Source organism: Pristiophorus japonicus, chromosome 23 (genome assembly GCF_044704955.1).
Source record: "Pristiophorus japonicus isolate sPriJap1 chromosome 23, sPriJap1.hap1, whole genome shotgun sequence".
Classification (NCBI taxonomy): domain Eukaryota; kingdom Metazoa; phylum Chordata; class Chondrichthyes; family Pristiophoridae; genus Pristiophorus; species Pristiophorus japonicus.
In genome coordinates this window covers 30,095,433-30,165,037 of record NC_091999.1, presented here as the reverse complement: position 1 = coordinate 30,165,037, position 69,605 = coordinate 30,095,433, and positions in this window count along the sequence as shown.

The window sequence follows — 69,605 nt, the reverse complement described above, 5'->3', positions numbered from 1 at the left end:
CGACCCAGCACCATTTCTAAAAGAGCCCAGTGGGGACTCCTCTGCCGACGATCCTGGGGGTGGGATCGGGGCAGAGCCAGGGCTGGTTGGAGCGGCCGGTTCATTTGCCGTACCTTGTGCGGTCGATGGGCTGGCTGCTGGCGGCCACCTCCCGGAGGAGGACGGGGACTCGGTGGGGGACGCGGGTGAAGACCTGGAGACCACCGCCAGTGAGGCGGTGGATCTGCTCGCGGCCGCCGCTGAGGCCCTCCTCATTCCTGCAAAGGAACTCCGGGACTTTTTGGCCCAGAGCCGGGGTCGCCGCGACCAAGCCCGACTGGCCCTGGAAAAATGGTCCGAGACGGAGCTGATCAAGGGGTCCGTCCGCGCCGCCGTTAAAACCTTGGCCGCGGGCGGGCCCTTGACAAAGGAGCAGCACCTTGAGCTGCGCGAGCTCGAGGGACTCCTCGCTGGGCTGCGGAGGGAGCGGAGTTCAACAAAAGACTCCGCTCCCTCCCCCACAATAGGTTAAGGTAGAGGTTGCACTATGCTTTTGCCATGAAGATAACCATAGCCAGCCTCAACATCAACGGCGGCAGAGGGGCACGCCGTAGATTTGACAATTTTTCGCTCCTGCGGGAGGGGAAATATGCGGTGTGCTTCCTGCAAGAAACCCACACCGTTCCGGGAGACGAAGCCACGTGGCTCCTGGAATGGCAAGGAGAGGTCCGCATGAGCCACCTCACCGCCATTTCTAGTGGGGTGGCCATCTTGCTGGGCCCGCATTTTCAGCCGGAGATCTTGGGGGTCGAGGAGCCCGTGCCAGGCCGCTTGCTGCACGTAACGGTTCGCCTGGGGGACGTGCCGCTCCATCTCGTGAACGTGTACGCCCCTCATCCCGGCCCGCAGCAAACGCGCTTCTTTGAAGAGGTGTCCGCTCTTCTTGGCTCCGTCGACGTCGGCGACTGCATTGTCCTCGGGGGGGATTTTAACTGCACCCTCGAGGCGAGGGACCGCTCCGGTGCCCCGCAGTGCATGACGGCGATGGAGAAGTTGAGGGACCTGGTCGGGTCCTTCGACTTGGTGGACGTCTGGCGAAATCTCCACCCCGACTCCAGCGCCTTTACTTGGGTGAGGCCTGGAGTGGATGGTCTAGAGTCGACCGCCTTTACGTGTATCGGGCGTACGTTTCCTGCGTCCCGGCGGCCTCCATGCGGCCGGTGCCGTGTTCGGACCACCACCTGGTGTGGGCGGAGCTCGCTTCGCTCCGCGTGAGGACGGGGTCCGCGTACTGGCACTTTAACAACCGGCTGCTGGAGGACGTGCGGTTCCAGGACTCGTTCCGTCGATTCTGGTCCGACTGGAGAAGGAAGCAGGGGGGCTTCCCCTCCTTGAGGCTATGGTGGGACGTGGGCAAGGCTCACGTCCGCGTCTTCTGTCAAGAGTACGCGAGGGGGTCGACCAAGAGGCGGGCGGCCAGAGTCGGGCGCCTAGAAAAAGAGGTGCTCGACCTGGAAGCCCGTCTCGGTCAAGTCGTCCAGGACCCGGCCCTGCGGACGGTGTACGAAGCGAAGAAGGCCGCGCTGAAGGACCTGCAGCTCGTCGGGTCCCGAGGCGCGTTCGTGAGGTCGCGGATCCGGTTCCTGCGGGATCTGGACCGCGGCTCCCCCTTCTTCTACTCGCTGGAAAAAAGGCAGAGTGTCCGTAAGCAGCTCTTGACGCTGCTGGCCGACGACGGCTCTCTCGTCTCGGATCCGGAGGGCGTCAACGACAGGGTCCGTGAATATTACGGGGCTCTGTTCTCTCCGGATCCGTCCAGCGAGGAAGCGCGTAGAGTTTTGTGGGAGGACCTGCCGAAGGTCGGCCCGGAGGGCGCCGAAAATCTGGAAGCTCCGCTAAGCCTGGCGGAGCTGACCGGTGCCCTCGCCCGTCTCTCGAGGGGAAAATCCCCGGGGCTGGACGGGTTGACCGTGGAGTTCCACAGGGCGTTCTGGGACGTCCTGGGGAGCGACTACGCGCGGGTCCTGGGGGAAAGTCTGGCGACCGGGGAGATGCCCCTCTCTTGGCGCAGGGCAGTCATCGTCCTGCTGCCTAAGAAGGGCGATCTCCGCCTCCTTAAGAACTGGCGCCCGGTTCTCCCTCCTCAGCACGGACTACAAAATCTTCGCCAGGGCGATGTCTGCTCGCCTTGGTGCCGTGCTGGACCACATGATCCACCCCGACCAGTCATACACGGTCCCGGGCCGGACAATCCACGACAACATCCATCTGGTCCGGGACCTCATCCATTGTTGCCAGGAGGCTGGTCTGTCGGTCGCCTTCCTATCCCTCGACCAAGAGAAGGCGTTCGACAGGGTGGATCACGACTATCTGCTCGGAACTCTGCGCGCTTTCGGGTTCGGGACGCATTTCGTCGCCCGGATCCGACTTTTGTACGCCGCCGCGGAGTGTCTGATTAAGGTTAACGGGCCCTTGACGGCGCCCCTTCGCTTTAGGAGAGGGGTGCGCCAGGGATGCCCCATGTCCGGCCAGTTATACGCCGTTTGCGTGGAGCCTTTCCTGCGCCTCTTGCGGACGAGGTTGACGGGACTGGCTCTGCAAGGGCCGGGCGTGGAGGTCGTCCTCTCGGCTTACGCCGATGACGTGCTCCTCGCGATGGAGGATCCCGCTGACCTGCGGAGGATGCGTGAGTGCCAGGAGATTTACTCGGCCGCGTCCTCCGCCAGGATCAACTGGGAGAAATGTTCCGGACTCCTGGTGGGTCAGTGGCGGGTGGACTCCCTGCCGGAGGAGCTCAGGCCTTTTGCCTGGAGCACGACCCATCTCCTCTATCTGGGAGTCTACCTTAGCCCCGACGAGGGAGCCTGGCCGGCGAACTGGCAGGAGCTGGAGGCCAAGGTCGCCGCTCGCCTAAGGCGCTGGACAGGACTGCTCCGAGTGCTGTCCTACAGGGGTCGAGCGCTAGTCATAAACCAGCTGGTGGCCGCAATGCTGTGGTACCGGCTGGTCACTTTGACCCCTCCCCCTGCGTTTGTCGCCAAGATACAGAAGAAGCTGGTGGACTTCTTCTGGAACAACAGGAAGCACTGGGTCTCTGCCGCGGTCTTGAGTCTCCCGCTTGAGGAGGGCGGTCAGTCGTTGGTGTGCGTCAGCGACAAGCTCGCGACTTTCCGTCTTCAGACCCTGCAGAGATACCTTTACGTCGAGCCCCCTCCTAGGTGGTGCGCTCTGGCGAGGTATTTCTTCCGCCAGCAGCTCGACCTCAATTATGACACGCAGCTCCTGTTTGTGAACTTGGGGGGTGCCAGGACCGCCCTCCGGGAGCTGCCTGTCTTTTACAGGGAACTCATCAGGGTCTGGAACAAAGTCTCCACCAAGCGCAGCTCTCCGCCGGCTGGAGTGGCGGCGGTCCTGCAGGAGCCGCTGCTTGGGAATTCGTACCTCCACGGCCGAGGCTTCATGTGGCGGTCGGAAGAGAGGGCTGTGGCTGGTGAGGTGACCAGGGTCAGGGACCTGCTCGATGGCGGAGGAGCGGGCTGGATGGCGCCAGACACGCTGGCGCGGCGCCTAAACTCTGCCAACGTCCGCCACGCGGCTTTTGCCATCGAGTCGCTAAAAACAGCTCTGGGCCCGGACTCCGTTAGGTGCATCGAGGAGGCTCAAGCACGTGGGGAGATCCCGTCCGAACTGACCCCCGTCCGGACGGAATTCCTCATCGGCGCCAAACCCCGGAACCTCCCTCGGGGGCCGGCGCCTCACAACTTGAGCCGCCTCGGGGAAATCCCCTCCGTGCCTTTCAGTTCCGCGCGGAGGGGTTTCCTGTACGGGCTGCTCCTGCACACCCTCAACTTTGCCATCCTCGCCGGCCGTCCGGACACGCCATGGCGTACCATATTGCCGTCCGGAGGAGGCGGGGGTCCCCGATGGAGGGCACTCTACGCAGGGGTCCTCCCACTATTCATCGGGGACTTGGCCTGGAGGGTGGTGCACGGAGCAGTGCCGTGCAACAAATTTTTAAGCCGGTTCACGGACTCCCAGGCCGCCTGCAATTTCTGCGGTCTGGAGGAGTCCGTGTTCCATGTTTTTATGGAGTGCACAAGGTTGCAGCCCCTGTTCCATTATTTGAAGGGGCTGCTCCTGAAATTCTGGCTGCACTTCAGTCCCACTCTCCTGATCTTTGGGCACCCTGTGCGGAGGGGAGCGGGTAGGTCCGAGGGCCTCCTCGTAGGACTGCTCCTGGGCACGGCCAAGGGTGCCATCAGCCGGTCCAGGCAGCGGGCGGTCGAGGTGGTCGTTCAACCTGACTGCCTGCCTCTCTTCCGCTCTTACATCCGGTCCAGGGTGTCCTTGGAGATGGAGCACGCGGTGTCCACCGGTACGCTCGCGGCCTTCCGCGAGAGGTGGGCACCGGAGGGACTGGAGTGCATCATCATGCCCGGCAACCAAATTTTAATTTGATTTTACGTTTTAAAGTTTAATTTGTTTTAATTGCCGGTGCTTTTAGTGTCCCCCTTCCCTTTTATAGGGGGCACTGGGGAAAATTGTGATTTTAGTGCCCAAAAAAAAAAAAACCCAAAATAAAAAAAGAAAAACACAAAAAAAAAAAAAAAAAAGGGGGGAAAAAAGGGCCTTGAAAATGTCTGGAGTGTCACCCAGGTCGGGTGGCACCGTTTATTGTTTTTATGTTTTCACAGGTGAACTCAAAAGAGTTTCATGCACAAGGACCAATTGTGAAGCAGTAGAGGCGTGTCCTGCTCAGTTGGAGCTGTGAGCAGTGAGAGAAGCAGCAAGCAACTTGAGCTCCTGCCTGGAGAGCCCTGAGACCAGCCCAGGAAGAGAAGGAAGAAAGGGGCTTCACCACTTTTATCCAGAGGGAGAGGAGGAGAACAGAAAACTTTCAACATATTTTATACCATTCTGCAAAGAGTTGGAGAGAGGGGGAAAAGACAAACAACATCCAGTGTGGAAGGAGGGAGACTCAACATTCTACAGGTGGGTGTGGGTGCATTTCCCCAAACAGACTTTGTTGTATCGGTGGGGGGAGGAAAGAAGACCACTGAGGGCCGGAACATCGCGGGGGGTGTGTGTGTGTGTGGTAGTGTGCGTGGGGGCTGTGCTTACAACTAGGCCCCCCCCACAATTGGAACCCCCCCCACCCCCCCCCCCCCCCCCACATTTGCCTAGCCTGGGATAGCTGGAGCTACCAGGCTGAAGATTGTTATTAATCACCCAATTAAAGATCGTTAGGAGTGCCTGGTGGCTCCAGCTACCCCAGGTGAAGACATCTTCTCCCCCCACCTGAAGACCACCTCAAAGACTTTTGTGTTTTGCCATCTGGGGAGTGCACCCACCCACAGCTGCGAGGAGAGACCTGCCCTCGCAGCCCCCCCCCCTTCCCACCCCCCTCTCTCTTTTCTCTGTTACTCTGTTTCTCCCCTCTCTCTCTGAGAGCCCTTCCTTCCAAATTTAATTTAAAAAAAAACAATTTAAGACAACTGAGCAGAGGGAGCAAGGCCCCTCCCCAATTGCCAACTAGGGGAGAGGTGTGCCTCATTAAGGGCTCCTCTGCTCAGTCATTATACAAGAGGCCATTAAAGACCATTAAGGCCTGTGACTTTGGGGTGGGTGTAGCCCTTAAAGGGACCCCGTGATGGCGACCCCATCCACGCCGGTGGCAGGGCCAGCAAGGACGTATGCGCAGGTGGCAACCGCTTCCACAGCACCTCCTGCGCCACCCGCTGCCCTGCCACCATTTACACTTATAACAAAAAAACACGGGGTCAAGAGCTACACTCACCCCACAATGAGCATCGAGGAGTGCGTGCGGGCGATGGCTGGGGTAGTCGGCCCCTCGGCCATTGTCGCAGCCTTCAAGATGTCTGGGAAGGCTGTTTTCTTCCTGGGGTCGGAGCGGGCGGTGTCCCTGGCCCTCGAAAAGGGGCTCACGGTGGGCGGGACGTTCCTGCCGGTGGATCCTCTCGAAGCCACCGCGCAGAGGGTCATCATGTCGAACGTCCCGCCCTTTGTTCCCGCTGGGCTCCTCCTCCCTCACCTACAACAACTGGGGGAGGTAAGGTCAGGGATCAACCCCATACCGCTCGGCCTCAGGGAGAACAGCCTGCGCCACGTGTTCTCCTTCCGCCGCCAGCTCTTTGTCCGGCTGGCGCGGGAGGACATGACAGAAGGGCACTTTAATGTGGTGCACGAGGGGACTGCCTACCGCGTCTTCTGGACGTCGGACGGCGTGCGGTGCCATGCCTGCAGGGAGGTGGGGCATGTTCGCAAGAACTGCCCCGCCTCCAAGGCCGCCAAACCACCGAAGGCGGCCAAGGCTGGCGCTGCCGCCACCCCTTCCCCTAGTTGCGTCCGCGTGCCGGGAGCCATGGGTGCGCGGGCATCGTCGGAGGCCTTTGTTTTCAGGGCCTCCGGCGGGGGGGAGGGAGAGCGTCCGACCGGAAAGAAGGCGCGGAAGAAGGAGAAACATCTAGAGGCGGGTCCCCTCGGTGCGCCGGAAAGTTTGACCAACGCGCTCAGCCCAACCCCGTCACTGGCGAGCGCGGGGTGCCCCGAGCCCGTGCCCGGGCCCTTGAATAACACCACAGAGGGGCCCAGGCGCGGGCCAGAAAAGAAAAAGGGGGGGGCGGAGCGGGAGGCCTCGGCAGACATGGAGGTCTCCCTGACTCCGCGCGCCCCCAGGAACAAAAAGAGGCACCGCCCCAATGACGCGGAGGGGGAACAATATCCCTCCGCGGAGGAGTCGGTGCCCGCCGCGTGTCCCGCGTCCCCCACCAGCGCCCCCAAATTGCGCTGCAGGCGCGAGGAGTCTTTCCCCGGGGAGGGTGAGACAGTTGAGGCTGCCCAGCCTCTGCCTCCCGGGGATGGAGTGGAAGATCTGCCTGTCGTGGGGGGCGTGGGGACCGCGGAGGAATGCGTAGCCGCCGGGCCGGGCGTCCCGGGGACTGAGGCGGGCGAGGCCGAAAAGGCCGAACCTGAGCCCGCCCAGCTCTTACCCAACTTCCCCCGGGAGTTGCTCGACCCGGCAGAAACAAAATATATTGATTTTAATGAAACTGTAGACGCTGGGCCGGGGGGTGGCAGCGGGGAGGGGGAGGAACACCCACCCTCGCCCCTTACTTTGGAGCTGGAGCACTTGGAGGGCCTGGGGATTTCCTATGGCCGGGTCTCTCCTTGTTCTCCGGTTCCTGGGGCGGAGGGGGAACCCCTTCCGCTGTAATTTCCCGACCCAGCACCATTTTTAAAAGAGCCCAGTGGGGACTCCTCTGCCGACGATCCTGGGGGTGGGATCGGGGCAGTGCCAGGGCCGGTTGGAGCGGCCGGTTCATTTGCCGTACCTTGTGCGGTCGATGGGCCGGCTGCTGGCGGCCACCTCCCGGAGGAGGACGGGGACTCGGTGGGGGACGCGGGTGAAGACCTAGAGACCACCGCCAGGGAGGCGGTGGATCTGCTCGCGGCCGCCGCTGAGGCCCTCCTCGTTCCTGCAAAGGAACTCCGGGACTTTTTGGCCCAGAGCCGGGGTCGCCGCGACCAAGCCCGACTGGCCCTGGAAAAATGGTCCGAGCCGGAGCTGATCAAAGGGTCCGTCCGCGCCGCCGTTAAAACCTTGGCCGCGGGCGGGCCCTTGACAAAGGAGCAGCACCTTGAGCTGCGCGAGCTCGAGGGACTCCTCGCTGGGCTGCGGAGGGAGCGGAGTTCAACAAAAGACTCCGCTCCCTCCCCCACAATAGGTTAAGGTAGAGGTTGCACTATGCTTTTGCCATGAAGATAACCATAGCCAGCCTCAACATCAACGGCGGCAGAGGGGCACGCCGTAGATTTGACAATTTTTCGCTCCTGCGGGAGGGGAAATATGCGGTGTGCTTCCTGCAAGAAACCCACACCGTCCCGGGAGACGAAGCCACGTGGCTCCTGGAATGGCAAGGAGAGGTCCGCATGAGCCACCTCACCGCCATTTCTAGTGGGGTGGCCATCTTGCTGGGCCCGCATTTTCAGCCGGAGATCTTGGGGGTCGAGGAGCCCGTGCCAGGCCGCTTGCTGCACGTAACGGTTCGCCTGGGGGACGTGCCGCTCCATCTCGTGAACGTGTACGCCCCTCATCCCGGCCCGCAGCAAACGCGCTTCTTTGAAGAGGTGTCCGCTCTTCTTGGCTCCGTCGACGTCGGCGACTGCATTGTCCTCGGGGGGGATTTTAACTGCACCCTCGAGGCGAGGGACTGCTCCGGTGCCCCGCAGTGCATGACGGCGATGGAGAAGTTGAGGGACCTGGTCGGGTCCTTCGACTTGGTGGACATCTGGCGAAATCTCCACCCCGACTCCAGCGCCTTTACTTGGGTGAGGCCTGGAGTTGGATGGTCTAGAGTCGACCGCCTTTACGTGTCTCGGGCGTACGTTTCCTGCGTCCCGGCGGCCTCCATGCGGCCGGTGCCGTGTTCGGACCACCACCTGGTGTGGGCGGAGCTCGCTTCGCTCCGCGCGAGGACGGGGTCCGCGTACTGGCACTTTAACAACCGGCTGCTGGAGGACGTGCGGTTCCAGGACTCGTTCCGTCGATTCTGGTCCGACTGGAGAAGGAAGCAGGGGGGCTTCCCCTCCTTGAGGCTATGGTGGGACGTGGGCAAGGCTCACGTCCGCGTCTTCTGTCAAGAGTACGCGAGGGGGTCGACCAAGAGGCGGGCGGCCAGAGTCGGGCGCCTAGAAAAAGAGGTGCTCGACCTGGAAGCCCGTCTCGGTCAAGTCGTCCAGGACCCGGCCCTGCGGACGGTGTACGAAGCGAAGAAGGCCGCGCTGAAGGACCTGCAGCTCGTCGGGTCCCGAGGCGCGTTCGTGAGGTCGCGGATCCGGTTCCTGCGGGATCTGGACCGCGGCTCCCCCTTCTTCTACTCGCTGGAAAAAAGGCAGAGTGTCCGTAAGCAGCTCTTGACGCTGCTGGCCGACGACGGCTCTCTCGTCTCGGATCCGGAGGGCGTCAACGACAGGGTCCGTGAATATTACGGGGCTCTGTTCTCTCCGGATCCGTCCAGCGAGGAAGCGCGTAGAGTTTTGTGGGAGGACCTGCCGAAGGTCGGCCCGGAGGGCGCCGAAAATCTGGAAGCTCCGCTAAGCCTGGCGGAGCTGACCGGTGCCCTCGCCCGTCTCTCGAGGGGAAAATCCCCGGGGCTGGACGGGCTGACGGTGGAGTTCCACAGGGCGTTCTGGGACGTCCTGGGGAGCGACTACGCGCGGGTCCTGGGGGAAAGTCTGGCGACCGGGGAGATGCCCCTCTCTTGGCGCAGGGCAGTCATCGTCCTGCTGCCTAAGAAGGGCGATCTCCGCCTCCTTAAGAACTGGCGCCCGGTCTCCCTCCTCAGCACGGACTACAAAATCTTCGCCAGGGCGATGTCTGCTCGCCTTGGTGCCGTGCTGGACCACATGATCCACCCCGACCAGTCATACACGGTCCCGGGCCGGACAATCCACGACAACATCCATCTGGTCCGGGACCTCATCCATTGTTCCCAGGAGGCTGGTCTGTCGGTCGCCTTCCTATCCCTCGACCAAGAGAAGGCGTTCGACAGGGTGGATCACGACTATCTGCTCGGAACTCTGCGCGCTTTCGGGTTCGGGACGCATTTCGTCGCCCGGATCCGACTTTTGTACGCCGCCGCGGAGTGTCTGATTAAGGTTAACGGGTCCTTGACGGCGCCCCTTCGCTTTAGGAGAGGGGTGCGCCAGGGATGCCCCATGTCCGGCCAGTTATACGCCGTTTGCGTGGAGCCTTTCCTGCGCCTCTTGCGGACGAGGTTGACGGGACTGGCTCTGCAAGGGCCGGGCGTGGAGGTCGTCCTCTCGGCTTACGCCGATGACGTGCTCCTCGCGATGGAGGATCCCGCTGACCTGCGGAGGATGCGTGAGTGCCAGGAGATTTACTCGGCCGCGTCCTCCGCCAGGATCAACTGGGAGAAATGTTCCGGACTCCTGGTGGGTCAGTGGCGGGTGGACTCCCTGCCGGAGGAGCTCAGGTCTTTTGCCTGGAGCACGACCCATCTCCTCTATCTGGGAGTCTACCTTAGCCCCGACGAGGGAGCCTGGCCGGCGAACTGGCAGGAGCTGGAGGCCAAGGTCGCCGCTCGCCTAGGGCGCTGGACAGGACTGCTCCGAGTGCTGTCCTACAGGGGTCGAGCGCTAGTCATAAACCAGCTGGTGGCCGCAATGCTGTGGTACCGGCTGGTCACTTTGACCCCTCCCCCTGCGTTTGTCGCCAAGATACAGAAGAAGCTGGTGGACTTCTTCTGGAACAACAGGAAGCACTGGGTCTCTGCCGCGGTCTTGAGTCTCCCGCTTGAGGAGGGCGGTCAGTCGTTGGTGTGCGTCAGCGCCCAGCTCGCGACTTTCCGTCTTCAGACCCTGCAGAGATACCTTTACGTCGAGCCCCCTCCTAGGTGGTGCGCTCTGGCGAGGTATTTCTTCCGCCAGCAGCTCGACCTCAATTATGACACGCAGCTCCTGTTTGTGAACTTGGGGGGTGCCAGGACCGCCCTCCGGGAGCTGCCTGTCTTTTACAGGGAACTCATCAGGGTCTGGAACAAAGTCTCCACCAAGCGCAGCTCTCCGCCGGCTGGAGTGGCGGCCGTCCTGCAGGAGCCGCTGCTCGGGAATCCGTACCTCCACGGCCGAGGCTTCATGTGGCGGTCGGAAGAGAGGGCTGTGGCTGGTGAGGTGACCAGGGTCAGGGACCTGCTCGATGGCGGAGGAGCGGGCTGGATGGCGCCAGACACGCTGGCGCGGCGCCTAAACTCTGCCAACGTCCGCCACGCGGCTTTTGCCATCGAGTCGCTAAAAACAGCTCTGGGCCCTGACTCCGTTAGGTGCATCGAGGAGGCTCAAGCACGTGGGGAGATCCCGTCCGAACTGACCCCCGTCCGGACGGAATTCCTCATCGGCGCCAAACCCCGGAACCTCCCTCGGGGGCCGGCGCCTCACAACTTGAGCCGCCTCGGGGAAATCCCCTCCGTGCCTTTCAGTTCCGCGCGGAGGGGTTTCCTGTACGGGCTGCTCCTGCACACCCTCAACTTTGCCATCCTCGCCGGCCGTCCGGACACGCCATGGCGTACCATCTTGCCGTCCGGAGGAGGCGGGGGTCCCCGATGGAGGGCACTCTACGCAGGGGTCCTCCCACTATTCATCGGGGACTTGGCCTGGAGGGTGGTGCACGGAGCAGTGCCGTGCAACAAATTTTTAAGCCGGTTCACGGACTCCCAGGCCGCCTGCAATTTCTGCGGTCTGGAGGAGTCCGTGTTCCATGTTTTTATGGAGTGCACAAGGTTGCAGCCCCTGTTCCATTATTTGAAGGGGCTGCTCCTGAAATTCTGGCTGCACTTCAGTCCCACTCTCCTGATCTTTGGGCACCCTGTGCGGAGGGGAGCGGGTAGGTCCGAGGGCCTCCTCGTAGGACTGCTCCTGGGCACGGCCAAGGGTCCCATCAGCCGGTCCAGGCAGCGGGCGGTCGAGGGGGTCGTTCAACCTGACTGCCTGCCTCTCTTCCGCTCTTACATCCGGTCCAGGGTGTCCTTGGAGATGGAGCACGCGGTGTCCACCGGTACGCTCGCGGCCTTCCGCGAGAGGTGGGCACCGGAGGGACTGGAGTGCATCATCATGCCCGGCAACCAAATTTTAATTTGATTTTACGTTTTAAAGTTTAATTTGTTTTAATTGCCGGTGCTTTTAGTGTCCCCCTTCCCTTTTATAGGGGGCACTGGGGAAAATTGTGATTTTAGTGCCCAAAAAAAAAAAAACCCAAAATAAAAAAAGAAAAACACAAAAAAAAAAGGGGGGAAAAAAGGGCCTTGAAAATGTCTGGAGTGTCACCCAGGTCGGGTGGCACCGTTTATTGTTTTTATGTTTTCACAGGTGAACTCAAAAGAGTTTCATGCACAAGGACCAATTGTGAAGCAGTAGAGGCGTGTCCTGCTCAGTTGGAGCTGTGAGCAGTGAGAGAAGCAGCAAGCAACTTGAGCTCCTGCCTGGAGAGCCCTGAGACCAGCCCAGGAAGAGAAGGAAGAAAGGGGCTTCACCACTTTTATCCAGATGGAGAGGAGGAGAACAGAAAACTTTCAACATATTTTATACCATTCTGCAAAGAGTTGGAGAGAGGGGGAAAAACCAACAACATCCAGTGTGGAAGGAGGGAGACTCTACATTCTACAGGTGGGTGTGGGTGCATTTCCCCAAACAGACTTTGTTGTATCGGTGGGAGGGAGGAAAGAAGACCACTGAGGGCCGGAACATCGCGGGGGGTGTGTGTGTGTGTGTGGAAGTGTGTGTGGGGGACTTGCTTACAACTAGGCCCCCCCCACAATTGGAACCCCCCCCACCCCCCCCCCACATTTGCCTAGCCTGGGATAGCTGGAGCTACCAGGCTGAAGATTGTTATTAATCACCCAATTAAAGATCGTTAGGAGTGCCTGGTGGCTCCAGCTACCCCAGGTGAAGACATCTTCTCCCCCCACCTGAAGACCACTCCAAGGACTTTTGTGTTTTTGCCATCTGGGGAGTGCACCCACCCACAGCTGCGAGGGGAGACCTGCCCTCGCAGTCCCCCCCCCCCTTCCCACCCCCCTCTCTCTTTCTCTGCTACTCTGTTTCTCCCCTCTCTCTCTGAGGCCTCTTCCTTCCAAATTTGCAAAAAAAAAAACCAATTAAGACAACTGAGCAGAGGGAGCAAGGCCTCTCCCCAATTGTCAACGAGGGGAGAGGTGCCTCGTTAAGGGCTCCTCTGCTCAGTTAACATACGAGGCCATTAAAGACCATTAAGGCCTGTGACTTTGGGGTGGGTGTAGCCCTTAAAGGGACCCCGTGATGGCGACCCCATCCACGCCGGTGGCAGGGCCAGCAAGGACGTATGCGCAGGTGGCAACCGCTTCCACGGCCCCTCCTGCGCCACCCGCTGCCCTGCCACCGTTCAGACTTATAACCAGGAAACACGGGGTCAAGAGCTACACTCACCCCACAATGAGCATTGAGGAGTGCGTGCGGGCGATGGCTGGGGTAGTCGGCCCCTCGGCCATTGTCGCAGCCTCCAAGATGTCTGGGAAGGCCGTGTTCTTCCTGGGGTCGGAGCGGGCGGTGTCCCTGGCCCTTGAAAAGGGGCTCACGGTGGGCGGGACGTTCCTGCCGGTGGACCCTCTCGAGGCCACCGCGCAGAGGGTCATCATTTCAAACGTCCCGCCCTTTGTTTCCGCTGAGCTCCTCCTCCCTCACCTACAACAACTGGGGGAGGTAAGGTCAGGGATCAACCCCAAACCGCTCGGCCTCAGGGAGAACAGCCTGCGCCACGTGTTCTCCTTCCGCCGCCAGCTCTTTGTCCGGCTGGCGCGGGAGGACATGACAGAAGGGCACTTTAATGTGGTGCACGAGGGGACTGCCTACCGCGTCTTCTGGACGTCGGACGGCGTGCGGTGCCATGCCTGCAGGGAGGTGGGGCACGTTCGTAAGAACTGCCCCGCCTCCAAGGCCGCCAAACCACCGAAGGCGGCCATAGCTGGCGCCGCCGCCACCCCTCCCCCTAGTTGCGTCCGCGTGCCGGGAGCCATGGGTGCGCGGGCATCGTCGGAGGCCTTTGTTTTCAGGGCCTCCGGCGGGGGGGAGGGAGAGCGTCCGACCGGAAAGAAGGCGCGGAAGAAGACAAAACATCAAGAGGCGGGTCCCCTCAGTGCGCCGGATAATTTGACCACCGCGCTCAGCCCAACCCCGTCACCGGCGAGCGCGGGGTGCCCCGAGCCCGTGCCCGAGCCCTTGAACAACACCACAGAGGGGCCCGGGCGCGGGCAAGAAAAGGAAAAGGGGGGGGCGGAGCGGGAGGCCTCGGCAGACATGGAGGTCTCCCTGACTCCGCGCGCCCCCAGGAACAAAAAGAGGCACCGCCCCAATGACGCGGAGGGGGAACAACATCCCTCCGCGGAGGAGTCGGTGCCCGCCGCGTGTCCCGCGTCCCCCACCAGCGCCCCCAAATTGCGCTGCAGGCGCGAGGAGTCTTTCCCCGGGGAGGGTGAGACAGTTGAGGCTGCCCAGCCTCTGCCTCCCGGGGATGGAGTGGAAGATCTGCCTGTCGTGGGGGGCGTGGGGACCGCGGAGGAATGCGTAGCCGCCGGGCCGGGCGTCCCGGGGACTGAGGCGGGCGAGGCCGAAAAGGCCGAACCTGAGCCCGCCCAGCTATTATCCAACTTCCCCCGGGAGTCGCTCGACCCGGCAGAAATACAAACAAATAATTATGACACTGTAGATGCTGGGCCGGGGGGTGGCAGCGGGGAGGGGGAGGAACACCCACCCTCGCCTCTTGCTGTGGAGCTGGAGCACTTGGAGAGCCTGGGGATTTCCTATGGCCGGGTCTCTCCTTGTTCTCCGGTTCCTGGGGCGGAGGGGGAACCCCTTCCGCTGTCATTTCCCGACCCAGCACCATTTTTAAAAGAGCCCAGTGGGGACTCCTCTGCCGACGATCCTGGGGGTGGGATCGGGGCAGTGCCAGGGCCGGTTGGAGCGGCCGGTTCATTTGCCGTACCTTGTGCGGTCGATGGGCCGGCTGCTGGCGGCCACCTCCCGGAGGAGGACGGGGACTCGGTGGGGGACGCGGGAGAAGAACTAGAGACCACCGCCAGGGAGGCGGTGGATCTGCTCGCGGCCGCCGCTGAGGCCCTCCTCATTCCTGCAAAGGAACTCCGGGACTTTTTGGCCCAGAGCCGGGGTCGCCGCGACCAAGCCCGACTGGCCCTGGAAAAATGGTCCGAGCCGGAGCTGATCAAGGGGTCCGTCCGCGCCGCCGTTAAAACCTTGGCCGCGGGTGGGCCCTTGACAAAGGAGCAGCACCTTGAGCTGAGCGAGCTCGAGGGACTCCTCGCTGGGCTGCGGAGGGAGCGGAGTTCAACAAAAGACTCCGCTCCCTCCCCCACAATAGGTTAAGGTAGAGGTTGCACTATGCTTTTGCCATGAAGATAACCATAGCCAGCCTCAACATCAACGGCGGCAGAGGGGCACGCCGTAGATTTGACAATTTTTCGCTCCTGCGGGAGGGGAAATATGCGGTGTGCTTCCTGCAAGAAACCCACACCGTTCCGGGAGACGAAGCCACGTGGCTCCTGGAATGGCAAGGAGAGGTCCGCATGAGCCACCTCACCGCCATTTCTAGTGGGGTGGCCATCTTGCTGGGCCCGCATTTTCAGCCGGAGATCTTGGGGGTCGAGGAGCCCGTGCCAGGCCGCTTGCTGCACGTAACGGTTCGCCTGGGGGACGTGCCGCTCCATCTCGTGAACGTGTACGCCCCTCATCCCGGCCCGCAGCAAACGCGCTTCTTTGAAGAGGTGTCCGCTCTTCTTGGCTCCGTCGACGTCGGCGACTGCATTGTCCTCGGGGGGGATTTTAACTGCACCCTCGAGGCGAGGGACCGCTACGGTGCCCCGCAGTGCATGACGGCGATGGAGAAGTTGAGGGACCTGGTCGGGTCCTTCGACTTGGTGGACGTCTGGCGAAATCTCCACCCCGACTCCAGCGCCTTTACTTGGGTGAGGCCTGGAGTTGGATGGTCTAGAGTCGACCGCCTTTACGTGTCTCGGGCGTACGTTTCCTGCGTCCCGGCGGCCTCCATGCGGCCGGTGCCGTGTTCGGACCACCACCTGGTGTGGGCGGAGCTCGCTTCGCTCCGCGCGAGGACGGGGTCCGCGTACTGGCACTTTAACAACCGGCTGCTGGAGGACGTGCGGTTCCAGGACTCGTTCCGTCGATTCTGGTCCGACTGGAGAAGGAAGCAGGGGGGCTTCCCCTCCTTGAGGCTATGGTGGGACGTGGGCAAGGCTCACGTCCGCGCATTCTGTCAAGAGTACGCGAGGGGGTCGACCAAGAGGCGGGCGGCCAGAGTCGGGCGCCTAGAAAAAGAGGTGCTCGACCTGGAAGCCCGTCTCGGTCAAGTCGTCCAGGACCCGGCCCTGCGGACGGTGTACGAAGCGAAGAAGGCCGCGCTGAAGGACCTGCAGCTCGTCGGGTCCCGAGGCGCGTTCGTGAGGTCGCGGATCCGGTTCCTGCGGGATCTGGACTGCGGCTCCCCCTTCTTCTACTCGCTGGAAAAAAGGCAGAGTGTCCGTAAGCAGCTTTTGACGCTGCTGGCCGACGACGGCTCTCTCGTCTCGGATCCGGAGGGCGTCAACAACAGGGTCCGTGAATATTACGGGGCTCTGTTCTCTCCGGATCCGTCCAGCGAGGAAGCGCGTAGAGTTTTGTGGGAGGACCTGCCGAAGGTCAGCCCGGAGGGCGCTGAAAATCTGGAAGCTCCGCTAAGCCTGGCGGAGCTGACCGGTGCCCTCGCCCGGCTCTCGAGGGGAAAATCCCCGGGGCTGGACGGGCTGACGGTGGAGTTCCACAGGGCGTTCTGGGACGTCCTGGGGAGCGACTACGCGCGGGTCCTGGGGGAAAGTCTGGCGACCGGGGAGATGCCCCTCTCTTGGCGCAGGGCAGTCATCGTCCTGCTGCCTAAGAAGGGCGATCTCCGCCTCCTTAAGAACTGGCGCCCGGTCTCCCTCCTCAGCACGGACTACAAAATCTTCGCCAGGGCGATGTCTGCTCGCCTTGGTGCCGTGCTGGACCACATGATCCACCCCGACCAGTCATATACGATCCCGGGCCGGACGATCCACGACAACATCCATCTGGTCCGGGACCTCATCCATTGCTCCCAGGAGGCTGGTCTGTCGGTCGCCTTCCTATCCCTCGACCAAGAGAAGGCGTTCGACAGGGTGGATCACGACTATCTGCTCGGAACTCTGCGCGCTTTCGGGTTCGGGACGCATTTCGTCGCCCGGATCCGACTTTTGTACGCCGCCGCGGAGTGTCTGATTAAGGTTAACGGGTCCTTGACGGCGCCCCTTCGCTTTAGGAGAGGGGTGCGCCAGGGATGCCCCATGTCCGGCCAGTTATATGCCGTTTGCGTGGAGCCTTTCCTGCGCCTCTTGCGGACGAGGTTGACGGAACTGGCTCTGCAAGGGCCGGGCGTGGAGGTCGTCCTCTCGGCTTACGCCGATGACGTGCTCCTCGCGGTAGAGGATCCCGCTGACCTGCGGAGGATGCGTGAGTGCCAGGAGATTTACTCGGCCGCGTCCTCCGCCAGGATCAACTGGGAGAAATGTTCCGGACTCCTGGTGGGTCAGTGGCGGGTGGACTCCCTGCCGGAGGAGCTCAGGCCTTTTGCCTGGAGCACGACCCATCTCCTCTATCTGGGAGTCTACCTTAGCCCCGACGAGGGAGCCTGGCCGGCGAACTGGCAGGAGCTGGAGGCCAAGGTCGCCGCTCGCCTAGGGCGCTGGACAGGACTGCTCCGAGTGCTGTCCTACAGGGGTCGAGCGCTAGTTATAAACCAGCTGGTGGCCGCAATGCTGTGGTACCGGCTGGTCACTTTGACCCCTCCCCCTGCGTTTGTCGCCAAGATACAGAAGAAGCTGGTGGACTTCTTCTGGAACAACAGGAAGCACTGGGTCTCTGCCGCGGTCTTGAGTCTCCCGCTTGAGGAGGGCGGTCAGTCGTTGGTGTGCGTCAGCGCCCAGCTCGCGACTTTCCGTCTTCAGACCCTGCAGAGATACCTTTACGTCGAGCCCCCTCCTAGGTGGTGCGCTCTGGCGAGGTATTTCTTCCGCCAGCAGCTCGACCTCAATTATGACACGCAGCTCCTGTTTGTGAACTTGGGGGGTGCCAGGACCGCCCTCCGGGAGCTACCTGTCTTTTACAGGGAACTCATGAGGGTCTGGAACAAAGTCTCCACCAAGCGCAGCTCTCCACCGGCTGGAGTGGCGGCCGTCCTGCAGGAGCCGCTGCTCGGGAATCCGTACCTCCACGGCCGAGGCTTTATGTGGCGGTCGGAAGAGAGGGCTGTGGCTGGTGAGGTGACCAGGGTCAGGGACCTGCTCGATGGCGGAGGAGCGGGCTGGATGGCGCCAGTCACGCTGGCGCGGCGCCTAAATTCTGCCAACGTCCGCCGCGCGGCCGATGCCATCGAGTCGCTAAAAACAGCTCTGGGCCCTGACTCCGTTAGGTGCATCGAGGAGGCTCAAGCACGTGGGGAGATCCCGTCCGAACTGACCCCCGTCCGGACGGAATTCCTCATCGGCGCCAAACCCCGGAACCTCCCTCGGGGGCCGGCGCCTCACAACTTGAGCCGCCTCGGTGAAATCCCCTCCGTGCCTTTCAGTTCCGCGCGGAGGGGTTTCCTGTACGGGCTGCTCCTGCACACCCTCAACTTTGCCATCCTCGCCGGCCGTCCGGACACGCCATGGCGTACCATCTTGCCGTCCGGAGGAGGCGGGGGTCCCCGATGGAGGGCACTCTACGCAGGGGTCCTCCCACTATTCATCGGGGACTTGGCCTGGAGGGTGGTGCACGGAGCAGTGCCGTGCAACAAATTTTTAAGCCGGTTCACGGACTCCCAGGCCGCCTGCAATTTCTGCGGTCTGGAGGAATCCGTGTTCCATGTTTTTATTGAATGCACGAGGTTGCAGCCCCTGTTCCACTATTTGAAGGGGCTGCTCCTGAAATTCTGGCTGCACTTCAGTCCCACTCTCCTGATCTTTGGGCACCCTGTGCGGAGGGGAGCGGGTAGGTCCGAAGGCCTCCTCGTAGGACTGCTCCTGGGCACGGCCAAGGGTGCCATCAGCCGGTCCAGGCAGCGGGCGGTCGAGGGGGTCGTTCAACCTGACTGCCTGCCTCTCTTCCGCTCTTACATCCGGTCCAGGGTGTCCTTGGAGATGGAGCACGCGGTGTCCACCGGTACGCTCGCGGCCTTCCGCGAGAGGTGGGCACCGGAGGGACTGGAGTGCATCATCACGCCCGGCAACCAAATTTTAATTTGATTTTACGTTTTAAAGTTTAATTAGTTTTAATTGCCGGTGCTTTTAGTGTCCCCCTTCCCTTTTATAGGGGGCACTGGGGAAAATTGTGATTTTAGTGCCCAAAAAAAAACCAAAAAAAAAAAAAAAAAAAAGAAAAACACAAAAAAAAAAACCAAAAAAAAAAAAGGGGGGAAAAAAAGGGCCTTGAAAATGTCTGGAGTGTCACCCAGGTCGGGTGGCACCGTTTATTGTTTTTATGTTTTCACAGGTGAACTCAAAAGAGTTTCATGCACAAGGACCAATTGTGAAGCAGTAGAGGCGTGTCCTGCTCAGTTGGAGCTGTGAGCAGTGAGAGAAGCAGCAAGCAACTTGAGCTCCTGCCTGGAGAGCCCTGAGACCAGCCCAGGAAGAGAAGGAAGAAAGGGGCTTCACCACTTTTATCCAGAGGGAGAGGAGGAGAACAGAAAACTTTGAACAACTTTTAACATTCTGCAAAGAGTTGGAGAGAGGGGGAAAAGACCAACAACATCCAGTGTGGAAGGAGGGAGACTCAACATTTCTACAGGTGGGTGTGGGTGCATTTCCCAAAAAGACTTTGTTGTATCGGTGGGGGGAGGAAAGAAGACCACTGAGGGCCGGAACATCGCGGGGGGTGTGTGTGTGTTTGGTAGTGTGTGTGGGGGCCTTGCTTACAACTAGGCCCCCCCCACAATTGGAACCCCCCCCACCCCCCACATTTGCCTAGCCTGGGATAGCTGGAGCTACCAGGCTGAAGATTGTTGTTTTTCTTAAACACCCAATTAAAGATCGTTAGGAGTGCCTGGTGGCTCCAGCTACCCCAGGTGAAGACATCTTCTCCCCCCACCTGAAGACCACCCCAAAGACTTTTGTGTTTTGCCATCTGGGGAGTGCACCCACCCACAGCTGCGAGGGGAGACCTGCCCTCGCAGTCCCCCCCCCCTTCCCAGCCCCCTCTCTCTTTCTCTGCTACTCTGTTTCTCCCCTCTCTCTCTGAGGCCTCTTCCTTCCAAATTTACAAAAAAAACAAAAAAACAAAACCAATTAAGACAACTGAGCAGAGGGAGCAAGGCCTCTCCCCAATTGTCAACGAGGGGAGAGGTACCTCGTTAAGAGCTCCTCTGCTTCAGTCTTTTAGATAAGAGGCCTAATTAAGACCATTAAGGCCTGTGACTTTGGGGTGGGTGTAGCCCTTAAAGGGACCCCGTGATGGCGACCCCATCCACGCCGGTGGCAGGGCCAGCAAGGACGTATGCGCAGGCGGTGTCTACATCCACGGCACCTCCTGCGCCACCTGCTGCCCTGCCACCATTCAAACTAATAACCAAGAAACACGGGGTCAAGAGCTACACTCACCCCACAATGAGCATCGAGGAGTGCGTGCGGGCGATGGCTGGGGTAGTCGGCCCCTCGGCCATTGTCGCAGCCTCCAAGATGTCTGGGAAGGCCGTGTTCTTCCTGGGGTCGGAGCGGGCGGTGTCCCTGGCCCTTGAAAAGGGGCTCACGGTGGGCGGGCTATTCCTGCCGGTGGACCCTCTCGAGGCCACCGCGCAGAGGGTCATCGTGTCAAACGTCCCGCCCTTTGTTTCCGCTGAGCTCCTCCGCCCTCACCTACACCAACTGGGGGAGGTAAGGTCGGGGATCAACCCCATACCGCTCGGCCTCAGGGAGAACAGCCTGCGCCACGTGTTCTCCTTCCGCCGCCAGCTCTTTGTCCGGCTGGCGCGGGAGGACGTGACAGAAGGGCACTTTAATGTGGTGCACGAGGGGACTGCCTACCGCGTCTTCTGGACGTCGGACGGCGTGCGGTGCCATGCCTGCAGGGAGGTGGGGCACGTTCGCAAAAACTGCCCCGCCTCCAAGGCCGCCAAACCACCGAAGGCGGCCAAGGCTGGCGCCGCCGCCACCCCTCCCCCTAGTTGCGTCCGCGTGCCGGGAGCCATGGGTGCGCGGGCATCGTCGGAGGCCTTTGTTTTCAGGGCCTCCGGCGGGGGGGAGGGAGAGCGTCCGAGCGGAAAGAAGGCGCGGAAGAAGGAGAAACATCTAGAGGCGGGTCCCCTCGGTGCGCCGGAAAGTCTGACCACCGCGCTCAGCCCAACCCAGTCACCGGCGAGCGCGGGGTGCCCCGAGCCCGTGCCCGGGCCCTTGAATAACACCACAGAGGGGCCCAGGCGCGGGCAAGAAAAGGAAAAGGGGGGGGCGGAGCGGGAGGCCTCGGCAGACATGGAGGTCTCCCTGACTCCGCGCGCCCCCAGGAACAAAAAGAGGCACCGCCCCAATGAGGCGGAGGGGGAACAACATCCCTCCGCGGAGGAGGCGGTGCCCGCCGCGTGTCCCGCGTCCCCCACCAGCGCCCCCAAATTGCGCTGCAGGCGCGAGGAGTCTTTCCCCGGGGAGGGTGAGGCAGTCGAGGCTGCCCAGCCGCTGCCTCCTGGGGAGGGCGTGGAAGATCTGCCTGTCGTGGGGGGCGTGGGGCCAGTGGAAGAATGCGTAGCCGCCGGGCCGGGCGTCCCGGGGACCGAGGCGGGCGGGGCCGAAAAGGCCGAACCTGAGCCCGCCCAGCTAATATCCAACTTCCCCCGGGAGTCGCTCGACCCGGCAGAAATACAAACAAATAATTATGACACTGTAGATGCTGGGCCGGGGGGTGGCAGCGGGGAGGGGGAGGAACACCCACCCTCGCCTCTTACTTTGGAGCTGGAGCACTTGGGGAGCCTGGGGATCTCCTATGGCCGGGTCTCTCCTTGTTCTCCGGTTCCTGGGGCGGAGGGGGAACCCCTTCCGCTGTCATTTCCCGACCCAGCACCATTTTTAAAAGAGCCCAGTGGGGACTCCTCTGCCGACGATCCTGGGGGTGGGATCGGGGCAGTGCCAGGGCCGGTTGGAGCGGCCGGTTCATTTGCCGTACCTTGTGCGGTCGATGGGCTGGCTGCTGGCGGCCACCTCCCGGAGGAGGACGGGGACTCGGTGGGGGACGCGGGTGAAGACATAGAGACCACCGCCAGTGAGGCGGTGGATCTGCTCGCGGCCGCCGCTGAGGCCCTCCTCATCCCTGCAAAGGAACTCCGGGACTTTTTGGCCCAGAGCCGGGGTCGCCGCGACCAAGCCCGACTGGCCCTGGAAAAATGGTCCGAGCCGGAGCTGATCAAGGGGTCCGTCCGCGCCGCCGTTAAAACCTTGGCCGCGGGCGGACCCTTGACAAAGGAGCAGCACCTTGAGCTGCGCGAGCTCGAGGGACTCCTCGCTGGGCTGCGGAGGGAGCGGAGTTCAACAAAAGACTCCGCTCCCTCCCCCACAATAGGTTAAGGTAGAGGTTGCACTATGCTTTTGCCATGAAGATAACCACAGCCAGCCTCAACATCAACGGCGGCAGAGGGGCACGCCGTAGATTTGACAATTTTTCGCTCCTGCGGGAGGGGAAATATGCGGTGTGCTTCCTGCAAGAAACCCACACCGTTCCGGGAGACGAAGCCACGTGGCTCCTGGAATGGCAAGGAGAGGTCCGCATGAGCCACCTCACCGCCATTTCTAGTGGGGTGGCCATCTTGCTGGGCCCGCATTTTCAGCCGGAGATCTTGGGGGTCGAGGAGCCCGTGCCAGGCCGCTTGCTGCACGTAACGGTTCGCCTGGGGGACGTGCCGCTCCATCTCGTGAACGTGTACGCCCCTCATCCCGGCCCGCAGCAAACGCGCTTCTTTGAAGAGGTGTCCGCTCTTCTTGGCTCCGTCGACGTCGGCGACTGCATTGTCCTCGGGGGGGATTTTAACTGCACCCTCGAGGCGAGGGACCGCTCCGGTGCCCCGCAGTGCATGACGGCGATGGAGAAGTTGAGGGACCTGGTCGGGTCCTTCGACTTGGTGGACGTCTGGCGAAATCTCCACCCCGACTCCAGCGCCTTTACTTGGGTGAGGCCTGGAGTTGGATGGTCTAGAGTCGACCGCCTTTACGTGTCTCGGGCGTACGTTTCCTGCGTCCCGGCGGCCTCCATGCGGCCGGTGCCGTGTTCGGACCACCACCTGGTGTGGGCGGAGCTCGCTTCGCTCCGCGCGAGGACGGGGTCCGCGTACTGGCACTTTAAAAACCGGCTGCTGGAGGACGTGCGTTTCCAGGACTCGTTCCGTCGATTCTGGTCCGACTGGAGAAGGAAGCAGGGGGGCTTCCCCTCCTTGAGGCTATGGTGGGACGTGGGCAAGGCTCACGTCCGCGTCTTCTGTCAAGAGTACGCGAGGGGGTCGACCAAGAGGCGGGCGGCCAGAGTCGGGCGCCTAGAAAAAGAGGTGCTCGACCTGGAAGCCCGTCTCGGTCAAGTCGTCCAGGACCCGGCCCTGCGGACGGTGTACGAAGCGAAGAAGGCCGCGCTGAAGGACCTGCAGCTCGTCGGGTCCCGAGGCGCGTACGTGAGGTCGCGGATCCGGTTCCTGCGGGATCTGGACCGCGGCTCCCCCTTCTTCTACTCGCTGGAAAAAAGGCAGAGTGTCCGTAAGCAGCTCTTGACGCTGCTGGCCGACGACGGCTCTCTCGTCTCGGATCCGGAGGGCGTCAACAACAGGGTCCGTGAATATTACGGGGCTCTGTTCTCTCCGGATCCGTCCAGCGAGGAAGCGCGTAGAGTTTTGTGGGAGGACCTGCCGAAGGTCGGCCCGGAGGGCGCCGAAAATCTGGAAGCTCCGCTAAGCTTGGCGGAGCTGACCGGTGCCCTCGCCCGGCTCTCGAGGGGAAAATCCCCGGGGCTGGACGGGCTGACCGTGGAGTTCCACAGGGCGTTCTGGGACGTCCTGGGGAGCGACTACGCGCGGGTCCTGGGGGAAAGTCTGGCGACCGGGGAGATGCCCCTCTCTTGGCGCAGGGCAGTCATCGTCCTGCTGCCTAAGAAGGGCGATCTCCGCCTCCTTAAGAACTGGCGCCCGGTCTCCCTCCTCAGCACGGACTACAAAATCTTCGCCAGGGCGATGTCTGCTCGCCTTGGTGCCGTGCTGGACCACATGATCCACCCCGACCAGTCATACACGGTCCCGGGCCGGACAATCCACGATAACATCCATCTGGTCCGGGACCTCATCCATTGTTCCCAGGAGGCTGGTCTGTCGGTCGCCTTCCTATCCCTCGACCAAGAGAAGGCGTTCGACAGGGTGGATCACGACTATCTGCTCGGAACTCTGCGCGCTTTCGGGTTCGGGACGCATTTCGTCGCCCGGATCCGACTTTTGTACGCCGCCGCGGAGTGTCTGATTAAGGTTAACGGGTCCTTGACGGCGCCCCTTCGCTTTAGGAGAGGGGTGCGCCAGGGATGCCCCATGTCCGGCCAGTTATACGCCGTTTGCGTGGAGCCTTTCCTGCGCCTCTTGCGGACGAGGTTGACGGGACTGGCTCTGCAAGGGCCGGGCGTGGAGGTCGTCCTCTCGGCTTACGCCGATGACGTGCTCCTCGCGATAGAGGATCCCGCTGACCTGCGGAGGATGCGTGAGTGCCAGGAGATTTACTCGGCCGCGTCCTCCGCCAGGATCAACTGGGAGAAATGTTCCGGACTCCTGGTGGGTCAGTGGCGGGTGGACTCCCTGCCGGAGGAGCTCAGGCCTTTTGCCTGGAGCACGACCCATCTCCTCTATCTGGGAGTCTACCTTAGCCCCGACGAGGGAGCCTGGCCGGCGAACTGGCAGGAGCTGGAGGCCAAGGTCGCCGCTCGCCTAGGGCGCTGGACAGGACTGCTCCGAGTGCTGTCCTACAGGGGTCGAGCGCTAGTCATAAACCAGCTGGTGGCCGCAATGCTGTGGTACCGGCTGGTCACTTTGACCCCTCCCCCTGCGTTTGTCGCCAAGATACAGAAGAAGCTGGTGGACTTCTTCTGGAACAACAGGAAGCACTGGGTCTCTGCCGCGGTCTTGAGTCTCCCGCTTGAGGAGGGCGGTCAGTCGTTGGTGTGCGTCAGCGCCCAGCTCGCGACTTTCCGTCTTCAGACCCTGCAGAGATACCTTTACGTCGAGCCCCCTCCTAGGTGGTGTGCTCTGGCGAGGTATTTCTTCCGCCAGCAGCTCGACCTCAATTATGACACGCAGCTCCTGTTTGTGAACTTGGGGGGTGCCAGGACCGCCCTCCGGGAGCTGCCTGTCTTTTACAGGGAACTCATCAGGGTCTGGAACAAAGTCTCCACCAAGCGCAGCTCTCCGCCGGCTGGAGTGGCGGCCGTCCTGCAGGAGCCGCTGCTCGGGAATCTGTACCTCCACGGCCGAGGTTTTATGTGGCGGTCGGAAGAGAGGGCTGTGGCTGGTGAGGTGACCAGGGTCAGGGACCTGCTCGATGGCGGAGGAGCGGGCTGGATGGCGCCAGTCACGCTGGCGCGGCGCCTAAATTCTGCCAACGTCCGCCGCGCGGCCGATGCCATCGATTCGCTAAAAACAGCTCTGGGCCCTGACTCCGTTAGGTGTATCGAGGAGGCTCAAGCACGTGGGGAGATCCCGTCCGAACTGACCCCCGTCCGGACGGAATTCCTCATCGGCGCCAAACCCCGGAACCTCCCTCGGGGGCCGGCGCCTCACAACTTGAGCCGCCTCGGGGAAATCCCCTCCGTGCCTTTCAGTTCCGCGCGGAGGGGTTTCCTGTACGGGCTGCTCCTGCACACCCTCAACTTTGCCATCCTCGCCGGCCGTCCGGACACGCCATGGCGTACCATCTTGCCGTCCGGAGGAGGCGGGGGTCCCCGATGGAGGGCACTCTACGCAGGGGTCCTCCCACTATTCATCGGGGACTTGGCCTGGAGGGTGGTGCACGGAGCAGTGCCGTGCAATAAATTTTTAAGCCGGTTCACGGACTCCCAGGCCGCCTGCAATTTCTGCGGTCTGGAGGAGTCCGTGTTCCATGTTTTTATTGAATGCACGAGGTTGCAGCCCCTGTTCCACTATTTGAAGGGGTTGCTCCTGAAATTCTGGCTGCACTTCAGTCCCACTCTCCTGATCTTTGGGCACCCTGTGCGGAGGGGAGCGGGTAGGTCCGAAGGCCTCCTCGTAGGACTGCTCCTGGGCACGGCCAAGGGTGCCATCAGCCGGTCCAGGCAGCGGGCGGTCGAGGGGGTCGTTCAACCTGACAGCCTGCCTCTCTTCCGCTCTTACATCCGGTCCAGCGTGTCCTTGGAGATGGAGCACGCGGTGTCCACCGGTACGCTCGCGGCCTTCCGCGAGAGGTGGGCACCGGAGGGACTGGAGTGCATCATCACGCCCGGCAACCAAATTTTAATTTGATTTTACGTTTTAAAGTTAATTTGTTTTAATTGCCGGTGCTTTTAGTGTCCCCTTCCCTTTTATAGGGGGCACTGGGGAAAAATTGTGATTCTAGTGCCCAAAAAAACAAAAAAACAAAAAAAAAGAAAAACACAAAAAAAAAGGGGGAAAAAAAAAAAAAAAAAAGGGCCTTGTAAATGTCTGGAGTGTCACCCAGGTCGGGTGGCACAGTTTAATGTTTATGTTTTGCAGGTAGACTCTAAAAGAGTTTCATGCACAAGGACCAATTGTGAAGCAGTAGAGGCGTGTCCTGCTCAGTTGGAGCTGTGAGCAGTGAGAGAAGCAGCAAGCAACTTGAGCTCCTGCCTGGAGAGCCCTGAGACCAGCCCAGGAAGAGAAGGAAGAAAGGGGCTTCACCTTCAACTTTAACCCAGAGGGAGAGGAGGAGAACAGAAAACTTTCAACATCTTTTATACCATTCTGCAAAGAGTTGGAGAGAGGGGGAAAAACCACCAACAACATCCAGTGTGGAAGGAGGGAGACTCTACCATTCTACAGGTGGGTGTGGGTGCATTTCCCCAAACAGACTTTGTTGTATCGGTGGGGGGAGGAAAGAAGACCACTGAGGGCCGGAACATCGCGGGGGGTGTGTGTGTGTGTGGAAGTGTGTGTGGGGGCCTTGCTTACAACTGGGCCCCCCCCACAATTGGAACCCCCCCCCCCCCAATTGCCTAGCCTGGGATAGCTGGAGCTACCAGGCTGAAGATTGTCATTAATCATCCTATTAAAGATAGTTTAGGATTGTGTGCCTGGTGGCTCCAGCTACCCCAGGTGAAGACGTCTTCTCCCCCCACCTGAAGACCAACCCAAAGACTGTGTTTTTTGTGTGTGTTTTGCCATCTGGGGAGTGCACCCACCCACAGCTGCGAGGGGAGACCTGCCCTCGCAGCCCCCCCCCCTTCCCACCCCCCTCTCTCTTTCTCCGTTACCCTCTGTTTCTCCCCTCTCTCTCTGAGGCCCCTTTTCTTCCTAATTTTAAAAAAAGAAAACCCAATTAAGACAACTGAGCAGAGGGAGCAAGGCCTCTCCCCAATTGTCAACGAGGGGAGAGGTGCCTCGTTAAGGGCTCCTCTGCTCAGTTAATATACGAGGCTATTAAAGACCATTAAGGCCTGTGACTTTGGGGTGGGTGTAGCCCTTAAAGGGACCCCGTGATGGCGGCCCATCCACGCCGGTGGCAGGGCCAGCAAGGACGTATGCGCAGGTGGCAACCGCTTCCACGGCCCCTCCTGCGCCACCCGCTGCCCTGCCACCTTTCAGACTCATTACTAAAAAACACGGGGTCAAGAGCTACACTCACCCCACAATGACCATCGAGGAGTGCGTGCGGGCGATGGCTGGGGTAGTCGGCCCCTCGGCCATTGTCGCAGCCTCCAAGATGTCTGGGAAGGCCGTGTTCTTCCTGGGGTCGGAGCGGGCGGTGTCCCTGGCCCTTGAAAAGGGGCTCACGGTGGGCGGGACGTTCCTGCCGGTGGACCCTCTCGAGGCCACCGCGCAGAGGGTCATCATTTCAAACGTCCCGCCCTTTGTTCCCGCTGAGCTCCTCCTCCCTCACCTACAACAACTGGGGGAGGTAAGGTCGGGGATCAACCCCATACCGCTCGGCCTCAGGGAGAACAGCCTGCGCCACGTGTTCTCCTTCCGCCGCCAGCTCTTTGTCCGGCTGGCGTGGGAGGACACGACGGAGGGGAATTTTAATGTGGTGCACGAGGGGACTGCCTACTGCGTCTTCTGGACGTCGGACGGCGTGCGGTGCCATGCCTGCAGGGAGGTGGGGCATGTTCGTAAGAACTGCCCCGCCTCCAAGGCCGCCAAACCATCGAAGGCGGCCAAGGCTGGCGCCGCCGCCACCCCTCCCCCTAGTTGCGTCCGCGTGCCGGGAGCCATGGGTGCGCGGGCATCGTCGGAGGCCTTTGTTTTCAGGGCCTCCGGCGGGGGGGAGGGAGAGCGTCCGACCGGAAAGAAGGCGCGGAAGAAGGCAAAACATCTAGAGGCGGGTCCCCTCGGTGCGCCAGATAATTTGACCACCGCGCTCAGCCCAACCCAGTCACCGGCGAGCGCGTGGTGCCCCGAGCCCGTGCCCGAGGCGTTGAATAACACCACGGAGGGGCCCGGGCACGGGAAAGGAAAGGAAAAGGGGGGGGCGGAGCGGGAGGCCTCGGCAGACATGGGGGTCTCCCTGCCTCCGCGCGCCCCCAGGAACAAAAGGAGGCACGGCTCCGATGAGACGGAGGGGGAACAACATCCCTCCGTGGAGGAGTTGGTGCCCGCCGCGTGTCCCGCGTCCCCAACCAGCGCCCCCAAGCAGCGCCGTAGGCGGGAGGAGTCTGTCCCCGGGGAGGGTGAGACAGTTGAGGCTGCCCAGCCGCTGCCTCCTGGGGATGGAGTGGAAGATCTGCCTGTCGTGGGGGGCGTGGGGACCGCGGAGGAATGCGTAGCCGCCGGGCCGGGCGTCCCGGGGACTGAGGCGGGCGAGGCCGAAAACGCCGAACCTGAGCCCGCCCAGCCAATACCCAACTTCCCCCGGGAGACGCTCGACCCGGCAGAAACACAATTTATTGGTTTTAATGACACTGTAGATGCTGGGCCGGGGGGTGGCAGCGGGGAGGGGGAGGAACACCCAACCTCGCCCCTTACTTTGGAGCTGGAGCACTTGGGGAGCCTGGGGATCTCCTATGGCCGGGTCTCTCCTTGTTCTCCGGTTCCTGGGGCGGAGGGGGAACCCCTTCCGCTGTCATTTCCCGACCCAGCACCATTTTTAAAAGAGCCCAGTGGGGACTCCTCTGCCGACGATCCTGGGGGTGGGATCGGGGCAGTGCCAGGGCCGGTTGGAGCGGCCGGTTCATTTGCCGTACCTTGTGCGGTCGATGGGCCGGCTGCTGGCGGCCACCTCCCGGAGGAGGACGGGGACTCGGTGGGGGACGCGGGTGAAGACCTAGAGACCACCGCCAGTGAGGCGGTGGATCTGCTCGCGGCCGCCGCTGAGGCCCTCCTCATTCCTGCAAAGGAACTCCGGGACTTTTTGGCCCAGAGCCGGGGTCGCCGCGACCAAGCCCGACTGGCCCTGGAAAAATGGTCCGAGCCGGAGCTGATCAAGGGGTCCGTCCGCGCCGCCGTTAAAACCTTGGCCGCGGGCGGGCCCTTGACAAAGGAGCAGCACCTTGAGCTGCGCGAGCTCGAGGGACTCCTCGCTGGGCTGCGGAGTGAGCGGAGTTCAACAAAAGACTCCGCTCCCTCCCCCACAATAGGTTAAGGTAGAGGTTGCACTATGCTTTTGCCATGAAGATAACCATAGCCAGCCTCAACATCAACGGCGGCAGAGGGGCACGCCGTAGATTTGACAATTTTTCGCTCCTGCGGGAGGGGAAATATGCGGTGTGCTTCCTGCAAGAAACCCACACCGTTCCGGGAGACGAAGCCACGTGGCTCCTGGAATGGCAAGGAGAGGTCCGCATGAGCCACCTCACCGCCATTTCTAGTGGGGTGGCCATCTTGCTGGGCCCGCATTTTCAGCCGGAGATCTTGGGGGTCGAGGAGCCCGTGCCAGGCCGCTTGCTGCACGTAACGGTTCGCCTGGGGGACGTGCCGCTCCATCTCGTGAACGTGTACGCCCCTCATCCCGGCCCGCAGCAGACGCGCTTCTTTGAAGAGGTGTCCGCTCTTCTTGGCTCCGTCGACGTCGGCGACTGCATTGTCCTCGGGGGGGATTTTAACTGCACCTCGAGGCGAGGGACCGCTCCGGTGCCCCGCAGTGCATGACGGCGATGGAGAAGTTGAGGGACCTGGTCGGGTCCTTCGACTTGGTGGACGTCTGGTGAAATCTCCACCCCGACTCCAGCGCCTTTACTTGGGTGAGGCCTGGAGTTGGATGGTCTAGAGTTGACCGCCTTTACGTGTCTCGGGCGTACGTTTCCTGCGTCCCGGCGGCCTCCATGCGGCCGGTGCCGTGTTCGGACCACCACCTGGTGTGGGCGGAGCTCGCTTCGCTCCGCGCGAGGACGGGGTCCGCGTACTGGCACTTTAACAACCGGCTGCTGGAGGACGTGCGGTTCCAGGACTCGTTCCGTCGATTCTGGTCCGACTGGAGAAGGAAGCAGGGGGGCTTCCCCTCCTTGAGGCTATGGTGGGACGTGGGCAAGGCTCACATCCGCGTCTTCTGTCAAGAGTACGCGAGGGGGTCGACCAAGAGGCGGGCGGCCAGAGTCGGGCGCCTAGAAAAAGAGGTGCTCGACCTGGAAGCCCGTCTCGGTCAAGTCGTCCGGGACCCGGCCCTGCGGACGGTGTACGAAGCGAAGAAGGCCGCGCTGAAGGACCTGCAGCTCGTCGGGTCCCGAGGCGCGTTCGTGAGGTCGCGGATCCGGTTCCTGCGGGATCTGGACCACGGCTCCCCCTTCTTCTACTCGCTGGAAAAAAGGCAGAGTGTCCGTAAGCAGCTCTTGACGCTGCTGGCCGACGACGGCTCTCTCGTCTCGGATCCGGAGGGCGTCAACAACAGGGTCCGTGAATATTACGGGGCTCTGTTCTCTCCGGATCCGTCCAGCGAGGAAGCGCGTAGAGTTTTGTGGGAGGACCTGCCGAAGGTCGGCCCGGAGGGCGCCGAAAATCTGGAAGCTCCGCTAAGCCTGGCGGAGCTGACCGGTGCCCTCGCCCGGCTCTCGAGGGGAAAATCCCCGGGGCTGGACGGGCTGACCGTGGAGTTCCACAGGGCGTTCTGGGACGTCCTGGGGAGCGACTACGCGCGGGTCCTGGGGGAAAGTCTGGCGACCGGGGAGATGCCCCTCTCTTGGCGCAGGGCAGTCATCGTCCTGCTGCCTAAGAAGGGCGATCTCCGCCTCCTTAAGAACTGGCGCCCGGTCTCCCTCCTCAGCACGGACTACAAAATCTTCGCCAGGGCGATGTCTGCTCGCCTTGGTGCCGTGCTGGACCACATGATCCACCCCGACCAGTCATACACGGTCCCGGGCCGGACAATCCACGATAACATCCATCTGGTCCGGGACCTCATCCATTGTTCCCAGGAGGCTGGTCTGTCGGTCGCCTTCCTATCCCTCGACCAAGAGAAGGCGTTCGACAGGGTGGATCACGACTATCTGCTCGGAACTCTGCGCGCTTTCGGGTTCGGGACGCATTTCGTCGCCCGGATCCGACTTTTGTACGCCGCCGCGGAGTGTCTGATTAAGGTTAACGGGTCCTTGACGGCGCCCCTTCGCTTTAGGAGAGGGGTGCGCCAGGGATGCCCCATGTCCGGCCAGTTATACGCCGTTTGCGTGGAGCCTTTCCTGCGCCTCTTGCGGACAAGGTTGACGGGACTGGCTCTGCAAGGGCCGGGCGTGGAGGTCGTCCTCTCGGCTTACGCCGATGACGTGCTCCTCGCGATAGAGGATCCCGCTGACCTGCGGAGGATGCGTGAGTGCCAGGAGATTTACTCGGCCGCGTCCTCCGCCAGGATCAACCGGGAGAAATGTTCCGGACTCCTGGTGGGTCAGTGGCGGGTGGACTCCCTGCCGGAGGAGCTCAGGCCTTTTGCCTGGAGCACGACCCATCTCCTCTATCTGGGAGTCTACCTTAGCCCCGACGAGGGAGCCTGGCCGGCGAACTGGCAGGAGCTGGAGGCCAAGGTCGCCGCTCGCCTAGGTCGCTGGACAGGACTGCTCCGAGTGCTGTCCTACAGGGGTCGAGCGCTAGTCATAAACCAGCTGGTGGCCGCAATGCTGTGGTACCGGCTGGTCACTTTGACCCCTCCCCCTGCGTTTGTCGCCAAGATACAGAAGAAGCTGGTGGACTTCTTCTGGAACAACAGGAAGCACTGGGTCTCTGCCGCGGTCTTGAGTCTCCCGCTTGAGGAGGGCGGTCAGTCGTTGGTGTGCGTCAGCGCCCAGCTCGCGACTTTCCGTCTTCAGACCCTGCAGAGATACCTTTACGTCGAGCCCCCTCCTAGGTGGTGTGCTCTGGCGAGGTATTTCTTCCGCCAGCAGCTCGACCTCAATTATGACACGCAGCTCCTGTTTGTGAACTTGGGGGGTGCCAGGACCGCCCTCCGGGAGCTGCCTGTCTTTTACAGGGAACTCATCAGGGTCTGGAACAAAGTCTCCACCAAGCGCAGCTCTCCGCCGGCTGGAGTGGCGGCCGTCCTGCAGGAACCGCTGCTCGGGAATCCGTACCTCCACGGCCGAGGCTTTATGTGGCGGTCGGAAGAGAGGGCTGTGGCTGGTGAGGTGACCAGGGTCAGGGACCTGCTCGATGGCGGAGGAGCGGGCTGGATGGCGCCAGACACGCTGGCGCGGCGCCTAAATTCTGCCAACGTCCGCCACGCGGCCGATGCCATCGAGTCGCTAAAAACAGCTCTGGGCCCTGACTCCGTTAGGTGCATCGAGGAGGCTCAAGCATGTGGGGAGATCCCGTCCGAACTGACCCCCGTCCGGACGGAATTCCTCATCGGCGCCAAACCCCGGAACCTCCCTCGGGGGCCGGCGCCTCACAACTTGAGCCGCCTCGGGGAAATCCCCTCCGTGCCTTTCAGTTCCGCGCGGAGGGGTTTCCTGTACGGGCTGCTCCTGCACACCCTCAACTTTGCCATCCTCGCCGGCCGGCCGGACACGCCATGGCATACCATCTTGCCGTCCGGAGGAGGCGGGGGTCCCCGATGGAGGGCACTCTACGCAGGGGTCCTCCCACTATTCATCGGGGACTTGGCCTGGAGGGTGGTGCACGGAGCAGTGCCGTGCAACACATTTTTAAGCCGGTTCACGGACTTCCAGGCCGCCTGCAATTTCTGCGGTCTGGAGGAGTCCGTGTTCCATGTTTTTATTGAATGCACAAGGTTGCAGCCCCTGTTCCACTATTTGAAGGGGCTGCTCCTGAAATTCTGGCTGCACTTCAGTCCCACTCTCCTGATCTTTGGGCACCCTGTGCGGAGGGGAGCGGGTAGGTCCGAAGGCCTCCTCGTAGGACTGCTCCTGGGCACGGCCAAGGGTGCCATCAGCCGGTCCAGGCAGCGGGCGGTCGAGGGGGTCGTTCAACCTGACTGCCTGCCTCTCTTCCGCTCTTACATCCGGTCCAGGGTGTCCTTGGAGATGGAGCACGCGGTGTCCACCGGTACGCTCGCGGCCTTCCGCGAGAGGTGGGCACCGGAGGGACTGGAGTGCATCATCACGCCCGGCAACCAAATTTTAATTTGATTTTACGTTTTTATGTTTAATTTGTTTTAATTGCCGGTGCTTTTAGTGTCCCCCTTCCCTTTTATAGGGGGCACTGGAAAAATTTGATTTTAGCGCCCCAAAAAAAAAACAAAAAAAAAAAAAAAAAGGGGCCTTGAAAATGTCTGGAGTGTCACCCAGGTCGGGTGGCACCGTTTAATGTTTTTATGTTTTGCAGGTAAACTCAAAAGAGTTTCATGCACAAGGACCAATTGTGAAGCAGTAGAGGCGTGTCCTGCTCAGTTGGAGCTGTGAGCAGTGAGAGAAGCAGCAAGCAACTTGAGCTCCTGCCTGGAGAGCCCTGAGACCAGCCCAGGAAGAGAAGGAAGAAAGGGGCTTCACCTTCAACTTTAACCCAGAGGGAGAGGAGGAGAACAGAAAACTTTCAACATCTTTTATACCATTCTGCAAAGAGTTGGAGAGAGGGGGAAAAACCACCAACAACATCCAGTGTGGAAGGAGGGAGACTCAACTACTCTACAGGTGGGTGTGGGTGCATTTCCCCAAACAGACTTTGTTGTATCGGTGGGGGGAGGAAAGAAGACCACTGAGGGCCGGAACATCGCGGGGGGTGTGTGTGTGTGTGTGTGGTCGTGTGCGTGGGGGCCGTGCTTACAACTAGGCCCCCCCCACAATTGAACCCCCCCCCACCCCCAATTGCCTAGCCTGGGATAGCTGGAGCTACCAGGCTGAAGATTTTCATTAATCACCCAATTAAGGATCGTTAAGAGTGCCTGGTGGCTCCAGCTCCCCAGGTGAAGACATCTTCTCCCCCCACCTGAAGACCACCCCAAAGACTTTTTGTTTTGCCATCTGGGATTGCACCCACCCACAGCTGCGAGGGGAGACCTGCCCTCGCAGTTCCCCCCCCTTCCCACCCCCCTCTCTCTTTCTCTGTTACACTCTGTTTCTCCCCTCTCTCTCTGAGAGCCTTTTTCTTCCTAATTTAAAAAAAAAAAAACACAATTAAGACAACTGAGCAGAGGGAGCAAGGCCCCTCCCCAATTGCCAACTAGGGGAGAGGTGTGCCTCATTAAGGGCTCCTCTGCTCAGTCATTATATAAGAGGCCAATAAAGACCATTAAGGCCTGTGACTTTGGGGTGGGTGTAGCCCTTAAAGGGACCCCGTGATGGCGACCCCATCCACGCCGGTGGCAGGGCCAGCGAAGACGTATGCGCAGGTGGCAACCGCTTCCACAGCACCTCCTGCGCCACCCGGTGCCCTGCCACCATTTACACTTATAACAAAAAAACACGGGGTCAAGAGCTACACTCACCCCACAATGAGCATTGAGGAGTGCGTGCGGGCGATGGCTGGGGTAGTCGGCCCCTCGGCCATTGTCGCATATTCCAAGATGTCTGGGAAGGCCGTGTTCTTCCTGGGGTCGGAGCGGGCGGTGTCCCTGGCCCTCGAAAGGGGGCTCACGGTGGGCGGGACGTTCCTGCCGGTGGATCCCCTCGAGGCCACCGCGCAGAGGGTCATCGTGTCGAACGTCCCGCCCTTTGTTCCCGCTGGGCTCCTCCTCCCTCACCTACAACAACTGGGGGAGGTAAGGTCGGGGATCAACCCCATACCGCTCGGCCTCAGGGAGAGCAGCCTGCGCCACGTGTTCTCCTTCCGCCGCCAGCTCTTTGTCCGGCTGGCGCGGGAGGAGATGACAGAGGGGTATTTTAATGTGGTGCACGAGGGGACTGCCTACCGCGTCTTCTGGACGTCGGACGGCGTGCGGTGCCATGCCTGCAGGGAGGTGGGGCACGTTCGCAAGAACTGCCCCGCCTCCAAGGACGCCAAACCACCGAAGGCGGCCAAGGCTGGCGCCGCCGCCACCCCTCCCCCTAGTTGCGTCCGCGTGCCGGGAGCCATGGGTGCGCGGGCATCGTCGGAGTCCTTTGTTTTCAGGCCCTCCGGCGGGGGGGAGGGAGAGCGTCCGACCGGAAAGAAGGCGCGGAAGAAGACAAAACATCAAGAGGCGGGTCCCCTCAGTGCGCCGGATAATTTGACCACCGCGCTCAGCCCAACCCCGTCACCGGCGAGCGCGGGGTGCCCCGAGCCCGTGCCCGAGCCCTTGAACAACACCACAAAGGGGCCCGGGCGCGGGCAAGAAAAGGAAAAGGGGGTGGCGGAGCGGGAGGCCTCGGCAGACATGGAGGTCTCCCTGACTCCGCGCGCCCCCAGGAACAAAAAGAGGCACCGCCCCAATGACGCGGAGGGGGAACAACATCCCTCCGCGGAGGAGTCGGTGCCCGCCGCATGTCCCGCGTCCCCCACCAGCGCCCCCAAATTGCGCTGCAGGCGCGAGGAGTCTTTCCCCGGGGAGGGTGAGACAGTTGAGGCTGCCCAGCCTCTGCCTCCCGGGGATGGAGTGGAAGATCTGCCTGTCGTGGGGGGCGTGGGGACTGCGGAGGAATGCGTAGCCGCCGGGCCGGGCGTCCCGGGGACTGAGGCGGGCGAGCCCGATAAGGCCGAACCTGAGCCCGCCCAGCTATTACCCAACTTCCCCCGGGAGTTGCTCGACCCGGCAGAAACACAATATATTGATTTTAATGAAACTGTAGATGCTGGGCCGGGGGGTGGCAGCGGGGAGGGGGAGGAACACCCACCCTCGCCCCTTACTTTGGAGCTGGTGCACTTGGAGGGCCTGGGGATTTCCTATGGCCGGGTCTCTCCTTGTTCCCCGGTTCTTGGGGCGGAGGGGGAACCCCTTCCGCTGTCATTTCCCGACCCAGCACCAATTTTAAAAGAGCCCAGTGGGGACTCCTCTGCCGACGATCCTGGGGGTGGGATCGGGGCAGAGCCAGGGCTGGTTGGAGCGGCCGGTTCATTTGCCGTACCTTGTGCGGTCGATGGGCCGGCTGCTGGCGGCCACCTCCCGGAGGAGGACGGGGACTCGGTGGGGGACGCGGGAGAAGAACTAGAGACCACCGCCAGGGAGGCGGTGGATCTGCTCGCGGCCGCCGCTGAGGCCCTCCTCATTCCTGCAAAGGAACTCCGGGACTTTTTGGCCCAGAGCCGGGGTCGCCGCGACGAAGCCCGACTGGCCCTGGAAAAATGGTCCGAGCCGGAGCGGATCAAGGGGTCCGTCCGCGCCGCCGATAAAACCTTGGCCGCGGGCGGGCCCTTGACAAAGGAGCAGCACCTTGAGCTGCGCGAGCTCGAGGGACTCCTCGCTGGGCTGCGGAGGGAGCGGAGTTCAACAAAAGACTCCGCTCCCTCCCCCACAATAGGTTAAGGTCGAGGTTGCACTATGCTTTTGCCATGAAGATAACCATAGCCAGCCTCAACATCAACGGCGGCAGAGGGGCACGCCGTAGATTTGACAATTTTTCGCTCCTGCGGGAGGGGAAATATTCGGTGTGCTTCCTGCAAGAAACCCACACCGTTCCGGGAGACGAAGCCACGTGGCTCCTGGAATGGCAAGGAGAGGTCCGCATGAGCCACCTCACCGCCATTTCTCGTGGGGTGGCCATCTTGCTGGGCCCGCATTTTCAGCCGGAGATCTTGGGGGTCGAGGAGCCCGTGCCAGGCCGCTTGCTGCACGTAACGGTTCGCCTGGGGGACGTGCCGCTCCATCTCGTGAACGTGTACGCCCCTCATCCTCTGCCCGCAGCAAACGCGCTTCTTTGAAGAGATGTCCGCTCTTCTTGGCTCCGTCGACGTCGGCGACTGCATTGTCCTCGGGGGGGATTTTAACTGCACCCTCGAGGCGAGGGACCGCTCCGGTGCCCCGCAGTGCATGACGGCGATGGAGAAGTTGAGGGACCTGGTCGGGTCCTTCGACTTGGTGGACGTCTGGCGAAATCTCCACCCCGACTCCAGCGCCTTTACTTGGGTGAGGCCTGGTGTTGGATGGTCTAGAGTCGACCGCCTTTACGTGTCTCGGGCGTACGTTTCCTGCGTCCCGGCGGCCTCCATGCGGCCGGTGCCGTGTTCGGACCACCACCTGGTGTGGGCGGAGCTCGCTTCGCTCCGCGCGAGGACGGGGTCCGCGTACTGGCACTTTAACAACCGGCTGCTGGAGGACGTGCGGTTCCAGGACTCGTTCCGTCGATTCTGGTCCGACTGGAGAAGGAAGCAGGGGGGCTTCCCCTCCTTGAGGCTATGGTGGGACGTGGGCAAGGCTCACGTCCGCGTCTTCTGTCAAGAGTACGCGAGGGGGTCGACCAAGAGGCGGGCGGCCAGAGTCGGGCGCCTAGAAAAAGAGGTGCTCGACCTGGAAGCCCGTCTCGGTCAAGTCGTCCAGGACCCGGCCCTGCGGACGGTGTACGAAGCGAAGAAGGCCGCACTGAAGGACCTGCAGCTCGTCGGGTCCCGAGGCGCGTTCGTGAGGTCGCGGATCCGGTTCCTGCGGGATCTGGACCGCGGCTCCCCCTTCTTCTACTCGCTGGAAAAAAGGCAGAGTGTCCGTAAGCAGCTCTTGACGCTGCTGGCCGACGACGGCTCTCTCGTCTCGGATCCGGAGGGCGTCAACAACAGGGTCCGTGAATATTACGGGGCTCTGTTCTCTCCGGATCCGTCCAGCGAGGAAGCGCGTAGAGTTTTGTGGGAGGACCTGCCGAAGGTCAGCCCGGAGGGCGCCGAAAATCTGGAAGCTCCGCTAAGCCTGGCGGAGCTGACCGGTGCCCTCGCCCGGCTCTCGAGGGGAAAATCCCCGGGGCTGGACGGGCTGACCGTGGAGTTCCACAGGGCGTTCTGGGACGTCCTGGGGAGCGACTACGCGCGGGTCCTGGGGGAAAGTCTGGCGACCGGGGAGATGCCCCTCTCTTGGCGCAGGGCAGTCATCGTCCTGCTGCCTAAGAAGGGCGATCTCCGCCTCCTTAAGAACTGGCGCCCGGTCTCCCTCCTCAGCACGGACTACAAAATCTTCGCCAGGGCGATGTCTGCTCGCCTTGGTGCCGTGCTGGACCACATGATCCACCCCGACCAGTCATACACGGTCCCGGGCCGGACGATCCACGACAACATCCATCTGGTCCGGGACCTCATCCATTGCTCCCAGGAGGCTGGTCTGTCGGTCGCCTTCCTATCCCTCGACCAAGAGAAGGCGTTCGACAGGGTGGATCACGACTATCTGCTCGGAACTCTGCGCGCTTTCGGGTTCGGGACGCATTTCGTCGCCCGGATCCGACTTTTGTACGCCGCCGCGGAGTGTCTGATTGAGGTTAACGGGTCCTTGACGGCGCCCCTTCGCTTTAGGAGAGGGGTGCGCCAGGGATGCCCCATGTCCGGCCAGTTATACGCCGTTTGCGTGGAGCCTTTCCTGCGCCTCTTGCGGACGAGGTTGACGGGACTGGCTCTGCAAGGGCCGGGCGTGGAGGTCGTCCTCTTGGCTTACGCCGATGACGTGCTCCTCGCGGTAGAGGATCCCGCTGACCTGCGGAGGATGCGTGAGTGCCAGGAGATTTACTCGGCCGCGTCCTCCGCCAGGATCAACTGGGAGAAATGTTCCGGACTCCTGGTGGGTCAGTGGCGGGTGGACTCCCTGCCGGAGGAGCTCAGGCCTTTTGCCTGGAGCACGACCCATCTCCTCTATCTGGGAGTCTACCTTAGCCCCGACGAGGGAGCCTGGCCGGCGAACTGGCAGGAGCTGGAGGCCAAGGTCGCCGCTCGCCTAGGGCGCTGGACAGGACTGCTCCGAGTGCTGTCCTACAGGGGTCGAGCGCTAGTTATAAACCAGCTGGTGGCCGCAATGCTGTGGTACCGGCTGGTCACTTTGACCCCTCCCCCTGCGTTTGTCGCCAAGATACAGAAGAAGCTGGTGGACTTCTTCTGGAACAACAGGAAGCACTGGGTCTCTGCCGCGGTCTTGAGTCTCCCGCTTGAGGAGGGCGGTCAGTCGTTGGTGTGCGTCAGCGCCCAGCTCGCGACTTTCCGTCTTCAGACCCTGCAGAGATACCTTTACGTCGAGCCCCCTCCTAGGTGGTGTGCTCTGGCGAGGTATTTCTTCCGCCAGCAGCTCGACCTCAATTATGACATGCAGCTCCTGTTTGTGAACTTGGGGGGTGCCAGGACCGCCCTCCAGGAGCTGCCTGTCTTTTACAGGGAACTCATCAGGGTCTGGAACAAAGTCTCCACCAAGCGCAGCTCTCCACCGGCTGGAGTGGCGGCCGTCCTGCAGGAGCCGCTGCTCGGGAATCCGTACCTCCACGGCCGAGGCTTTATGTGGCGGTCGGAAGAGAGGGCTGTGGCTGGTGAGGTGACCAGGGTCAGGGACCTGCTCGATGGCGGAGGAGCGGGCTGGATGGCGCCAGTCACGCTGGCGCGGCGCCTAAATTCTGCCAACGTCCGCCGCGCGGCCGATGCCATCGAGTCGCTAAAAACAGCTCTGGGCCCTGACTCCGTTAGGTGTATCGAGGAGGCTCAAGCACGTGGGGAGAGCCCGTCCGAACTGACCCCCGTCCGGACGGAATTCCTCATCGGCGCCAAACCCCGGAACCTCCCTCGGGGGCCGGCGCCTCACAACTTGAGCCGCCTCGGGGAATTCCCCTCCGTGCCTTTCAGTTCCGCGCGGAGGGGTTTCCTGTACGGGCTGCTCCTGCACACCCTCAACTTTGCCATCCTCGCCGGCCGTCCGGACACGCCATGGCGTACCATCTTGCCGTCCGGAGGAGGCGGGGGTCCCCGATGGAGGGCACTCTACGCAGGGGTCCTCCCACTATTCATCGGGGACTTGGCCTGGAGGGTGGTGCACGGAGCAGTGCCGTGCAATAAATTTTTAAGCCGGTTCACGGACTCCCAGGCCGCCTGCAATTTCTGCGGTCTGGAGGAGTCCGTGTTCCATGTTTTTATTGAATGCACGAGGTTGCAGCCCCTGTTCCACTATTTGAAGGGGCTGCTCCTGAAATTCTGGCTGCACTTCAGTCCCACTCTCCTGATCTTTGGGCACCCTGTGCGGAGGGGAGCGGGTAGGTCCGAAGGCCTCCTCGTAGGACTGCTCCTGGGCACGGCCAAGGGTGCCATCAGCCGGTCCAGGCAGCGGGCGGTCGAGGGGGTCGTTCAACCTGACTGCCTGCCTCTCTTCCGCTCTTACATCCGGTCCAGGGTGTCCTTGGAGATGGAGCACGCGGTGTCCACCGGTACGCTCGCGGCCTTCCGCGAGAGGTGGGCACCGGAGGGACTGGAGTGCATCATCACGCCCGGCAACCAAATTTTAATTTAATTTTACGTTTTAAAGTTTAATTTGTTTTAATTGCCGGTGCTTTTAGTGTCCCCCTTCCCTTTTATAGGGGGCACTGGGGAAAATTGTGATTTTAGTGACAAAAAAAAAAAAAAAAAAAGGGGGAAAAAAAGGGCCTTGAAAATGTCTGGAGTGTCACCCAGGTCGGGTGGCACCGTTTATTGTTTTTATGTTTTCACAGGTGAAATCAAAAGAGTTTCATGCACAAGGACCAATTGTGAAGCAGTAGAGGCGTGTCCTGCTCATTTGGAGCTGTGAGCAGTGAGGGAAGCTGCAAGCAACTTTGCTCCTGCCTGGAGAGCCCTGAGACCAGCCCAGGAATAGAAGGAAGGAAGGGGCTTCACCTTCAACTTTTACCCAGAGGGAGAGGAGGAGAACAGAAAACTTTGAACATCTTTACCATTCTGCAAGGAGTTGGAGAGAGGGGGAAAAGACAACAACATCCAGTGTGGAAGGAGGGAGACTCTACATTTCTACAGGTGGGTGTGGGTGCATTTCCCCAAACAGACTTTGTTGTATCGGTGGGGGGAGGAAAGAAGACCACTGAGGGCCGGAACATCGCGGGGGGTGTGTGTGTGTGTGGTAGTGTGTGTGGGGGCATTGCTTACAACTAGGCCCCCCCCACAATTGGAACCCCCCCCACCCCCCACATTTGCCTAGCCTGGAATAGCTGGAGCTACCAGGCTGAAGATTCTTTAAATCACCCTATTAAAGATCGTTTGGGATTGTGTGCCTGGTGGCTCTAGCTACCCCAGGTGAAGACGTCTTCTCCCCCCACCTGAAGACCAACCCAAAGACTGTGTTCTTTTGTGTGTTTTGCCATCTGGGGAGTGCACCCACCCACAGCTGCGAGGGGAGACCTGCCCTCGCAGCCCCCCCCCCTTCCCACCCCCCTCTCTCTTTCTCCGTTACTCTCTGTTTCTCCCCTCTCTCTCTGAGAGCCCTTTTCTTCCGAATTTTAAAAAAAAAAAAACAATTAAGACAACTGAGCAGAGGGAGCAAGGCCTCTCCCCAATTGTCAACGAGGGGAGAGGTGCCTCGTTAAGGGCTCCTCTGCTCAGTTAACATACGAGGCCATTAAAGACCATTAAGGCCTGTGACTTTGGGGTGGGTGTAGCCCTTAAAGGGACCCCGTGATGGCGACCCCATCCACGCCGGTGGCAGGGCCACCAAGGACGTATGCGCAGGCGGTGTCCACATCCACGGCAACTCCTGCGCCACACGCTGCCCTGCCACCGTTCAGACTTATAACCAGGAAACACGGGGTCAAGAGCTACACTCACCCCACAATGAGCATTGAGGAGTGCGTGCGGGCGATGGCTGGGGTAGTCGGCCCCTCGGCCATTGTCGCAGCCTCCAAGATGTCTGGGAAGGCCGTGTTCTTCCTGGGGTCGGAGCGGGCGGTGTCCCTGGCCCTTGAAAAGGGGCTCACGGTGGGCGGGACGTTCCTGCCGGTGGACCCTCTCGAGGCCACCGCGCAGAGGGTCATCATTTCAAACGTCCCGCCCTTTGTTTCCGCTGAGCTCCTCCTCCCTCACCTACACCAACTGGGGGAGGTAAGGTCGGGGATCAACCCCATACCGCTCGGCCTCAGGGAGAACAGCCTGCGCCACGTGTTCTCCTTCTGCCGCCAGCTCTTTGTCCGGCTGGCGCGGGAGGACATGACAGAAGGGCACTTTAATGTGGTGCACGAGGGGACTGCCTACCGCGTCTTCTGGACGTCGGACGGCGTGCGGTGCCATGCCTGCAGGGAGGTGGGGCACGTTCGCAAGAACTGCCCCGCCTCCAAGGCCGCCAAACCACCGAAGGCGGCCAAGGCTGGCGCCACCGCCACCCCTCCCCCTAGTTGCGTCCGCGTGCCGGGAGCCATGGGTGCGCGGGCATCGTCGGAGGCCTTTGTTTTCAGGGCCTCCGGCGGGGGGGAGGGAGAGCGTCCGAGCGGAAAGAAGGCGCGGAAGAAGGAGAAACATCTAGAGGCGGGTCCCCTCGGTCAGCCCAACCCAGTCACCGGCGAGCGCGGGGTGCCCCGAGCCCGTACCCGGGCCCTTGAATAACACCACAGAGGGGCCCAGGCGCGGGCAAGAAAAGAAAAAGGGGGGGCGGAGCGGGAGGCCTCGGCAGACATGGGGCTCTCCCTGCCGCCGCGCGCCCCCAGGAACAAAAGGAGGCGCGGCTCCGATGAGACGGAGGGGGAACAACATCCCTCCGCGGAGGAGTCGGTGCCCGCCGCATGTCCCGCGTCCCCCACCAGCGCTCCCAAATTGCGCTGCAGGCGCGAGGAGTCTGTCCCCGGGGAGGGTGAGGCAGTCAAGGCTGCCCAGCCGCTGCCTCCTGGGGAGGGCATGGAAGATCTGCCTGTCGTGGGGGGCGTGGGGCCAGTGGAAGAATGCGTAGCCGTTGGGTCGAGCGTTCCGGGGATTGAGGCGGGCGGGGCCGAAAAGGTCGAACCTGAGCCCGCCCAGCTATTATCCAACTTCCCCCGGGAGTCGCTCGACCCGGCAGAAAAACAATTTATTGGTTTTAATGACACTCTAGATGCTGGGCCGGGGGGTGGCAGCGGGGAGGTGGAGGAACACCCACCCTCGCCCCTTACTTTGGAGCTGGAGCGCTTGGGGGGCCTGGGGATTTTCTATGGCCGGGTCTCTCCTTGTTCTCCGGTTCCTGGGGCGGAGGGGGAACCCCTTCCGCTGTCATTTCCCGACCCAGCACCATTTTTAAAAGAGCCCAGTGGGGACTCCTCTGCCGACGATCCTGGGGGTGGGATCGGGGCAGTGCCAGGGCCGGTTGGAGCGGCCGGTTCATTTGCCGTACCTTGTGCGGTCGATGGGCTGGCTGCTGGCGGCCACCTCCCGGAGGAGGACGGGGACTCGGTGGGGGACGCGGGTGAAGACCTAGAGACCACCGCCAGTGAGGCGGTGGATCTGCTCGCGGCCGCCGCTGAGGCCCTCCTCATTCCTGCAAAGGAACTCCGGGACTTTTTGGCCCAGAGCCGGGGTCGCCGCGACCAAGCCCGACTGGCCCTGGAAAAATGGTCCGAGCCAGAGCTGATCAAGGGGTCCGTCCGCGCCGCCGTTAAAACCTTGGCCTAGGGCGGGCCCTTGACAAAGGAGCAGCACCTTGAGCTGCGCGAGCTCGAGGGACTCCTCGCTGGGCTGCGGAGGGAGCGGAGTTCAACAAAAGACTCCGCTCCCTCCCCCACAATAGGTTAAGGTAGAGGTTGCACTATGCTTTTGCCATGAAGATAACCATAGCCAGCCTCAACATCAACGGCGGCAGAGGGGCACGCCGTAGATTTGACAATTTTTCGCTCCTGCGGGAGGGGAAATATGCGGTGTGCTTCCTGCAAGAAACCCACACCGTTCCGGGAGACGAAGCCACGTGGCTCCTGGAATGGCAAGGAGAGGTCCGCATGAGCCACCTCACCGCCATTTCAAGTGGGGTGGCCATCTTGCTGGGCCCGCATTTTCAGCCGGAGATCTTGGGGGTCGAGGAGCCCGTGCCAGGCCGCTTGCTGCACGTAACGGTTCGCCTGGGGGACGTGCCGCTCCATCTCGTGAACGTGTACGCCCCTCATCCCGGCCCGCAGCAGACGCGCTTCTTTGAAGAGGTGTCCGCTCTTCTTGGCTCCGTCGACGTCGGCGACTGCATTGTCCTCGGGGGGGATTTTAACTGCACCCTCGAGGCGAGGGACCGCTCCGGTGCCCCGCAGTGCATGACGGCGATGGAGAAGTTGAGGGACCTGGTCGGGTCCTTCGACTTGGTGGACGTCTGGCGAAATCTCCACCCCGACTCCAGCGCCTTTACTTGGGTGAGGCCTGGAGTTGGATGGTCTCGAGTCGACCGCCTTTACGTGTCTCGGGCGTACGTTTCCTGCGTCCCGGCGGCCTCCATGCGGCCGGTGCCGTGTTCGGACCACCACCTGGTGTGGGCGGAGCTCGCTTCGCTCCGCGCGAGGACGGGGTCCGCGTACTGGCACTTTAACAACCAGCTGCTGGAGGACGTGCGGTTCCAGGACTCGTTCCGTCGATTCTGGTCCGACTGGAGAAGGAAGCAGGGGGGCTTCCCCTCCTTGAGGCTATGGTGGGACGTGGGCAAGGCTCACGTCCGCGTCTTCTGTCAAGAGTACGCGAGGGGGTCGACCAAGAGGCGGGCGGCCAGAGTCGGGCGCCTAGAAAAAGAGGTGCTCGACCTGGAAGCCCGTCTCGGTCAAGTCGTCCAGGACCCGGCCCTGCGGATGGTGTACGAAGCGAAGAAGGCCGCGCTGAAGGACCTGCAGCTCGTCGGGTCCCGAGGCGCGTTCGTGAGGTCGCGGATCCGGTTCCTGCGGGATCTGGACCGCGGCTCCCCCTTCTTCTACTCGCTGGAAAAAAGGCAGAGTGTCCGTAAGCAGCTCTTGACGCTGCTGGCCGACGACGGCTCTCTCGTCTCGGATCCGGAGGGCGTCAACAACAGGGTCCGTGAATATTACGGGGCTCTGTTCTCTCCGGATCCGTCCAGCGAGGAAGCGCGTAGAGTTTTGTGGGAGGACCTGCCGAAGGTCGGCCCGGAGGGCGCCGAAAATCTGGAAGCTCCGCTAAGCCTGGCGGAGCTGACCGGTGCCCTCGCCCGGCTCTCGAGGGGAAAATCCCCGGGGCTGGACGGGCTGACCGTGGAGTTCCACAGGGCGTTCTGGGACGTCCTGGGGAGCGACTACGCGCGGGTCCTGGGGGAAAGTCTGGCGACCGGGGAGATGCCCCTCTCTTGGCGCAGGGCAGTCATCGTCCTGCTGCCTAAGAAGGGCGATCTCCGCCTCCTTAAGAACTGGCGCCCGGTCTCCCTCCTCAGCACGGACTACAAAATCTTCGCCAGTGCGATGTCTGCTCGCCTTGGTGCCGTGCTGGACCACATGATCCACCCCGACCAGTCATACACGGTCCCGGGCCGGACAATCCACGATAACATCCATCTGGTCCGGGACCTCATCCATTGTTCCCAGGAGGCTGGTCTGTCGGTCGCCTTCCTATCCCTCGACCAAGAGAAGGCGTTCGACAGGGTGGATCACGACTATCTGCTCGGAACTCTGCGCGCTTTCGGGTTCGGGACGCATTTCGTCGCCCGGATCCGACTTTTGTACGCCGCCGCGGAGTGTCTGATTAAGGTTAATGGGTCCTTGACGGCGCCCCTTCACTTTAGGAGAGGGGTGCGCCAGGGATGCCCCATGTCCGGCCAGTTATACGCCGTTTGCGTGGAGCCTTTCCTGCGCATCTTGCGGACGAAGTTGACGGGACTGGCTCTGCAAGGGCCGGGCGTGGAGGTCGTCCTCTCGGCTTACGCCGATGACGTGCTCCTCGCGGTAGAGGATCACGCTGACCTGCGGAGGATGCGTGAGTGCCAGGAGATTTACTCGGCCGCGTCCTCCGCCAGGATCAACTGGGAGAAATGTTCCGGACTCCTGGTGGGTCAGTGGCGGGTGGACTCCCTGCCGGAGGAGCTCAGGCCTTTTGCCTGGAGCACGACCCATCTCCTCTATCTGGGAGTCTACCTTAGCCCCGACGAGGGAGCCTGGCCGGCGAACTGGCAGGAGCTGGAGGCCAAGGTCGCCGCTCGCCTAGGGCGCTGGACAGGACTGCTCCGAGTGCTGTCCTACAGGGGTCGAGCGCTAGTCATAAACCAGCTGGTGGCCGCAATGCTGTGGTACCGGCTGGTCACTTTGACCCCTCCCCCTGCGTTTGTCGCCAAGATACAGAAGAAGCTGGTGGACTTCTTCTGGAACAACAGGAAGCACTGTCTTGAGTCTCCCGCTTGAGGAGGGCGGTCAGTCGTTGGTGTGCGTCAGCGTCCAGCTCGCGACTTTCCGTCTTCAGACCCTGCAGAGATACCTTTACGTCGAGCCCCCTCCTAGGTGGTGCGCTCTGGCGAGGTATTTCTTCCGCCAGCAGCTCGACCTCAATTATGACACGCAGCTCCTGTTTGTGAACTTGGGGGGTGCCAGGACCGCCCTCCGGGAGCTGCCTGTCTTTTACAGGGAACTCATCAGGGTCTGGAACAAAGTCTCCACCAAGCGCAGCTCTCCGCCGGCTGGAGTGGCGGCCGTCCTGCAGGAACCGCTGCTCGGGAATCCGTACCTCCACGGCCGAGGCTTTATGTGGCGGTCGGAAGAGAGGGCTGTGGCTGGTGAGGTGACCAGGGTCAGGGACCTGCTCGATGGCGGAGGAGCGGGCTGGATGGCGCCAGACACGCTGGCGCGGCGCCTAAATTCTGCCAACGTCCGCCACGCGGCCGATGCCATCGAGTCGCTAAAAACAGCTCTGTGCCCTGACGCCGTTAGGTGCATCGAGGAGGCTCAAGCACGTGGGGAGATCCCGTCCGAACTGACCCCCGTCCGGACGGAATTCCTCATCAGCGCCAAACCCCGGAACCTCCCTCGGGGGCCGGCGCCTCACAACTTGAGCCGCCTCGGGGAAATCCCCTCCGTGCCTTTCAGTTCCGCGCGGAAGGGTTTCCTGTACGGGCTGCTCCTGCACACCCTCAACTTTGCCATCCTCGCCGGCCGTCCGAACACGCCATGGCGTACCATCTTGCCGTCCGGAGGAGGCGGGGGTCCCCGATGGAGGGCACTCTACGCAGGGGTCCTCCCACTATTCATCGGGGACTTGGCCTGGAGGGTGGTACACGGAGCAGTGCCGTGCAACAAATTTTTAAGCCGGTTCACGGACTCCCAGGCCGCCTGCAATTTCTGCGGTCTGGAGGAGTCCGTGTTCCATGTTTTTATGGAGTGCACAAGGTTGCAGCCCCTGTTCCACTATTTGAAGGGGCTGCTCCTGAAATTCTGGCTGCACTTCAGTCCCACTCTCCTGATCTTTGGGCACCCTGTGCGGAGGGGAGCGGGTAAGTCCGAAGGCCTCCTCGTAGGACTGCTCCTGGGCACGGCCAAGGGTGCCATCAGCCGGTCCAGGCAGCGGGCGGTCGAGGGGGTCGTTCAACCTGACTGCCTGCCTCTCTTCCGCTCTTACATCCGGTCCAGGGTGTCCTTGGAGATGGAGCACGCGGTGTCCACCGGTACGCTCGCGGCCTTCCGCGAGAGGTGGGCACCGGAGGGACTGGAGTGCATCATCACGCCCGGCAACCAAATTTTAATTTGATTTTACGTTTTAAAGTTTAATTTGTTTTAATTGCCGGTGCTTTTAGTGTCCCCCTCCCCTTTTATAGGGGGCACTGGGAAATTTTGATTTTAGCGCCCCAAAAAAAAAATAATTAAAAAAAAAAAAGTGGCCTTGAAAATGTCTGCTGTGTCACCCAGGTCGGGTGGCATGGTCTTAATGTTTTATGTTTTGCAGGTTAACTCAAAAGAGTTTCATGCACAAGGACCAATTGTGGAGCTGTGGAGGCGTGTCCTGCTCAGTTGGAGCTGTGAGCAGTGAGTGGAGCTGCTAGCAACTTGTGCTCCTGCCTGGAGAGCCCTGAGACCAGCCCAGGAAGAGAAGGAAGAAAGGGGCTTCACCTTCAACTTTTACCCAGAGGGAGAGGAGGAGAACAGGAAACATTTAACATATTTTTACCATTCTGCAAGGAGTTGGAGAGAGGGGAAAAAGACCAACAACATCCAGTGTGGAAGGAGGGAGACTCTACAATTCTACAGGTGGGTGTGGGTGCATTTCCCAAAAAGACTTTGTTGTATCGGTGGGGGGAGGAAAGAAGACCACTGAGGGCCGGAACATCGCGGGGGGTGTGTGTGTGTGTGGAAGTGTGCGTGGGGGCCGTGCTTACAACTAGGCCCCCCCCACAATTGGAACCTCCCCCACCCCCCACATTTGCCTAGCCTGGGATAGCTGGAGCTACCAGGCTGAAGACTGTTTTCTTAATCACCCAATAAAAGATCGTTAGTAGTGTGTGCCTGTTGGCTCCAGCTACCCCAGTTGAAGACATCTTCTCCCCCCACCTGAAGACCACCCCAAAGACTTTTTGTTTTGCCATCTGGGGAGTGCACCCACCCACAGCTGCGAGGGGAGACCTGCCCTCGCAGCCCCCCCCCCCTTCCCACCCCCCTCTCTCTTTCTCCGTTACCCTCTGTTTCTCCCCTCTCTCTCTGAGGCCCCTTTTCTTCCTAATTTAAAAAAAAAAACAATTAAGACAACTGAGCAGAGGGAGCAAGGCCTCTCCCCAATTGCCAACGAGGGGAGAGGTGCCTCGTTAAGGGCTCCTCTGCTCAGTTAAATATACGAGGCCATTAAAGACCATTAAGGCCTGTGACTTTGGGGTGGGTGTAGCCCTTAAAGGGACCCCGTGATGGCGACCCCATCCACGCCGGTGGCAGGGCCAGCAAGGACGTATGCGCAGGCGGTGTCCACATCCACGGCACCTCCTGCGCCACCCGCTGCCCTGCCACCATTTAGATTAATTACTAAAAAACACGGGGTCAAGAGCTACACTCACCCCACAATGACCATCGAGGAGTGCGTGCGGGCGATGGCTGGGGTAGTCGGCCCCTCGGCCATTGTCGCAGCCTCCAAGATGTCTGGGAAGGCTGTTTTCTTCCTGGGGTCGGAGCGGGCGGTGTCCCTGGCCCTCGAAAGGGGGCTCACGGTGGGCGGGACGTTCCTGCCGGTGGATCCTCTCGAGGCCACCGCGCAGAGGGTCATCGTGTCGAACGTCCCGCCCTTTGTTCCCGCTGAGCTCCTCCTCCCTCACCGACAACAACTGGGGGAGGTAAGGTCAGGGATCAACCCCATACCGCTCGGCCTCAGGGAGAACAGCCTGCGCCACGTGTTCTCCTTCCGCCGCCAGCTCTTTGTCCGGCTGGCGCGGGAGGAGACGACGGAGGGAAATTTTAATGTGGTGCACGAGGGGACTGCCTACCGCGTCTTCTGGACGTCGGACGGCGTGCGGTGCCATGCCTGCAAGGAGGTGGGGCACGTTCGCAAGAACTGCCCCGCCTCCAAGGCCGCCAAACCACCGAAGGCGGCCAAGGCTGGCGCCGCCGCCACCCCTCCCCCAGTTGCGTCCGCGTGCCGGGAGCCATGGGTGCGCGGGCATCGTCGGAGACCTTTGTTTTCAGGGCCTCCGGCGGGGGGGAGGGAGAGCGTCCGACCGGAAGGAAGGCGCGGAAGAAGACAAAACATCCAGAGGCGGGTCCCCTCGGTGCGCCAGACAATTTGACCACCGCGCTCAGCCCAACCCAGTCACCGGCGAGCGCGGGGTGCCCCGAGCCCGTGCCCGGGCCCTTGAATAACACCACAGAGGGGCCCAGGCGTGGGCAAGAAAAGGAAAAGGGGGGGGCGAGCGGGAGGCCTCGGCAGACATGGGGGTCTCCCTGCCTCCGCGCGCCCCCAGGAACAAAAGGAGGCGCGGCTCCGATGAGGCGGAGGGGGAACAACATCCCTCCGCGGAGGAGTCGGTGCCCGCCGCGTGTCCCGCGTCCCCCACCAGCGCTCCCAAATTGCGCTGCAGGCGCGAAGAGTCTGTCCCCGGGGAGGGTGAGGCAGTCGAGGCTGCCCAGCCGCTGCCTCCTGGGGATGGCATGGAAGATCTGCCTGTCGTTGGGGGCGTGGGGACCGCGGAGGAATGCATAGCCGCCGGGCCGGGCGTCCCGGGGACTGAGGCGGGCGAGGCCGAAAAGGCCGAACCTGAGCCCGCCCATCCAATACCCAACTTCCCCCGGGAGTCGCTCGACCCGGCAGAAACACAAACTGATTTTAATGAAACTGTAGATGCTGGGCCGGGGGGTGGCAGCGGGGAGGGGGAGGAACACCCACCCTCGCCTCTTACATTGGAGCTGGAGCACTTGGGGAGCCTGGGGATCTCCTATGGCCGGGTCTCTCCTTGTTCTCCGGTTCCTGGGGCGGAGGGGGAACCCCTTCCGCTGTCATTTCCCGACCCAGCACCATTTTTAAAAGAGCCCAGTGGGGACTCCTCTGCCGACGATCCTGGGGGTGGGATCGGGGCACTGCCAGGGCCGGTTGGAGCGGCCGGTTCATTTGCCGTACCTTGTGCGGTCGATGGGCTGGCTGCTGGCGGCCACCTCCCGGAGGAGGACGGGGACTCGGTGGGGGACGCGGGTGAAGACCTAGAGACCACCGCCAGTGAGGCGGTGGATTTGCTCGCGGCCGCCGCTGAGGCCCTACTCATTCCTGCAAAGGAACTCCGGGACTTTTTGGCCCAGAGCCGGGGTCGCCGCGACCAAGCCCGACTGGCCCTGGAAAAATGGTCCGAGCCAGAGCTGATCAAGGGGTCTGTCCGCGCCGCCGTTAAAACCTTGGCCGCGGGTGGGCCCTTGACAAAGGAGCAGCACCTTGAGCTGCGCGAGCTCGAGGGACTCCTCGCTGGGCTGCGGAGGGAGCGGAGTTCAACAAAAGACTCCGCTCCCTCCCCCACAATAGGTTAAGGTAGAGGTTGCACTATGCTTTTGCCATGAAGATAACCATAGCCAGCCTCAACATCAACGGCGGCAGAGGGGCACGCCGTAGATTTGACAATTTTTCGCTCCTGCGGGAGGGGAAATATGCGGTGTGCTTCCTGCAAGAAACCCACACCGTTCCGGGAGACGAAGCCACGTGGCTCCTGAAATGGCAAGGAGAGGTCCGCATGAGCCACCTCACCGCCATTTCTAGTGGGGTGGCCATCTTGCTGGGCCCGCATTTTCAGCCGGAGATCTTGGGGGTCGAGGAGCCCGTGCCAGGCCGCTTGCTGCACGTAACGGTTCGCCTGGGGGACGTGCCGCTCCATCTCGTGAAAGTGTACACCCCTCATCCCGGCCCGCAGCAGACGCGCTTCTTTGAAGAGGTGTCCGCTCTTCTTGGCTCCGTCGACGTCGGCGACTGCATTGTCCTCGGGGGGGATTTTAACTGCACCCTCGAGGCGAGGGACAGCTCAGGTGCCCCGCAGTGCATGACGGCGATGGAGAAGTTGAGGGACCTGGTCGGGTCCTTCGACTTGGTGGACGTCTGGCGAAATCTCCACCCCGACTCCAGCGCCTTTACTTGGGTGAGGCCTGGAGTTGGATGGTCTAGAGTCGACCGCCTTTACGTGTCTCGGGTGTACGTTTCCTGCGTCCCGGCGGCCTCCATGCGGCCGGTGCCGTGTTCGGACCACCACCTGGTGTGGGCGGAGCTCGCTTCGCTCCGCGCGAGGATGGAGTCCGCGTACTGGCACTTTAACAACCAGCTGCTGGAGGACGTGCGGTTCCAGGACTCGTTCCGTCGATTCTGGTCCGACTGGAGAAGGAAGCAGGGGGGCTTCCCCTCCTTGAGGCTATGGTGGGACGTGGGCAAGGCTCACGTCCGCGTCTTCTGTCAAGAGTACGCGAGGGGGTCGACCAAGAGGCGGGCGGCCAGAGTCGGGCGCCTAGAAAAAGAGGTGCTCGACCTGGAAGCCTGTCTCGGTCAAGTCGTCCAGGACCCGGCCCTGCGGACGGTGTACGAAGCGAAGAAGGCCGCGCTGAAGGACCTGCAGCTCGTCGGGTCCCGAGGCGCGTTCGTGAGGTCGCGGATCCGGTTCCTGCGGGATCTGGACCGCGGCTCCCCCTTCTTCTACTCGCTGGAAAAAAGGCAGAGTGTCCGTAAGCAGCTCTTGACGCTGCTGGCCGACGACGGCTCTCTCGTCTCGGATCCGGAGGGCATCAACAACAGGGTCCGTGAATATTACGGGGCTCTGTTCTCTCCGGATCCGTCCAGCGAGGAAGCGCGTAGAGTTTTGTGGGAGGACCTGCCGAAGGTCGGCCCGGAGGGCGCCGAAAATCTGGAAGTTCCGCTAAGCCTGGCGGAGCTGACCGGTGCCCTCGCCCGGCTCTCGAGGGGAAAATCCCCGGGGCTGGACGGGCTGACCGTGGAGTTCCACAGGGCGTTCTGGGACGTCCTGGGGAGCGACTACGCGCGGGTCCTGGGGGAAAGTCTGGCGACCGGGGAGATGCCCCTCTCTTGGCGCAGGGCAGTCATCGTCCTGCTGCCTAAGAAGGGCGATCTCCGCCTCCTTAAGAACTGGCGCCCGGTCTCCCTCCTCAGCACGGACTACAAAATCTTCGCCAGGGCGATGTCTGCTCGCCTTGGTGCCGTGCTGGACCACATGATCCACCCCGACCAGTCATACACGGTCCCGGGCCGGACAATCCACGATAACATCCATCTGGTCCGGGACTTCATCCATTGTTCCCAGGAGGCTGGTCTGTCGGTCGCCTTCCTATCCCTCGACCAAGAGAAGGCGTTCGACAGGGTGGATCACGACTATCTGCTCGGAACTCTGCGCGCTTTCGGGTTCGGGACGCATTTCGTCGCCCGGATCCGACTTTTGTACGCCGCCGCGGAGTGTCTGATTAAGGTTAACGGGTCCTTGACGGCGCCCCTTCGCTTTAGGAGAGGGGTGCGCCAGGGATGCCCCATGTCCGGCCAGTTATACGCCGTTTGCGTGGAGCCTTTCCTGCGCCTCTTGCGGACGAGGTTGACGGGACTGGCTCTGCAAGGGCCGGGCGTGGAGGTCGTCCTCTCGGCTTACGCCGATGATGTGCTCCTCGCGATAGAGGATCCCGCTGACCTGCGGAGGATGCGTGAGTGCCAGGAGATTTACTCGGCCGCGTCCTCCGCCAGGATCAACTGGGAGAAATGTTCCGGACTCCTGGTGGGTCAGTGGCGGGTGGACTCCCTGCCGGAGGAGCTCAGGCCTTTTGCCTGGAGCACGACCCATCTCCTCTATCTGGGAGTCTACCTTAGCCCCGACGAGGGAGCCTGGCCGGCGAACTGGCAGGAGCTGGAGGCCAAGGTCGCCGCTCGCCAAGGGCGCTGGACAGGACTGCTCCGAGTGCTGTCCTACAGGGGTCGAGCGCTAGTCATAAACCAGCTGGTGGCCGCAATGCTGTGGTACCGGCTGGTCACTTTGACCCCTCCCCCTGCGTTTGTCGCCAAGATACAGAAGAAGCTGGTGGACTTCTTCTGGAACAACAGGAAGCACTGGGTCTCTGCCGCGGTCTTGAGTCTCCCGCTTGAGGAGGGCGGTCAGTCGTTGGTGTGCGTCAACGCCCAGCTCGCGACTTTCCGTCTTCAGACCCTGCAGAGATACCTTTACGTCGAGCCCCCTCCTAGGTGGTGCGCTCTGGCGAGGTATTTCTTCCGCCAGCAGCTCGACCTCAATTATGACACGCAGCTCCTGTTTGTGAACTTGGGGGGTGCCAGGACCGCCCTCCGGGAGCTGCCTGCCTTTTACAGGGAACTCATCAGGGTCTGGAACAAAGTCTCCACCAAGCGCAGCTCTCCGCCGGCTGGAGTGGCGGCCGTCCTGCAGGAGCCGCTGCTCGGGAATCCGTACCTCCACGGCCGAGGCTTCATGTGGTGGTCGGAAGAGAGGGCTGTGGCTGGTGAGGTGACCAGGGTCAGGGACCTGCTCGATGGCGGAGGAGCGGGCTGGATGGCGCCAGACACGCTGGCGCGGCGCCTAAACTCTGCCAACGTCCGCCACGCGGCTGATGCTATCGAGTCGCTAAAAACAGCTCTGGGCCCTGACTCCGTTAGGTGCATCGAGGAGGCTCAAGCACGTGGGGAGATCCCGTCCGAACTGACCCCCGTCCGGACGGAATTGCTCATCGGCGCCAAAACCCGGAACCTCCCTCGGGGGCCGGCGCCTCACAACTTGAGCCGCCTCGGGGAAATCCCCTCCGTGCCTTTCAGTTCCGCGCGGAGGGGTTTCCTGTACGGGCTGCTCCTGCACACCCTCAACTTTGCCATCCTCGCCGGCCGTCCGGACACGCCATGGCGTACCATCTTGCCGTCCGGAGGAGGCGGGGGTCCCCGATGGAGGGCACTCTACGCAGGGGTCCTCCCACTATTCATCGGGGACTTGGCCTGGAGGATGGTGCACAGAGCAGTGCCGTGCAACAAATTTTTAAGCCGGTTCACGGACTCCCAGGCCGCCTGCAATTTCTGCGGTCTGGAGGAGTCCGTGTTCCATGTTTTTATTGAGTGCACAAGGTTGCAGCCCCTGTTCCATTATTTGAAGGGGCTGCTCCTGAAATTCTGGCTGCACTTCAGTCCCACTCTCCTGATCTTTGGGCACCCTGTGCGGAGGGGAGCGGGTAGGTCCGAAGGCCTCCTCGTAGGACTGCTCCTGGGCACGGCCAAGGGTGCCATCAGCCGGTCCAGGCAGCGGGCGGTCGAGGGGGTCGTTCAACCTGACTGCCTGCCTCTCTTCCGCTCTTACATCCGGTCCAGGGTGTCCTTGGAGATGGAGCACGCGGTGTCCACCGGTACGCTCGCGGCCTTCCGCGAGAGGTGGGCACCGGAGGGACTGGAGTGCATCATCACGCCCGGCAACCAAATTTTAATTTGATTTTACGTTTTTTAAGTTTAATTTGTTTTAATTGCCGGTGCTTTTAGTGTCCCCCTCTCCTTTTATAGGGGGCACTGGAAAAAAGGAAAAATTTGATTTTAGTGTCCAAAAAAAAAACACAAAAAAAAAAAAAAAGGGGCCTTGTAAATGTCTTGTGTGAGTCATCCAGGTCGGGTGGCACGGATACATGTTTTATGTTTTCGCAGGTAAACTCAAAAGAGTTTCATGCACAAGGAACCAATGGTAGAGCAGTGGAGGCGTGTCCTGCTCAGTTGGAGCTGTGAGCAGTGAGAGAGGCAGCTATCAACTTGTGCTCCTGCCTGGAGAGCCCTGAGACCAGCCCAGGAAGAGAAGGAAGGAAGGGGCTTCACCTTCAACTTTTATCCAGAGGGAGAGGAGGAGAACAGAAAACATTTCAACTTTTTTTACCATTCTGCAAGGAGTTGGAGAGAGGGGGAAAAACCAACAACATCCAGTGTGGAAGGAGGGAGACTCTACCATTCAACAGGTGGGTGTGGGTGCATTTCCCAAAAAGACTTTGTTGTATCGGTGGGGGGAGGAAAGAAGACCACTGAGGGCCGGAACATCGCGGGGGGTGTGTGTGTGTGTGTGGTCGTGTGCGTGGGGGCCGTGCTTACAACTAGGCCCCCCCCCACAATTGGAACCCCCCCCACCCCCCCCACATTTGCCTAGCCTGGGATAGCTGGAGCTACCAGGCTGAAGATTGTTTTCTTAATCACCCAATTAAAGATCGTTAGTAGTGTGTGCCTGGTGGCTCTAGCTATCCCAGGTGAAGACGTCTTCTCCCCTCACCTGAAGACCATCCCAAAGACTGTGTTTTTTGTGTGTGTTTTTGCCATCTGGGGAGTGCACCCACCCACAGCTGCGAGGGGAGACCTGCCCTCGCAGCCCCCCCCTTCCCACCCCCCCTCTCTCTCTCTCCGTTACCCTCTGTTTCTCCCCTCTCTCTCTGAGAACACTTTTCTTCCTAATTTTATTAAAAAAAAACAATTAAGACAACTGAGCAGAGGGAGCAAGGCCTCTCCCCAATTGCCAACGAGGGGAGAGGTGCCTCGTTAAGGGCTCCTCTGCTCAGTTAAATATACGAGGCCATTAAAGACCATTAAGGCCTGTGACTTTGGGGTGGGTGTAGCCCTTAAAGGGACCCCGTGATGGCGACCCCATCCACGCCGGTGGCGGGGCCAGTGAATACATATGCGCAGGTGGCAACCGCTTCCACGGCACCTCCTGCGCCACCCGCTGCCCTGCCACCATTCAGACTCATTACGAAGAAACACGGGGTCAAGAGCTACACTCACCCCACAATGAACATCGAAGAGTGCGTGCGGGCGATGGCTGGGGTAGTCGGCCCGTCGGCCATTGTCGCGGCCTCCAAGATGTCTGGGAAGTCTGTTTTCTTCCTGGGGTCGGAGCGGGCGGTGTCCCTGGCCCTCGAAAGGGGGCTCACGGTGGGCGGGACGTTCCTGCCGGTGGATCCTCTCGAGGCCACAACGCAGAGGGTCATCGTGTCGAACGTCCCGCCCTTTGTTCCCGCTGAGCTCCTCCTCCCTCACCTACAACAACTGGGGGAGGTAAGGTCAGGGATCAACCCCATACCGCTCAGCCTCAGGGAGAACAGCCTGTGCCACGTGTTCTCCTTCCGCCGCCAGCTCTTTTTCCGGCTGGCGTGGGAGGAGACGACGGAGGGGAACTTTAATGTGGTGCACGAGGGGACTGCCTACCGCGTCTTTTGGACGTCGGACGGCGTGCGGTGCCATGCCTGCAGGGAGGTGGGGCATGTTCTTAAGAACTGCCCCGCCTCCAAGGCCGCCAAACCACCGAAGGCGGCCAAGGCTGGCGCCGCCGCCACCCCTCCCCCTAGTTGCGTCCGCGTGCCGGGAGCCGTAGGTGCGCGGGCATCGTCGGAGGCCTTTGTTTTCAGGGCCTCCGGCGGGGGGGAGGGAGAGCGTCCGACCGGAAAGAAGGCGCGGAAGAAGGCAAAACATCTAGAGGCGGGACCCCTCGGTGCGCCAGATAATTTGACCACCGCGCTCAGCCCAACCCAGTCACCGGCGAGCGCGTGGTGCCCCGAGCCCGTGCCCGAGCACTTGAATAACACCACAGAGGGGCCCGGGCGCGGGAAAGGAAAGGAAAAGGGGGGGGCGGAGCGGGAGGCCTCGGCAGACATGGGGGTCTCCCTGCCTCCGCGCGCCCCCAGGAACAAAAGGAGGCGCGGCTCCGATGAGGCGGAGGGGGAACAACATCCCTCTGCGGAGGAGTCGGTGCCCGCCGCGTGTCCCGCGTCCCCCACCAGCGCTCCCAAATTGCGCTGCAGGCGTGAAGAGTCTGTCCCCGGGGAGGGTGAGGCAGTCGAGGCTTTCCAGCCGCTGCCTCCTGGGGATGGCATGGAAGATCTGTCTGTCGTGGGGGGCGTGGGGACCGCGGAGGAATGCGTAGCTGCCGGGCCGGGCGTCCCGGGGACTGAGGCGGGCGAGGCCGAAAAGGCCGAACCTGAGCCCGCCCAGCCAATACCCAACTTCCCCCGGGAGTCGCTCGACCCGGCAGAAACACAAACTGATTTTAATGAAACTGTAGATGCTGGGCCGGGGGGTGGCAGCGGGGAGGGGGAGGAACACCCACCCTCGCCTCTTACTTTGGAGCTGGTGCACTTGGGGAGCCTGGGGATTTCCCATGGCCGGGTCTCTCCTTGTTCCCCAGTTCCTGGGGCGGCGGGGGAACCCCTTCTGCTGTCATTTCCCAAACCAGCACCATTTTTAAAAGAGCCCAGTGGGGACTCCTCTGCCGACGATCCTGGGGTGGGATCGGGGCAGAGCCAGGGCCGGTTGGAGCGGCCGGTTCATTTGCCGTACCTTGTGCGATCGATGGGCCGGCTGCTGGCGGCCACCTCCCGGAGGAGGACGGGGACTCGGTGGGGGACGCGGGAGAAGAACTAGAGACCACCGCCAGCGAGGCGGTGGATCTGCTCGAGGCCGCCGCCGAGACCATCCTCATTCCTGCAAAGGAACTCCGGGACTTTTTGGCCCAGAGCCGGGGTCGCTGCAACCAAGCCCGACTGGCCCTGGAAAAATGGTCCGAGCCAGAGCTGATCAAGGCGTCCGTCCGCGCCGCCGTTAAAACCTTGGCCGCGGGCGGGCCCTTGACAAAGGCGCAACACCTTGAGCTGCGCGAGCTCGAGGGACTCCTCGCTGGGCTGCGGAGGGAGCGGAGTTCAACAAAAGACTCGGCTCCCTCCCCCACAATAGGTTAAGGTAGAGGTTGCACTATGCTTTTGCCATGAAGATAACCATAGCCAGCCTCAACATCAACGGCGGCAGAGGGGCACGCCGTAGATTTGACAATTTTTCGCTCCTGCGGGAGGGGAAATATGCGGTGTGCTTCCTGCAAGAAACCCACACCGTTCCGGGAGACGAAGCCACGTGGCTCCTGGAATGGCAAGGAGAGGTCCGCATGAGCCACCTCACCGCCATTTCTAGTGGGGTGGCCATCTTGCTGGGCCCGCATTTTCAGCCGGAGATCTTGGGGGTCGAGGAGCCCGTGCCAGGCCGCTTGCTGCACGTAACGGTTCGCCTGGGGGACGTGCCGCTCCATCTCGTGAACGTGTACGCCCCTCATCCCGGCCCGCAGCAAACGCGCTTCTTTGAAGAGGTGTCCGCTCTTCTTGGCTCCGTCGACGTCGGCTACTGCATTGTCCTCGGGGGGGATTTTAGCTGCACCCTCGAGGCGAGGGACCGCTCCGGTGCCCCGCAGTGCATGACGGCGACGGAGAAGTTGAGGGACCTGGTCGGGTCCTTCGACTTGGTGGACGTCTGGCGAAATCTCCACCCCGACTCCAGCGCCTTTACTTGGGTGAGGCCTGGAGTAGAATGGTCTAGAGTCGACCGCCTTTACGTGTCTCGGGCGTACGTTTCCTGCGTCCCGGCGGCCTCCATGCGGCCGGTGCCGTGTTCGGACCACCACCTGGTGTGGGCGGAGTTCGCTTCGCTCCGCGCGAGGACGGGGTCCGCGTACTGGCACTTTAACAACCAGCTGCTGGAGGACGTGCGGTTCCAGGACTCGTTCCGTCGATTCTGGTCCGACTGGAGAAGGAAGCAGGGGGGCTTCCCCTCCTTGAGGCTATGGTGGGACGTGGGCAAGGCTCACGTCCGCGTCTTCTGTCAAGAGTACGCGAGGGGGTCGACCAAGAGGCGGGCGGCCAGAGTCGGGCGCCTAGAAAAAGAGGTGCTCGACCTGGAAGCCTGTCTCGGTCAAGTCGTCCAGGACCCGGCCCTGCGGACGGTGTACGAAGCGAAGAAGGCCGTGCTGAAGGACCTGCAGCTCGTCGGGTCCCGAGGCGCGTTCGTGAGGTCGCGGATCCGGTTCCTGCGGGATCTGGACCGCGGCTCCCCCTTCTTCTACTCGCTGGAAAAAAGGCAGAGTGTCCGTAAGCAGCTCTTGACGCTGCTGGCCGACGACGGCTCTCTCGTCTCGGATCCGGAGGGCGTCAACAACAGGGTCCGTGAATATTACGGGGCTCTGTTCTCTCCGGATCCGTCCAGCGAGGAAGCGCGTAGAGTTTTGTGGGAGGACCTGCCGAAGGTCAGCCCGGAAGGCGCCGAAAATCTGGAAGCTCCGCTAAGCCTGGCGGAGCTGACCGGTGCCCTCGCCCGGCTCTCGAGGGGAAAATCCCCGGGGCTGGACGGGCTGACCGTGGAGTTCCACAGGGCGTTCTGGGACGTCCTGGGGAGCGACTACGCGCGGGTCCTGGGGGAAAGTCTGGCGACCGGTGAGATGCCCCTCTCGTGGCGCAGGGCAGTCATCGTCCTGCTGCCTAAGAAGGGCGATCTCCGCCTCCTTAAGAACTGGCGTCCGGTCTCCCTCCTCAGCACGGACTACAAAATCTTCGCCAGGGCGATGTCTGCTCGCCTTGGTGCCGTGCTGGACCACATGATCCACCCCGACCAGTCATACACGGTCCCGGGCCGGACAATCCACGATAACATCCATCTGGTCCGGGACCTCATCCATTGTTCCCAGGAGGCTGGTCTGTCGGTCGCCTTCCTATCCCTCGACCAAGAGAAGGCGTTCGACAGGGTGGATCACGACTATCTGCTCGGAACTCTGCGCGCTTTCGGGTTCGGGACGCATTTCGTCGCCCGGATCCGACTTTTGTACGCCGCCGCGGAGTGTCTGATTAAGGTTAACGGGTCCTTGACGGCGCCCCTTCGCTTTAGGAGAGGGGTGCGCCAGGGATGCCCCATGTCCGGCCAGTTATACGCCGTTTGCGTGGAGCCTTTCCTGCGCCTCTTGCGGACGAGGTTGACGGGACTGGCACTGCAAGGGCCGGGCGTGGAGGTCGTCCTTTCGGCTTACGCCAATGACGTGCTCCTCGCGGTAGAGGATCCCGCTGACCTGCGGAGGATGCGTGAGTGCCAGGAGATTTACTCGGCCGCGTCCTCCGCCAGGATCAACTGGGAGAAATGTTCCGGACTCCTGGTGGGTCAGTGGCGGGTGGACTCCCTGCCGGAGGAGCTCAGGCCTTTTGCCTGGAGCACGACCCATCTCCTCTATCTGGGAGTCTACCTTAGCCCCGACGAGGGAGCCTGGCCGGCGAACTGGCAGGAGCTGGAGGCCAAGGTCGCCGCTCGCCTAGGGCGCTGGACAGGACTGCTCCGAGTGCTGTCCTACAGGGGTCGAGCGCTAGTCATAAACCAGCTGGTGGCCGCAATGCTGTGGTACCGGCTGGTCACTTTGACCCCTCCCCCTGCGTTTGTCGCCAAGATACAGAAGAAGCTGGTGGACTTCTTCTGGAACAACAGGAAGCACTGGGTCTCTGCCGCGGTCTTGAGTCTCCCGCTTGAGGAGGGCGGTCAGTCGTTGGTGTGCGTCAGCGCCCAGCTCGCGACTTTCCGTCTTCAGACCCTGCAGAGATACCTTTACGTCGAGCCCCCTCCTAGGTGGTGCGCTCTGGCGAGGTATTTCTTCCGCCAGCAGCTCGACCTCAATTATGACACGCAGCTCCTGTTTGTGAACTTGTGGGGTGCCAGGACCGCCCTCCGGGAGCTGCCTGTCTTTTACAGGGAACTCATCAGGGTCTGGAACAAAGTCTCCACCAAGCGCAGCTCTCCGCCGGCTGGAGTGGCGGCCGTCCTGCAGGAACCGCTGCTCGGGAATCCGTACCTCCATGGCCGAGGCTTTATGTGGCGGTCGGAAGAGAGGGCTGTGGCTGGTGAGGTGACCAGGGTCAGGGACCTGCTCGATGGCGGAGGAGCGGGCTGGATGGCGCCAGACACGCTGGCGTGGCGCCTAAATTCTGCCAACGTCCGCCACGCGGCCGATGCCATCGAGTCGCTAAAAACAGCTCTGGGCCCTGACTCCGTTAGGTGCATCGAGGAGGCTCAAGCAGGTGGGGAGATCCCGTCCGAACTGACCCCCGTCCGGACGGAATTCCTCATCGGCGCCAAACCCCGGAACCTCCCTCGGGGGCCGGCGCCTCACAACTTGAGCCGCCTCGGGGAAATCCCCTCCGTGCCTTTCAGTTCCGCGCGGACGGGTTTCCTGTACGGGCTGCTCCTGCACACCCTCAACTTTGCCATCCTCGCCGGCCGACCGGACACGCCATGGCGTACCATCTTGCCGTCTGGAGGAGGCGGGGGTCCCCGATGGAGGGCACTCTACGCAGGGGTCCTCCCACTATTCATCGGGGACTTGGCCTGGAGGGTGGTGCACGGAGCAGTGCCGTGCAATAAATTTTTAAGCCGGTTCACGGACTCCCAGGCCGCCTGCAATTTCTGCGGTCTGGAGGAGTCCGTGTTCCATGTTTTTATTGAATGCACAAGGTTGCAGCCCCTGTTTCATTATTTGAAGGGGCTGCTCCTGAAATTCTGGCTGCACTTCAGTCCCACTCTCCTGATCTTTGGGCACCCTGTGCGGAGGGGAGCGGGTAGGTCCGAGGGCCTCCTCGTAGGACTGCTCCTGGGCACGGCCAATGGTGCCATCAGCCGGTCCAGGCAGCGGGCGGTCGAGGGGGTCGTTCAACCTGACTGCCTGCCTCTCTTCCGCTCTTACATCCGGTCCAGGGTGTCCTTGGAGATGGAGCACGCGGTGTCCACCGGTATGCTCGCGGCCTTCCGCGAGAGGTGGGCACCGGAGGGACTGGAGTGCATCATCACGCCCGGCAACCAAATTTTAATTTGATTTTACGTTTTAAAGTTTAATTTGTTTTAATTGCCGGTGCTTTTAGTGTCCCCCTCTCCTTTTATAGGGGGCACTGGAAAAAGGAAAAATTTGATTTTAGAGCCCAAAAAAAAAAAAAACACAAAAAAAAAGGCCTTGTAAATGTCTTGTGTGTGTCATCCAGGTCAGGTGGTACGGATACATGTTTTATGTTTTACAGGTTAACTCAAAAGAGTTTCATGCACAAGGAACCAATGGTAGAGCAGTGGAGGCGTGTCCTGCTCAGTTGGAGCTGTGAGCAGTGAGAGAGGCAGCTATCAACTTGTGCTCCTGCCTGGAGAGCCCTGAGACCAGCCCAGGAAGAGAAGGAAGGAAGGGGCTTCACCTTCAACTTTTATCCAGAGGGAGAGGAGGAGAACAGAAAACTTTAAACATTTTTTACCATTCTGCAAGGAGTTGGAGAGAGGGGGAAAAGACAACAACATCCAGTGTGGAAGGAGGGAGACTCTACACTTTCTACAGGTGGGTGTGGGTGCATTTCCCAAAAAGACTTTGTTGTATCGGTGGGGGGAGGAAAGAAGACCACTGAGGGCCGGAACATCGCGGGGGGTGTGCGTGTGTGTGGGAGTGTGTGTGGGGGCCGTGCTTACAACTAGGCCGCCCCCACAATTGGAACCCCCCCCACCCCCCACATTTGCCTAGCCTGGGATAGCTGGAGCTACCAAGCTGAAGATTGTTTTCTTAATCATCCAATTAAATATCGTTAGTAGTGTGTGCCTGGTGGCTCCAGCTACCCCAGGTGAAGACATCTTCTCCCCCCACCTGAAGACCAACCCAAAGACTTTTTGTTTTGCCATCTGGGGAGTGCACCCACCCACAGCTGCGAGGGGAGACCTGCCCTCGCAGTCCCCCCCTCCTTCCCACCCCCCTCTCTCTTTCTCTGTTACACTGTTTCTCCCCTCTCTCTCTGAGAGCCCTTCCTTCCAAATTTAATTAAAAAAAAAAAAAAAAAAACAACTAAGACAACTGAGCAGAGGGAGCAAGGCCCCTCCCCAATTGCCAACTAGGGGAGAGGTACCTCGTTAAGAGCTCCTCTGCTTCAGTCTTTTAGATAAGAGGCCTAATTAAGACCATTAAGGCCTGTGACTTTGGGGTGGGTGTAGCCCTTAAAGGGACCCCGTGATGGCGACCCCATCCACGCCGGTGGCAGGGCCAGCAAGGACGTATGCGCAGGCGGTGTCCACATCCACGGCACCTCCTGCGCCACCCGCTGCCCTGCCACCATTTAGATTAATTACTAAAAAACACGGGGTCAAGAGCTACACTCACCCCACAATGATCATCGAGGAGTGCGTGCGGGCGATGGCTGGGGTAGTCGGCCCCTCGGCCATTGTCGCAGCCTCCAAGATGTCTGGGAAGGCCGTGTTCTTCCTGGGGTCGGAGTGGGCGGTGTCCCTGGCCCTTGAAAAGGGGCTCACGGTGGGCGGGACGTTCCTGCCGGTGGACCCTCTCGAGGCCACCACACAGAGGGTCATCATTTCAAACGTCCCGCCCTTTGTTCCCGCTGAGCTCCTCCTCCCTCACCTACACCAACTGGGGGAGGTAAGGTCGGGGATCAACCCCATACCGCTCGGCCTCAGGGAGAACAGCCTGCGCCACGTGTTCTCCTTCCGCCGCCAGCTCTTTGTCCGGCTGGCGCGGGAGGAGACGACGGAGGGGAACTTTAATGTGGTGCACGAGGGGACTGCCTACCGCGTCTTTTGGACGTCGGACGGCGTGCGATGCCATGCCTGCAGGGAGGTGGGGCACGTTCGCAAGAACTGCCCCGCCTCCAAGGCCGCCAAACCACCGAAGGCGGCCAAGGCTGGCGCCGCCGCCACCCCTCCCCCTAGTTGCGTCCACGTGCCGGGAGCCATGGGTGCGCGGGCATCGTCGGAGGCCTTTGTTTTCAGGGCCTCCGGCGGGGGCGGAGGGAGAGCGTCCGAGCGGAAAGAAGGCGCGGAAGAAGGAGAAACATCTAGAGGCGGGTCCCCTCGGTGCGCCGGAAAGTTTGACCACCGCGCTCAGCCCAACCCAGTCACCGGCGAGCGCGGGGTGCCCCGAGCCCGTGCCCGGGCCCTTGAATAACACCATAGAGGGGTCCAGGCGCGGGCAAGAAAAGAAAAAGGGGGGGGCCGAGCGGGAGGCCTCGGCAGACATGGGGGTCTCCCTGCCTCCGTGCGCCCCCAGGAACAAAAGGAGGCACGGCTCCGATGAGACGGAGGGGGAACAACATCCCTCCGTGGAGGAGTTGGTGCCCGCCGCGTGTCCCGCGTCCCCAACCAGCGCCCCCAAGCAGCGCCGTAGGCGGGAGGAGTCTGTCCCCGGGGAGGGTGAAACAGTTGAGGCTGCCCAGCCTCTGCCTCCCGGGGATGGAGTGGAAGATCTGCCTGTCGTGGGGGGCGTGGGGACCGCGGAGGAATGCGTAGCCGCCGGGCCGGGCGTCCCGGGGACTGAGGCGGGCGAGGCCGAAAAGGCCGAACCTGAGCCCGCCCAGCCAATACCCAACTTCCCCCGGAAGTCGCTCGACCTGGCAGAAACACAAACTATTAAATATGACACTGTAAATGCTGAGCCGGGGGGTGGCAGCGGGGAGGGGGAGGAACACCCACCCTCGCCTCTTGCTGTGGAGCTGGAGCACTTGGAGAGCCTGGGGATTTCCTATGGCCGGGTCTCTCCTTGTTCTCCGGTTCCTGGGGCGGAGGGGGAACCCCTTCCGCTGTCATTTCCTGACCCAGCACCATTTTTAAAAGAGCCCAGTGGGGACTCCTCTGCCGACGATCCTGGGGGTGGGATCGGGGCAGTGCCAGGGCCGGTTGGAGCGGCCGGTTCATTTGCCGTACCTTGTGCGGTCGATGGGCTGGCTGCTGGCGGCCACCTCCCGGAGGAGGACGGGGACTCGGTGGGGGACGCGGGTGAAGACCTAGAGACCACCGCCAGCGAGGCGGTGGATCTGCTCGCGGCCGCCGCCGAGACCATCCTCATTCCTGCAAAGGAACTCCGGGACTTTTTGGCCCAGAGCCGGGGTCGCTGCAACCAAGCCCGACTGGCCCTGGAAAAATGGTCCGAGCCAGAGCTGATCAAGGCGTCCGTCCGCGCCGCCGTCAAAACCTTGGCCGCGGGTGGGCCCCTGACAAAGGCGCAACACCTTGAGCTGCGTGAGCTCGAGGGACTCCTCGCTGGGCTGCGGAGAGAGCGGAGTTCAACAAAAGACTCCGCTCCCTCCCCCACAATAGGTTAAGGTAGAGGTTGCACTATGCTTTTGCCATGAAGATAACCATAGCCAGCCTCAACATCAACGGCGGCAGAGGGGCACGCCGTAGATTTGACAATTTTTCGCTCCTGCGGGAGGGGAAATATGCGGTGTGCTTCCTGCAAGAAACCCACACCGTTCCGGGAGACGAAGCCACGTGGCTCCTGGAATGGCAAGGAGAGGTCCGCATGAGCCACCTCACCGCCATTTCTAGTGGGGTGGCCATCTTGCTGGGCCCGCATTTTCAGCCGGAGATCTTGGGGGTCGAGGAGCCCGTGCCAGGCCGCTTGCTGCACGTAACGGTTCGCCTGGGGGACGTGCCGCTCCATCTCGTGAACGTGTACGCCCCTCATCCCGGCCCGCAGCAGACGCGCTTCTTTGAAGAGGTGTCCGCTCTTCTTGGCTCCTTCGACGTCGGCGACTGCATTGTCCTCGGGGGGGATTTTAAGTGCACCCTCGAGGCGAGGGACCGCTCCGGTGCCCCGCAGTGCATGACGGCGATGGAGAAGTTGAGGGACCTGGTCGGGTCCTTCGACTTGGTGGACGTCTGGCGAAATCTCCACCCCGACTCCAGCGCCTTTACTTGGGTGAGGCCTGGAGTTGGATGGTCTAGAGTCGACCGCCTTTACGTGTCTCGGGCGTACGTTTTCTGCGTCGCGGCGGCCTCCATGCGGCCGGTGCCGTGTTCGGACCACCACCTGGTGTGGGCGGAGCTCGCTTCGCTCCGCGCGAGGACGGGGTCCGCGTACTGGCACTTTAACAACCGGCTGCTGGAGGACGTGCGGTTCCAGGACTCGTTCCGTCGATTCTGGTCCGACTGGAGAAGGAAGCAGGGGGGCTTCCCCTCCTTGAGGCTATGGTGGGACGTGGGCAAGGCTCACGTCTGCGTCTTCTGTCAAGAGTACGCGAGGGGGTCGACCAAGAGGCGGGCGGCCAGAGTCGGGCGCCTAGAAAAAGAGGTGCTCGACCTGGAAGCCCGTCTCGGTCAAGTCGTCCAGGACCCGGCATGCGGACAGTGTACGAAGCGAAGAAGGCCGCGCTGAAGGACCTGCAGCTCGTCGGGTCCCGAGGCGCGTTCGTGAGGTCGCGGATCCGGTTCCTGCGGGATCTGGACCGCGGCTCCCCCTTCTTCTACTCGCTGGAAAAAAGGCAGAGTGTCCGTAAGCAGCTCTTGACGCTGCTGGCCGACGACGGCTCTCTTGTCTCGGATCCGGAGGGCGTCAACAACAGGGTCCGTGAATATTACGGGGCTCTGTTCTCTCCGGATCCGTCCAGCGAGGAAGCGCGTAGAGTTTTGTGGGAGGACCTGCCGAAGGTCAGCCCGGAGGGCGCCGAAAATCTGGAAGCTCCGCTAAGCCTGGCGGAGCTGACCGGTGCCCTCGCCCGGCTCTCGGGGGGAAAATCCCCGGGGCTGGACGGGCTGACCGTGGAGTTCCACAGGGCGTTCTGGGACGTCCTGGGGAGCGACTACGCGCGGGTCCTGGGGGAAAGTCTGGCGACCGGGGAGATGCCCCTCTCTTGGCGCAGGGCAGTCATCGTCCTGCTGCCTAAGAAGGGCGATCTCCGCCTCCTTAGGAACTGGCGCCCGGTCTCCCTCCTCAGCACGGACTACAAAATCTTCGCCAGGGCGATGTCTGCTCGCCTTTATGCCGTGCTGGACCACATGATCCACATCGACCAGTTATACACGGTCCCGGGCCGGACAATCCACGATAACATCCATCTGGTCCGGGACCTCATCCATTGTTCCCAGGAGGCTGGTCTGTCGGTCGCCTTCCTATCCCTCGACCAAGAGAAGGCGTTCGACAGGGTGGATCACGACTATCTGCTCGGAACTCTGCGCGCTTTCGGGTTCGGGACGCATTTCGTCGCCCGGATCCGACTTTTGTACGCCGCCGCGGAGTGTCTGATTAAGGTTAACGGGTCCTTGACGGCGCCCCTTCGCTTTAGGAGAGGGGTGCGCCAGGGATGCCCCATGTCCGGCCAGTTATATGCTGTTTGCGTGGAGCCTTTCCTGCGCGTCTTGCGGACGAGGTTGACAGGACTGGCTCTGCAAGGGCCGGGCGTGGATGTCGTCCTCTCGGCTTACGCCGATGACGTGCTCCTCGCGGTAGAGGATCCCGCTGACCTGCGGAGGATGCGAGAGTGCCAGGAGATTTACTCGGCCGCGTCCTCCGCCAGGATCAACTGGGAGAAATGTTCCGGACTCCTGGTGGGTCAGTGGCGGGTGGACTCCCTGCCGGAGGAGCTCAGGCCTTTTGCCTGGAGCACGACCCATCTCCTCTATCTGGGAGTCTACCTTAGCCCCGACGAGGGAGCCTGGCCGGCGAACTGGCAGGAGCTGGAGGCCAAGGTCGCCGCTCGCCTAGGGCGCTGGACAGGACTGCTCCGAGTGCTGTCCTACAGGGGTCGAGCGCTAGTCATAAACCAGCTGGTGGCCGCAATGCTGTGGTACCGGCTGGTCACTTTGACCCCTCCCCCTGCGTTTGTCGCCAAGATACAGAAGAAGCTGCTGGACTTCTTCTGGAACAAATGGAAGCACTGGGTCTCTGCCGCAGGCTTGAGTCTCCCGCTTGAGGAGGGCGGTCAGTCGTTGGTGTGCGTCAGCGCCCAGCTCGCGACTTTCCGTCTTCAGACCCTGCAGAGATACCTTTACGTCGAGCCCCCTCCTAGGTGGTGCGCTCTGGCGAGGTATTTCTTCCGCCAGCAGCTCGACCTCAATTATGACACGCAGCTCCTGTTTGTGAACTTGGGGGGTGCCAGGACCGCCCTCCGGGAGCTGCCTGTCTTTTACAGGGAACTCATCAGGGTCTGGAACAAAGTCTCCACCAAGCACAGCTCTCCGCCGGCTGGAGTGGCGGCCGTCCTGCAGGAGCTGCTGCTCGGGAATCCGTACCTCCACGGCCGAGGTTTCATGTGGCGGTCGGAAGAGAGGGCTGTGGCTGGTGAGGTGACCAGGGTCAGGGACCTGCTCGATGGCGGAGGAGCGGGCTGGATGGCGCCAGACACGGTGGCGCGGCGTCTAAACTCTGCCAACATCCGCCACGCGGCCGATGCCATCGAGTCGCTAAAAACAGCTCTGGGCCCTGACTCCGTTAGATGCATCGAGGAGGCTCAAGCACGTGGGGAGATCCCGTCCGAACTGACCCCCGTCCGGACGGAATTCCTCATCGGCGCCAAACCCCGGAACCTCCCTCGGGGGCCGGCGCCTCACAACTTGAGCCGCCTCGGGGAAATCCCCTCCGTGCCTTTCAGTTCCGCGCGGAGGGGTTTCCTGTACGGGCTGCTCCTGCACACCCTCAACTTTGCCATCCTCGCCGGCCGTCCGGACACGCCATGGCGTACCATCTTGCCGTCCGGAGGAGGCGGGGGTCCCCGATGGAGGGCACTCTACGCAGGGGTCCTCCCACTATTCATCGGGGACTTGGCCTGGAGGGTGGTGCACGGAGCAGTGCCGTGCAACAAATTTTTAAGCCGGTTCACGGACTCCCAGGCCGCCTGCAATTTCTGCGGTCTGGAGGAGTCCGTGTTCCATGTTTTTATTGAATGCACAAGGTTGCAGCCCCTGTTCCACTATTTGAAGGGGCTGCTCCTGAAATTCTGGCTGCACTTCAGTCCCACTCTCCTGATCTTTGGGCACCCTGTGCGGAGGGGAGCGGGTAGGTCCGAGGGCCTCCTCGTAGGACTGCTCCTGGGCACGGCCAAGGGTGCCATCAGCCGGTCCAGGCAGCGGGCTTGTCGAGGGGGTCGTTCAACCTGACTGCCTGCCTCTCTTACGCTCTTACATCCGGTCCAGGGTGTCCTTGGAGATGGAGCACGCGGTGTCCACCGGTACACTCGCGGCCTTCCGCGAGAGGTGGGCACCGGAGGGACTGGAGTGCATCATCACGCCCGGCAACCAAATTTTAATTTGATTTTACATTTTAAAGTTTAATTTGTTTTAATTGCCGGTGCTTTTAGTGTCCCCCTCTCCTTTTATAGGGGGCACTGGAAAAAGGAAAAATTTGATATTAGTGCCCAAAAAAAAAAAAACCACAAAAAAAAAAAACAATAAAAAAACAAAAAAGGGCCTTGTAAATGTCTTGTGTGTGTCATCCAGGTCGGGTGGCACGGAGACATGTTTTATGTTTTCGCAGGTAAACTCAAAAGAGTTTCATGCACAAGGAACCAATGGTAGAGCAGTGGAGGCGTGTCCTGCTCAGTTGGAGCTGTGAGCAGTGAGGAGAGCAGCTAGAAACTTTTGCTCCTGCCTGAGAGAGCCCTGAGACCAGCCCAGGAAGAGAAGGAAGGAAGGGGCTTCAACACCAACTTTTATCCAGAGGGAGAGGAGGAGAACAGAAAACATTTAACATATTTTTACC